The sequence below is a fragment of the Psammomys obesus genome, unplaced genomic scaffold (assembly GCF_907164565.1).
Source record: "Psammomys obesus unplaced genomic scaffold, mPsaObe1.curated_primary_1811, whole genome shotgun sequence".
NCBI lineage: Eukaryota > Metazoa > Chordata > Mammalia > Rodentia > Muridae > Psammomys > Psammomys obesus.
In genome coordinates, this window is record NW_026585504.1 from 6,433,599 (window position 1) to 6,504,550 (window position 70,952).

The window sequence follows — 70,952 nt, forward strand, 5'->3', positions numbered from 1 at the left end:
ATTTACCAAAACAATAGCAGTAGCTTCTTTACTAGGGCCAGTGACCTTCCCAACCATGATCAGACATGAATTTCTTCCATAGAATTGGTTTCAAATTCAATCCAAAGGTGGATGCTTACTTCTGTGGTCATATCTTGCTTTGGTAGTTAATTGTGTTACATGCACAATGAGGGCTAGCCAATGAGGAGGAAGCTTCCAGCCTAGTTTCAGCTTTATTCTCTATATTCTGTGACCAAGATGTGTGGTGTCTTCAGCAGTATGGTCTTATTATCAAGTTCTGGTAGGCAACCAGTAGCACCAACAGTTATCTTGAATTATTTTGGGGGGAGGGTCAGCAGCCTCCCTGACAAGCATATTGTAGGAGGTAGTTTGCTCCTGGCACTGCCTTAGTCCTCTTTGTGATTGAGTTGTCCATTTTGTTGTTGTTTTGTTTGCATGCTTACTCTGAATATTTGTGTGTGTGTGTGTGTGTGTGTGTGTGTGTGTGTGTGTGTGTGTGTGATGAATAGCTGGCAAAGATTTTTCTCCCATTCTCCAGGTTATCTTTTATGCGTGACTGATGGTTTCTTTTGATGTAAACAAGTGTTTTGATTTAATATTTTTTTTCAATTTAACCACTTTACAGCCTGATCCCAGCCCCCTCCCTCTTCTCCTCCCAGTTTCACTGTCAGGTCCCCCCACCCCCCATTCCTCCCTCTCCTTCTTCAGGAGTCAGGGAAGACAAATTAGTGTGTTCTGGACATGCCAGGACTCATGAACTCACAGCATCTGTGGCTGCCTCCGCGTGACCTGCACAAGATCAAGCCAGCCAGCATGCCAGCACACATGAGGGAGGGGCTCATTAGCCCATCCCTAGCTGAGGAGATACCGACAATATGCATCTGCGACGGGAGAGAAAGTCAGTTTTCTTTAAGGGTGTAGCCCTTGGTAGTTGGCAGTGTTTCAGTAGATGACTCCATTCCCAAGATCATACGGGCAGCCAAGCTCAGCAGGTTCTTAACATAAGAGATTAAATTGGTAGGGGGTTCATCCTGGAGAAGCTGCAGGTGGGAGAGAGGGAAGAATAAATACCATCAAAATGCATTCTATACATATGAAATTCCCCCAAAATAAAAATATTAGGTTAAATAAGACTCCTCAAGTGTACCAAGATAGCATAGACATAACATTTTTCATGGCTACACAATCACAACAGAGATGCCTTTAATACTTTGTTTCTCAGTGTCCCTCACAGCTGGTTCCCAGCACAATTCTGCTTCCTTGTCAATACTGGAAGATGCTCAAATAGTTCGGCAGAACCCCAAATTTTCTCAAAAGAACTTTGGAATCACCGAGGGCTGTCACACAAATAGCTGTCACCCAGATGGTTCAAAAGAACACTGGACTCAGAAAAGTCCCAAAAGACAAGGCTAGTCACACAAATGGCATTTGGCCAAATGGCCCAGTAGGATCCAAATAACTCAAAAGATACCAAAACTGCAGAAATAAAGAAAGAAAGAAAGAAAGAAAGAAAGGAAGGAAGGAAGGAAGGAAGGAAGGAAGGAAGGAAGGAAGGAAGGAAGGAAAGAAAAGGACAGACAATTCTGAGGTTCCCTGACTTACCAAGAGTCAAACTTCAGGGTCTATAGAGCTCAGGCACTAATTTTTCTGCACACTGAATAGAGAGAAAACAGCGAATATTGGTTGAAGTGGAGAGAAAAAGCTCCTGAGATTAAATTACTTTGGATGCTGTGTGGGTCAGTTCCATCTTCTCTCTCCATCTGGTCCATTCAGGACTGACTTGCTTGCAAGGAATTCAGAATGCAAATGCCTTTCTTCCTGGCTTGACAATCCAAAAGGTGTCCACGTGGTTAAGTGTGTGTGGTGTATAAACAAGCATGTGTGCCATGGATGGTGCCCTGTTCTCTCTTTCTACCTTATCCTTTTGAGACAGGTCTCATTGGACTAGGCTGGCAGCCACTAAGTGACCTACCTCTTTGCCTATGTTGTCATGTTTGACTTTTATGTGGATGTGGAGGATCTGAACTCAGGTCCTCTGCTCACTCAGCCAATGCTCTTATTTAGAAAGAAATCTCTCCAGGCCAACATTCCAAAAATATGGTTGTGAATTTTAGGGTCAAAGCTCAGGTTCTGTAGCCTGGGCAGTGCTGGAGAGCTCGCCCTGGTGGCATGGGTGCAGGAGAGCTGGCAGTCTGACCAACTCAGCCACCACCCAGGCCCAGATTCAGGGCTTTGAGTTGGTGTTCCCTAACATCTAGCCCATCTATGAACTGCTGGAGTGTATGAAGGGGCCAGTCCTACAGACCCAAAGCTTCAGGATCTCCATGACACAGGGCAACAACAGGATATCCGAGACAAGTCCATGAGGATCCAGTATTGGTAGAGTAGCAGAAGCCAGAGGCCTCAACCAGGCCATGCCTCATTGCGGTGAACATCTGCAAGTGAAGACACTTGGATAAAAGGGTGTATTGTGTGACACACTGCGGCACACTACAGCTTCTACAACAAGATTTTTTTTTTTTCCTTTTGGAATGGGGGTAGATTGTAAGGGCCGAGAGCAGGTACAAAGAGACAGGGAGATGACCGGGATTGGGGTGAACGATGTGAAATTCACAAAGAATCAGTAAAAAGTTTTGAAAAAAATAAAAGCTCAGACTCTGGAAGTCCCGATAAGCTGAGCATGGCTACTCATGCCCAATATACCAGTTAAAAAGATAAGTAATACTGACAGGCAGAGAAAGGTTTATTTGGTGTGGTCACACTGGGAAGAGGAAGAAAAAAGGTTATCTAGTGAACTCCCACGTCTATCTTGGGGGTACTAAAATGATGTTTAGGTGTAAATAGAGGGCCAGAGGTATGTCCTGCAAGGTGGTCCAAGCAGTGGCCAGAACTGTATGAATCTCTTGATGTGGAGGAGGTAAGATCCTCTTTTGGCTGGCCTGGAATTTCAGCTTGTCTCTACTTAAACTGTGAGACTCCCAGGGAAATTTTAATTCTCTGGAGTCCATTGTTTCAATAGTCTGATAATACAAATGTTTCCCTTTAAAATATATTTCTCTGGCCGGGATAGTCATATCTCATTAAGACTTGTCTTTCATTTTAGGTGATTTCAGCATGAATTAGTGTGAAATTTCACACATTTATAAGTCAGGAGAAAAATAATCTCACTTGAGAAGAGCAAACCAAAATTAACTACCAGAAAGACACACTCTTTGCCCTTTCAGAAAACTTGTCTTTTTCTTTCTTAACACAAAGCTTTAGCCAATTAATATTTGATTTACACTGATTGCAAATTTAACTTAATAGAAATAAACATTGCCTGGGTAAGTAATCAAACTAGAGGGCTGTCTCATGGAGTGTGCGGTCAGAACAGTGAACACCATTCCCGCTAAAACTAAGGATGATGAGCTCTATATTAATTTCCTTTCCTTGTGTGATCAGAGGAAGCCAAATGCACAAGGAAAGCGACCAGTGAAACGGTGCAACATCAACTGAATGTTTCAGGGTGTCACAGAAGCCTGTATCAGCTGAAGCTTCTTGCATTAACTTGTTAATTTATCTCTCCAATTAGAAGTGTATATATATAATTAGCTATGGGTGTCTGCTTACTAAACATCCAGGGCCACTCACAGAACCTTGTAAACCAGCACAGTGGAGGGGTCCAGTTGCAGGTAACACTTTCACTGGACAACACGATCTGGAGCTATCGATCGTAGGTTGTTTCTGCACCTGCCACAGCAGCGAGCTCATTACTAGCCATTTTGTGGTGCATCAGAGGAAGATGCCAGGGAAATCTGGATGAAAACAGAATGTTTTTCACGTATTTTGAGGTGTGAAGTACGAGCAGCTTCTGAGGCTTGTTGGAGCAGTGTTGGTCTCCTGGCCTTTCTTGGTTAGCTCTGAAGGTGGAACACAAGAATCCTGGTGGAGACTCCTGGGGTGGTCGCCGCCATTTCAAGGTTCTTAGAAAGTTAAACCCACACCCATAATTTGAATCTGGAAAGAGGCACATCTTACAAAACTCAGAATGAAACTCATGGCTAGCTGCCAACTATGGATGCCAACTGTTTGTGTGTTATTTTTACTTTTTGTGTATAGGTATTTGCTGGCATGTAAAGCTGTACACCATGTGTATGCGGTGTCTTTAGAGGCCAGAAGGTATCTGATGCTCTGGGACTAGAGTTACAGACAGTTGTTAGCTGCCATATGGGTGCTGGGAATTGAACCTGAGTCCTCTGGAAGAACAGCCAGTCCTTCAAACTACTGGGACATCTCTCCAGCCCCAGGTTCGTGCTTTTTTGATTTGGTTCCTTCTACCTTCACTATTCTAGGAGACAGGGAGAGAAAAGAGAGCCAAGATTAGTGGCTATGCTATTTCTGCCCACACAGGAGATAGAGACAGTTCATAACTGGAATTCCCTTAAGGCAAATATGTTCTGTAGTATTGTTCTCTATGGAGGGGTCGCCTGAATCACACAGGGGTCTTATTCTTATTAGTTTCTACCAGTAGTGGACCATACACAAGATAATGAAGCTTTTTCTGTGTCTTCTTCAGCTGTAGTATAGATATCAGTCTGTTATGACTTCTAGGGTCCTTCAGGGATTGAGATGCTGTGGCCATAACTGAGATGTCTCCATTATGGTTTTGTAGTGTCTGTCCCCAAAGGTTCCTGTGTTGGAAGTTTGGTCCCTGACATAACAGTCCTGTGAGATGGTGACGTGGCTAAGAGGTAGGCTTTATGGGAAGTTGTAAAGTCATGGGTTTGTCTGAAGGCATATCAGCTGGTATAGGTGGAGCAGGTTACAAAGTAAGAGGCCACATGTTTGACCTCTTCTCCATATGCTGCTTATCTGCATCTGATGTTATGTTACTATGCCCCAAACGTGGCTGCCCAAACTTGGACTTCAGTTCTTAAAATTGTTTACCAAAATCAAGTGCCTACCCAACATAAAATGTGCTAAGGAAATCCCAAATCTGAAGTTCGGGGCTAGATGCTGTCATGGTACTCCTGATCACTGTCACTTTGCTCACAGCTCCGGTTCCTGCAGTGCGTCTGGGTCCCAGGCAAACTTGTCCTGTTTCTCTTTATCCCATTTGGCTTTAGGAGAGGAATGGCTTCTATAATTTCATCCCACAGAGCATCACTAGGCCAAGCTGTTTGTATTGTCACCGATAACCAATATTTTGGAGATAACCTGGTACAGTTGTAGCAGAAACCATGGCAGAAGTCCCAGCCAGGGAGAATTAGACAGCTTTAAGAATCTTAGTCACTTCTGTCACAGGACAGATCCGCCGCTGAAGTGTCTTTGGCATTCTGAATTCTACTTACACTCTGTTCCTCTAGCTCTCTCTTCCTTGGCATGCTGGGGCGGCAGGGTATTCATGTACCTGGAGTGGGTAAAGGAAGTTGCCCTCCTTTCTGGGGAACAGGCCAGCTTCAAAAGGCAGATGTATCTGAATGAAAAGACATAGAGTAGGCCCCAATACAGACATAGAAACTGGGGTTCTATCTTGGGGCATGTGGAGACCTCTGTCCAGGAATAGTCTTAGAAGTCTCCTTGAAGAAATAGGTTGTATCGGGACATGTTGGAATTCTGGGGAGCAAGAGGAGAGAGCTTGTAAAATTATAGCACAGAATTTGGAAAAGAGAGTCTTGATTATTCACAAGGATCTGGAGATGTCCGTGGGTGGCTTCCACCTGCGATGAGTCACCACGAGAGGAGACAGAGATTCAAAAGGCTCACAGAAATAGGTGCTTTGTGCTGCTGGTCATTGGAGAGTCTTACCTCTGGACAATGAATCCATGGTGAAAGGCCTTGTATTGTTTCCTTCCTAGTGAGGAACCTCTCTGCACACTGAGAGATTAAGGATGAGAAGCTCTTTAACGGCATCTGTCTTGCTTGGGCTATAATGCTCAAAAAGGAGGCAGCCGTAAACAGGAGGTTTACTGACTTACACACACCTCAGGCTTGTGCACGCCACTTATGCTGTCATCTTTCACTCTCTTGTTGAGGAACAGGCCTAGGCTACACTTTGAACAGTTTAAACAGAGACAGGAGACTGCAAGTCTGACCGCTTGGGCAGATGGAGATTTAGACTCCACAGATGTTGCCAGCGTCATTTCTCAAGTAGACCAGGGTTGTTCTTTTCAGAGACTTGCTCCCGTGGTTATCCGTCTTGCCCATCTGGCTGGATTATAGTTTTCTCAAGAGAACTGGGGCCTTTACGGCCAGGACGTAATGCTAACTGTGACCCTGCAGTGCCCCCTTGAGCTTCCTGTTAGAAGAATGTTCTTGGGGAATGAACGTAATGGCTAGTGAATCCTAGTAAATTTCACTTATCTCTAACAGGCCTCTGACATACCTCTGGGCTGTTTTGTAGGCAGCTTCCTTAGTCAAATTCCACTTTTGTGACTTAATGTCTCCTAAGAAAATCTATTGACACGTTCTATAACATTAATTCTGTATCTGAGTTTCTTCTACATCAGTAACTTGACAGTAGTTGGAAACAAACTACAGGGATTAAACAATTCACCACACCAGCCCTACCATCTTGACAATCATCCCTCTGTACGCACGGCAAATAGCAATGTATATGTGTGTGCATGTGCATATGTATTATTTGCCTTGACAAAATAGTATTTTGTTACCTCATGCATTTTACATCAGGGAATGAGTCTGCGGTCACTGGAACTATCTCCAGTTCTTTTAAACGTTCACTTTATTTGGTGTGTATGGGTGTTCTGCCTGCATGTGTGTCTGTGCACCACATGTACATTTGGTGAAGGCCAGAAGACAGTGTCAGATCCCTTGGCATTAGAGCTCTCTTCTTCACTACGTGGGTTCTGGAGATGGGGATTTAACTTGGGCTTAAATGCTTAGCACAAGTGCCTTTCCCTACTGAACCATTTCACTGCTCCCACCAGAACTTCTTGCTCCCATCTAACAGGCCCCCTCCCCAGCCTTCTCTCCCAACATAAACTTTTAAAATTAATTTCTTTATAAAAGAGATGGTGAATGGCTGTTAGCAAGCTGAGAGTTCTCGTGCTTCTTCACTATGATTCATTAGTGAATGCTCTGCTGTCCTTTTATATGTCCTGCAGACATGAAGTATACAAGATATTAACTCCATAGTCTCATTTTGTATATAGACCTGTGTCTTGCTTGTGAATTTTAATACAGAAATTGGTAGATGAGCTAAACACAAATTGCTCTTTAAAGAGAAGTTCCAGCAGGTTGAAACATGAGATTCTAAAGTCCTTAACAAACAAACATCCAAATTTTTAGAGTGTCATTTGCTAGTATTCTTACACGGATAAAGCATCCTTTCTTTGGGGCACAGCTAAGTGTTGCAACGTGCTTAAACTCTATAGTCTCTCTGTTGAGACATACTTTAGTTCTTTCCATAACTGTGGCTCCTCTGCTGTAGCCTTTAGCATATCAGGAGCCATTTTGCCTCCAAGTCCCCATTTTGATAATAAGGTGAAATTAAGTTCAAGTTCTCAGGTTTAGGTTCCCAAGACCAGGATACAATTCAATAGTTCAATATTTGCTGCTTAGAATAAAACAATAGATGATAAATGCATGTTCTGCTTGAGTTAAGACTGAAACATCCTGCTATTTTCTTTACTCCCAGAAAGCTGGAAAATTCCCAAGAGTTCCCCTATCCTAAATCTCAGCCAATCAGCTTAAAGTGCTTTGTCTAGCTACTAAGATACAACACAAAATACACTTGGAACAAAATAGATTGTTTAGCTAGTCAAATGATGTAATGCTGCTCCCCTCTCACTTCCTGCACCTGGTTACCTGGTTACGGGTTCTGTTTGTTTGTTTGTTTGTATAAAAAAAAAAAAAAGCTGCCTTAGAAACAGACCAGGGTGATAGTCTGGCTCCTGAGTCTGGTCCTGACTGGTCAGTTTTTTTTTCAGCATTCAATAAATTTCCATCAATCTGAGTCTGTTGTGGCCAGTATGTGGCTATTCTTGAACACATAACACTAAGGACTGGCAAGGTCTACAAGCCTGGGCTATAACATAGGAAGGTTACACTCTAGTACATGGCTCATCCAGATCACACAGGTCAATTCCCGAGTCACCTGCTTCCTAGCTATAACAGGGTTGGCTCATCAGGATCCTCACTGCTAGGAGTCAGGGTTCTTATCTTTCCCTTACTTTTCACTTCTAGACAGCTTTGTTTTTGGCTGTGAGGAGAAAGCTTAGTTGTGTGAATTTTTCAAAAGATATTTTATTATTATTAGTAGTAGTACACAGGCTTTTTCTGTGTAGCCCTGGCTGTCCTGGCACTCACTCTGAAGAGCAGGCTGCCCTCAAACTCAAGAGATCTGCCCGACTTTGCTTCCCAAGTGCTAGGATTAAAGGCATGTGCTACCTACCACCACCTGACTTAGTTGTGTGAATTTTGATACTACTTAAAGGAGGGGTTTTTTTGTGGTTTTAATAGCCTAGGGTAAAAGGAGAAGGGCTGAACCTTCAGTTGGGTAAACTGCTACTAGCAGAGGCTTACTTGATTTCTGAGGTGTATGTGTGGTAACCTGTGAAAAATCTTAGGATAAAAACATTTTGCAGCCAGGCATGGTGGCACACATCCGTAATCCTAGCACTCAGGGAGGCAGAGGCAGGCAGATTGCTTTGTAGACCAGGCTAGCCTCAAACTACAAAGCGATTCCAGGACAGCCAAGACTATACAGAGAAGTCCTATCTAGAGAAAAAAAAAAGATTTTGCAACATTAGAGATGTGCTGGAATAAACTGGTAGGACTACGAAAACACTGAGATTGGGTTTTACTGGCAGAGAAATTAGAGAGAATAGAAAATGTGGAAAAGATGCTGCAGAGCACCAGAGAGGCACATTGCAAAGGAAAGGTGAGGTTTAGTGAGCTGCAGTGGACCAGGATGGGTTTGGGAAGTCAGAAGTATTGTGGCTGTCTGGCAAACTTTTACAGCACTACGGGTTATTTGTAGCTGTATGTAAGCACTGGCCTGAGGGCCTCTCCTTAATTACCCAGCCAAAGGTGTATGCCACCGTTCCTCATATCCTTAGCTGCTTTATTATGTTCCCATTGCTGTAACACTGCATTATGTACTTCTTCCTTTGGCTTATTTTCTCAGTAGAACACAGGCTTCTTGAGACGAGAAACTCTTTTTATCCCCGTAACAGTTCATGGTATTATTAGCTACTAAATAAATTTTTGTTTTGCTTTTTTTGAGTCAGGGTTTTGTGAAGCCCAGGCTGGTCCAGACTTTGCTAAGTAGCTGAAGCTGTCTTTGAACTCCTATGCCTCCTGTTTCCATCTCTCAAGTGTTGGGGAATATATGTGTATGCATGTATCACACGCCTGGCTCTAAATAAGTATTTTCAAATGCTTCAGTGAATTATGCATCTAGGGACTGGGTAAGCTGGGGACCAATAAGCAGCTGAGTCAGAAGCACCTATCTGTATTTTCATTCTGATTCTGCCACCTTGGGCCTGCTCATTTAGCCTGCTGTCTCTGTCTACAGGTTGATAGAAATGGGACAATGGATATATCTCGTAGAAATGGTGGTAAAGGGGCAGAGTTCTGAGGTGGTACCATGCCCTTGCTGGGTTTGAGAAACAACAAAGAGACCAGTGCAACTGGAGACTGACAATGAGCAGGATGCTAAAGGAGATGAGGTCGGGGACAGCTGCATTTTTCCCATGAGTCCTGGGCAAGTCGGTGGGAGGTAGAGAGCAGAGTATGCAGTCATCTGAGAGAATCCTAGTATACTTTAGAAGAATTCCCCTGGCTGCAGGGAAAGCAAGATTAAGGCAAAAAGATCAATTAAGAACCCATTTAATAATCCAAGCCAGAGACGCCGGTGGCTAGAACTAGCAGTGACAGCAGTGGAATGAATAACAATAGTCATATTCAAGATAATCTTAATGTGGGCCTGTACACTTTGCTGGCAGGTAGATTATGAGATAGAAGAAAGGAATGAACTATGCTTTATGTTCTCATTACTTTGTTCTGTTTTTCTTTTATTGTTGTTGTTTTGAGACAAGAGCCTGTGTAGCCCAGACTTGCTTTCCAACTCCTTGGCTACCCACCTAACTGCCTGACTGCCTGGATTATAGGCATAGGTTACTAAACCCAGTTTATGTGGTGCTGGGGATTGAACCTGGAGTTTAGTGTGTGTTACACAGGCACTCGGATGTGGCACAAATGTGCTCCATTCCTAGTTTTCTTAACAAAACTTCTGAAACAAGTAAGTGGCTTTGAGTAGTAAGGCCAAGAATTCAGTTTTCAACATGTTAAATTTAGTATATTTACTGGACAGCTATTATATAAAAGAGCTTTATATAAAAGAGCAGAAGCTAGCAAACAAAACCAAAAAACCAAGATTGGAGGAATAAATTAGAAAGTCCAGGGAATATAGGCAATAATTGAAAGTCATGGAGCTGAAGGAGACTAATTCATTAAACATTTATTGAGCCCTTAATGCTAAGCTGTGATCTAAGCAATAATCAGTATACAAAAAAAAAAAAAAAAAAAAAAAAAAAAAAAAAAAAAAAAAAAAAAAATCCATGCTCTAGTGAAGCTTACATTCTAATGGGGTAATAAAGTAACTTAAAATATGTACAGTATTCCCTTTTTCAGGCTTTAGTTACTTTTGGTCTATCAGTCTGAAAATACTGAATGAAAATCCTAAAAATAAGGACTTAATGTTCTAAGTTGTGCACCATTCTGAGTGGCATGAAGAAATACTGTGTCTTTGCTTTTGCCAGATCATCCGCATGATCTCCCGATGAGACAAAAAGAAACACAAAGGCGCAGAGGCAAGAGCGTGGCTTCCTGCAGTGAGTTCACAAGAGTGCTGGGTGAGAACTGGGGTTCCGGGGCAGCGGCGTGTAAGGAAGGTGTAAGTCCAATGGGGATCCAAGGCCTTCAAGGCCGTTCAGTTCGATATTTGCCACCAAGTATAATGGTGTACGCCAGCATCCGGCACTAAAGACGTCATGGGTAGGAGGGTCGAGAGCTCCAGACCAGCCTGGGCGACACAGTGAGACCCTGTCTAAAGCAAAACAAAACGCGGCGGGTAAGCCCAAAAAATCAAAAGGGAGAAGGGGGGAAAAAGCCAAAACGCCACCAAAGATCAAAACAAAACCATAACCCCAAACCAGCCGCTGACCCGTTCCGCGCCTAACCCGCTTCCAGAGACCGGAACTCCGGGGCCGAGGCCGGACCGGAAGTAGCTTCAGCGGCGGCGGCATTTTGCAGGCTGCATTTCCGTTGGCGGCGGCGGCGGCGGGAATCGAGCCGCTGGCTGGAGGCTAGGCCTCTGTGGAAGCGAATCCGGCGGGAATCTGAGCCATCGGAGCCGCCACCATGGTGAGAGGGCGCGGGCTGGCCGCAGGGCGCTCGGGGGTGCGGAGGGGGGCGATGGCCGACGGCTTCCGTGGCTTGCAGACGCCCGGGGCGGAGAAGGTCCGGCCGAAGCCGCTTAATCCGGGCTGCAGAGGCCTGGCTCTGCGGTGCGGCAGGGCCTGGGTGCAGGATGAAGGCCGACCGGGGTGCGGAGGCCGGCGAGCGTCCCCCGGAGCCACGGTGGTTAGGTTCCGCGGCCTCGGTAGCAGTAAGCTCGGGGTCAATGCGTGCTCGGGCTTCCGGAGCCGACGCGAGCGCCGGGCCGACTCGGGGGAGTAGCGGAGATCACGGCCGGGAACTCGAGTCCTGTGGCGAGGGGCGCGCTGGGGTGGAGGAGCGTGTTTACAAGCGGGGAGCCACCCTGTTACTCAGTTTTACATGTTGGGGTACGTCAGGCGCTGGGAATGCACCCAGAAATAAGTTCTGTCTTCACTTAGTTCAGTTTCTGGCCCAGGCAGTTCTACTCTAGCTCGCCGTGGTAGTCCAGCTTTAGGCAGAAGTAACGGGGGTGGGGGTCAGAAACGCTTACGCCACCGCAGACTCGGAGTGATTGTTTAGGAGTGCCGCCCCTCCCCCCATAGGAGAGCGGGTTGGCAATCCGGAGGACTGCAAGAGCAAAGAAGTAGACGGCAAGAAATTGTCAGGGACCTGGCTGCTAAAGTCTTAATCTTGCTGTATGCTATGGATAGTAAAATATCGCTGAAAGATTAATGAATTTAGGTTTACAAAGTTCAGCCAGGGAAAGTGGCCGTTGCTTGAAGTCTCAGTTTGTAATTTGTATTTCTGTATTTAGTAGGCAAGAGGATATTTTAAAAAAATGTATTTATTGTTTTATTAATTACAGTTTATTCACTTTGTATCTGAGCTGTAGCCCCCTCCCTAAACCCCTCCCAATCCTACCCTCCCTCCCTCATCTCCGATGCTCCTCCCCAAGTCCACTAGTAGGGGAGGTCCTCCTCCCCTTCAAGAGAATATTTTTGAGAGTTGACTGAGATTAAGTCCTTACTTAACCTTCAGCCTTGGGTAACCTGTTTTATAGTAAAAAGAAATGACAGTGGGTCCAACTTTGAGGATCAAATGAAATACACAATCCTTTTCAAGGGCCTGGATATAAAGGGTAGTACCAGCTGTTACCAGGTAAATGGATCAATGTGTACTGATCCCTGGGAACAGAGTTCTTTAAAATGATTGTTTAAGCAGAAAACACATAATCCTGGCTCTTCGGGTTAGGACTGAATAATGCTCACAGGGGTGAACAGCAGTTACAGTTCTTGTAGAGAGAAGGTACTTGGGTAGTTAAGAGGCGACATAATACCAGTTATGTCTCTAAGAGAGACGGGTACCTCTGTTCACCTAGGGATGTATATAGGCTCCCTCTTTATTTTTGCAAAGCTACATTGGGAACCAGGGCAGAAAATGTTGCCTTAATTAAAAATTAAGGATAACAAGTTATGTAAGTTAAGTTTCCAAACTAATTAGCACTCTAGCCCAGAAAAGTTAGCCTGCTACAAAAAGCCCTGGAGATGTAATAACCGATTCTTGATTTAAGGACTCCATTAACTTTCTGGTAATAAGCTTTTCCTTAAGTGGATTTTTAGTGCCAGTCAAATTCCAATTCTTAGTTGTTTAGACGGATTTAGATGTTTATAGCACTGAGTCTACACAGTGGCTTAATGTCTAGCATGGATGGATTTGATTAGTTTGTGGACACTTCAGCCTCCTGAGACAAACACAACGTAGACAAAAGTCAGTTACACTCTGAGGAAGATTGTAAAAATTATTTTAAGGGAAGGGAGAATAGGTTACAGGGCAAAAGTCAAGGCTGAAAGCTGGGTGGTGAAGATCCTCAGATAAAGGCATTGTGTGGAAGGTAGTGAAAATTGTTGAGAAGGTTAGATACACAAAATTAGTCTGGTGGAAGATTTGGGGGAGGGCCAGAAGTGCGTGAGCCGCAAAGATCTGAGCTCTGCTGTTCGCTGCTCCCTTCTTGCAGACTGTGGGCAAGAGCAGCAAGATGCTGCAGCACATTGACTACAGGATGAGATGCATCCTGCAAGATGGCCGCATCTTCATCGGGACCTTCAAAGCTTTTGACAAGCATATGAATTTGATCCTCTGTGACTGTGATGAATTCAGGAAGATCAAGTAAGGAGAAAGCTGTTGGGAGGGAGAAGGGACTGGGAGTGGAGTGGATGGTATGGGTGGGCCAAGTGTGGGGTGGTGATGCAGTTAGGTATTCTTGCTTGCTCGCCTGATTTTTGAAGGGAGTAACTTAAGGGAACATTGGCTGCTAAGACATCTTCCTTAGTCCAGCAAACCTTGCTCTCTAAGTCTAGCAGAGTGGAAGTTGGTGAGGAGGGCTGCGAGGCTTTGAATTTCTCTGAGTTTGCATGCCCCTGGGTACTGGGGTAAAGGGCTCTCATGTTCTCCCCACAGGTGTGTGAGGGGGGAGAGCTTGATTTTCTGGCCTCATTACCTATTTGTAAAGCTGTAGCCTAAAGGGCTCTCCTAATGCAGCCTGGTCTGAAACTGCTTTAAGAAGCCTCTGACCCTCTTCAGGGTAAGTGCTCTGCTCCCCATGTGGGCTTGGGGCCAGTCATTTTTGTTGGCATTTTCTAAAAATTTGGAGCTATTTTCTGGTCTGCTGCAGTTCTGTAAAGTTATTAGCTAACTTCTCTCAGGCTCATTAAACAATGGTCTATTTCAGTCCTGTTTTATATATTCAGGACATCTTGAGACTCAGCAAGATGGTGTGACTTTGTGGTCATATGCACACTCTTGCTGTATGCAGCATTCGCATTATGTACTGACGAAATTCCCTGAAATTCTTTTTTGAGGTTGTCTTCTTTTGTGGCCCAAAAGAAAGTATAGAATAAAAATGCAGAAATGCCTGACTGCCTGGTATATATTAGGGCCAGCAGATGTGTGTGGAACTTACATTCAAAAAATGGAACTGATTTTCTGATCCAAAAGTTGGAGAATTATTTTTTAAATAAAATTAATGAGAATAACAAATAACTATTTTTTTTCCATTATGAAAAACCAATACAGGCTTATATAACAAGTAAGACAGTATGAGCTAAAAAGGAAAAAAATCTAAGTTTTTGTTAAAAATCAGGATATTTTGTCTTTAGTTTAAGGACTAAACTAAAGTTTTTGGTTTTGGCTCCCTACTCCCCATCTTGCAGTTAGTTTTCCTAGTTTGCATTTTCATTTCATTCATCTTTTCTGCTTGGTGTTTGGGATGGGTTCTCCTTTGAAATTTCTTGTGACTCTTGTAAAAATTCAACTTCTGTGTACGTGAAATTCCTTTTACCTTTTCCTCTAGTTCTGTTTCTTATGTAAGGTGGAGGGCGGACTTGTAGGCCTTGAGGGTGAATGGTGCGCTGCATGGGTATGGAGTGGGCTGAGGGATTGTTCAGATGCTTCCTGTCTGTGAGAGCTTAAGCTGAAGCGGAGGAGCAAGGTAGTAGCTAAGAAAACTGGGAAACACATTTGCAGTTGGCTGTGGAGCATCTTTGCCAGGTCTGGGTGTTCTTGCTCCTTGTCCTATTTCCTAGTCTGTGTGTCTTGGTTTTGTAGAAAACAGCCAGCCACCTCCATGAGTCACTTAGCCTGAGATACTGTCCAGAGGACATATTTTAGAAAGTTTATAAACTATTTGTCAGGTGATTAACCAACATACAGCCAACCTTGGTGGTTCCTAGATAGGCAAATGGAAATGTTCCCTCCTTTCTAATAGTTTTTTTTTTTTTTTCTTGTTCTTCTAAAAATTCAATTTTAGGCCAAAGAACTCCAAACAAGCAGAAAGGGAAGAGAAGCGAGTTCTTGGTCTGGTGTTGCTTCGAGGGGAGAACCTGGTCTCCATGACAGTAGAAGGACCTCCTCCTAAAGATGTAAGTCCCTCCAGAATACCTGTAGAACGGAGACCCTCATGGGAGCCAGGCTCTGTTAGGTACTCTGGCTATACTCCCCTTTATAGATGATAAATGAAATTATAAAATAGCTGCCCTGTCAGTGAGTAGAGTGGAGAGAAAGCTAGAGTTTGTGACTCCAAGGAACCCTAATTAGCAGGGGAGCTGCCTGAGGCCGTTCAGCAATTCTATATATATGTAACAACAATGAAAATAGAGGGAGAAAAAGGGAAACTAAGAATCCCACAAAGAATAAGTTAAAATAACTAAAAGCTTCTCCTGGGTGTGATGGTACAAGCCTTTGCTCCCAGCAGAGGCAAGTGGATTCATGAGTTCAGGACTAGCCAGGGCTACATAGTAAGAGCCTGTCTCAAACAACAACAACCAAAAGTTCCACATAATAGAATTTATGGGACTTGATTGGTAGTTACAGAAGAATAATATTTATTACCTGTGCACCTGGGACATTGTTATAAGAGGTTTTTAGTTCGCTTTTGAGAATTTGCCCTCACCTTATGGATGAAATAAACTTGAGTTTAGTAGTATGTCTAAGATGTCACAGCTAAAGCCAGGCACAGTGGCGCATGCCTGTGATCCCAGCACCCTGGAGACAGAGGAGGCCTAGTCTATAAAGCAAAGTCCAGGACAGCCAGTTTTGAACCTGTTTTGAAAACCCAAACCAAGTAAAAAGAAAACAAAGTCACAGCTAGTAAATGGCAGACCTGACATTTGATCCCAGATGATCTTGGTTCTACAAACACCAACTGTGTTTATAAATAGAGCTGTCTAAAAAGAACCTAATCAGATTTTCTCTTTTATTTTAAGACATTGCTAACCAGGAGGCTATTCTTAGTCTGTATTTATTTGTGTATGTATCTGTTTTCATTTTGTAGTGTTTGGGTTGAACTCAGAGCATCTTGTATGCTGGGCAAGCACTCTACCACTCAGTTGACTCTTTAGTTCCCTTGTTTAATTTTACACATACTTCTTTGTATGTACCACATGAAAAAGTGTGTTCTGCTTCTCCGTCACCCTCTTGCTTTAAATCCTGTAATGGTGACAGCCTCTCAAATGAGTACAGGGTAGTTTATCTCATTCATGTTGTTATTTTTGAACTCATTACAGCCTTTCCCATTTGTAAATGTGTACAAGAGGTATTATTTGGCCATTGTCCCTTAGCAATAGAGAATCAATGGATCCTATGTGTCTGTTGCCAGGTCAAGTGCTCTGTCTACTAATCAATCCTAGCTGAATGAAGAGTCTTAGCTTTGACTCTGGGTTTTATTTTCGTAAGAAGGAATGTAGGTATTGCGTGATGTACTTCTCTAGACTTAGATTTAGTTTCTTTAAGGGGTGCTAGGTAGGTTCTTGGTCTTGCAAAGAGGAGGAATGGTGTTAGTATACAGAGTTAACGCTGTTTAAGTGCTTTAAAGGTATACTTAGAATTCTATAGGTCACTGAGCATTTCAGCATCTTTCTTTCTTTTTTTTTCCAGACTGGTATTGCCCGAGTGCCACTTGCTGGAGCTGCTGGGGGTCCAGGTATTGGCAGGGCTGCTGGCAGAGGAATCCCAGCTGGTGTTCCCATGCCCCAGGCTCCTGCAGGACTTGCTGGGCCAGTCCGAGGTGTTGGAGGACCATCCCAGCAGGTGAGGTATTGGAGGAGGGCTACCGGTTTCTGGTAGCCGAAAGGATAGGGGAGAATCACAGCTTGAGAAAGAGTCCAGAATGGTCAGTCTCATGATGAGTCATGATTGTCAGGCTATCAGTGTTTATGTGAATAGATGTACAAAAGGTACTCTAGTCAACTGAATTTAGCAAAATATTCCTGTGACAGTAAATGTACTTTCTCTTTTCTTGTCACCAGTTTTAATTGAAAGTGCAAGTGCTTTTCCTAAGTTGGATTGGGAACCCTTAATAATGTCAGGCCAAGAGACTGGAATCTGGCATTCAGGCTTCCTGATACTTGACTTTTATATGGAAAGTCTGCAGTATGAATTGTAGCTTTAGGAGACTTGATGCTCAGTGTAGTTGTGGAGAAGGGTAGGAAGATGTGCTGACCAGTGTTTTCATTCCTCCTCTTCGTTTTCTTAGGTGATGACCCCGCAAGGAAGAGGCACTGTTGCAGCTGCTGCAGCTGCAGCCACAGCCAGTATTGCAGGAGCTCCAACTCAGTACCCACCTGGCCGTGGGGGTCCTCCTCCTCCTATGGGCCGTGGGGCACCTCCTCCAGGTAAATACTCTCAAAGGACACCAGTGCTAATTCGTCACAAAATGCCATAGCTGGATTCATGATGAAATAGATCCTTGACTGAAACTGTGATGAGTTTGTGTAATTAAGCAGGATTACTCTGAGATCCAGCCTGGCTGACTGAACTGGGAACTAGCTGGACAAGAGCCAGTAGGAGCCCCATTCTTTGGCTCAAGGGTCACTTTGCTTGTAGAGGCTGAGAGGATGAACTAGGCCACCTGACTTGGTAGACATCTTTGTATGTTTCCTTATATCTTTTAAAAAGTTACTTGACTATATTTTTGGACTTTTCTCCTTCAGGAATGATGGGCCCACCTCCTGGCATGAGGCCTCCCATGGGTCCCCCAATGGGGATCCCTCCTGGCCGAGGAACTCCAATGGGCATGCCCCCTCCTGGGATGCGACCTCCTCCTCCAGGGATGCGAGGTAAGTGCCTACAATAGTGGCTTCGGCTTCCTTTCTGAGAGTTTATTGGAGTGGGAACTGGAGGTTGGCTTTAGACATCTGTTTTGCCCTCAAATTTGGGGAAGTGAGCTTTTGGAGAATAGCTGTGTCCAGAAAGTAGAGAGAAGGGAATAAGCATTTAACATTTAACAGGTTGGTCTTGCCTCCCTGGTGGGACAGTGTCCATCCCAGACACCCTGGATGTAAGCTGAGAGTCCCTGAGATCACAGTAGAGACTGCAGTGCCCTTGAGTAATTAAGAGGGCATGCCCTTTGCCTGGGCGTGGTGGCTCATGCCTTTAATTCCAGCACTCCACAGGCAGGTGGAGTTAGGATTTCGAGGCCAGCCTGGTCCACATAGAGAGTTCTAGGACAGCCACATCTACACAATCTGACTTAAAAAAAGGCCCAGAGAGCATCTTGATGACGTTCTGTGTTCTTTCCATGAAGTCATTATAGTAGGTCTTAAGATAAATAATGGTCAAATTTCATGACCATTTGATGTCTCTTTGATTTTTGCATGTGTGGTTTTTCCAGGCATAGCCCAGTCAACCCCAGGAATGTCTTGAGTTAGCATTGTATGTCCCTGGAGTCACTTGATAGCTACCTGCATTGTTACAAATCAGGTACTGACTGAACTTCTTTCTCTCGCTTCAGGTCTGCTTTGATCCTCGGACAGCATTATGTCAGTAGCTCCACAGAGGCGTTGGCCCTATTCCCCAGGGCCAAGTTACCACAGACCTGTTTGTTTGTTATGCTGTTGATGGAGTCTCACTGGATTGTCTGGTTTTCCTTTCAGGGCCCCCTTCCTGGGAAATGTGCCCTCTGAGGCCCTAGACTCATCTTGGTCCTCCTCAGCTCCTTGCCTGTTTCCCAAAAGGCTGTACATAGTACTTTTTTCCTGTGTCCTATGAAGCTGGTTTATAATAAACTTTAAAGAAACTGTTATACACACACTTGATACATCCATTTATTTGTCTTTAGAAACGCCTTGGATATGTTGGGTACCTATGTTAAGGGTAACCTTGAAGAAATTCACCCTACCCTTAGCTGCTTCCGACTAATATTTTACTGTTGTTTGGACTAAGAAAGTTGCAAAACTGAACTACAATGAGGCTTTTTGCCCATAAAATGTAAAGATCAGTTTGAGGAAAAAAATCTGTTCAGTGTTATGTCCCTTGAATAGGCAGATCTTTATGAAGCAAACACTAAAAGGAACCTTTTTGAGAGGGGCTGGGTGTGGCTACTGTGAGAACTTTGTCTCAGAGTCACACGCGCATGTACTGTAACCTGACTTGTAAATGGGATTGCCATGATTTCTGCCCAGTTGGCGTGGGTGATGAGATAGCACTGTAGTACAGCAAGATGAGTGGTGAACCATGAGTGCTGGCTTTCTTGGCATGCGGCAGTAGTTCCTTGAAGTCACATTAGCAGAGGTGAGGAGGCAGGGTTATCTCAGTAACAGAACACGATTAGTCCATTATTCCATGATCAAACTGGGAACAGAAGGAAATTCTAAACAGTCCCTCAGCTGGGCCTGGGGTGGTGTAGCTTAGTGATGGAATGTTTGCCCAGTATTTTCAAAGCTGGATTTGATTCCCAGCACTTAGGGTGAGGGGAATGGCTGCGTAGCCAACAACACAAAGCTGCCTTCGCTGTTAAGCCTTCCACCTGGGGCTGGAGTCTAGCTAGGGCAGCTGGGAAAAAATGTAGCTGGGAGGGTAAAGTAACTGCCAGTGACAGGCTTATGTGTCCAGGAAGTTATAAATCATGAGGCAGCCTGTGCGTGAATGGGTTCAGCAAAGTTGTAGGGTAGAAATTGATAGAACTGTACTGTGTCAGTCTGAAAAGGAAGTTAAGAATTTCACTTGGGACAATGTTAGAGTTCTCTAGAACAGAACTTATAAAATGAATATAGGGGATTTATTAGACTGGCTTACAGATTGCAGTCCAACTAGTCTAACAATGGCTGTCTCCCAGTGTAAAGTCCAAGAATCCAGTACTTAAGTCCATGAGGATGGATGTCTTGGTCTTCAGTATTGACCAGAATCCCAAAGAAGTGGCTCCAATGCCAGTGGAGGAATGGACTTGGCCAGTAGGAGCAAGAAGGCAAAGAGCAAGCTTCCATCTTCTATGTCGTTTATACAGGCTGCTAGGAGAAGCAAAGATCTCACCTCAAAAGGTCCAGAATGCAACGGGGGTCTTCCCACTTCAAATGATTATGAAAAAATAAATAAATAAATAAATAAAAAAAAAAAAAAAGGATTCTTCATAGGGGTACCCAGCTCTTGGGGGTTTTAAGATGTAGTCAAGTTGACAACTAAGAAAGGTCATCACAGATAGCAACCAGAGGAATAGGAGTCAATGAGTTCAGAGGTTTTACTCTGAAAATGAAAAATTGTGACAGGAAATGAGAAAGATTTTATGTTTATGGGTTTGGACATGATACTAAGCTAGTTATGCCACCCAAATGAATTCGGTACTCTGAAAGTCTAGTGGTACAGTTAGAGGAAACAAGATAATTTTGTGTGATGCAGGGAGCCTTGAATAGGCAAAAGCTTCAAAGTAATAAGCTTAAGGTCTAGGTTTTTGGTTTTTTTTTTTTTTTTTAAGATTTATCTATTATGTATACAATATTCTGTCTGCATGTACACCTGCACGCCAGAAGAGGGCACCAGATCTCATGGTTGTTAGCCACCATGTGGTTGCTGGGAATTGAACTCAGGATCTCTGGAAGAGCAGCCAGTGCTCTTAACCTTTAAGAGCCATCTCTCCAGCCTGTTCTAGGTTGCTTTTTATAAGCAAAACCCAAACATTTGATTTTATCAATAGGCTCAGGAGCCAGATGCTGAGGTGAAAACCTGCTAGCTCAGAGAGGCAGAGAAAGCACCTAGCTGACCTTCCTACTCAACTTACGTAAAGCCTTTTCTCCATGCTGTCTTAAAAACCCTTCAATTCCATGTCCCTCCTTCCTGCGTTTTCTTACGTCCACTTCCTGTCAACTGGTTGCTTGCTCTGCCTCTTGACCTACGGTTAGCTTTACTTAGCTCTTGCTTACAGAAAGCTTTTGGGTTAAAGGTGTGTTCTAGGGCTGAGCCACACCATAACAAAATGGGATCAAATTATCCTGCAACACTAGGTACCTGCCTGTCAAAGCTGTGCTAAGAATACAGTAATGGCATCTAGACAAGGACTGTGAGTAGAGGTGGGAATTGGAAGAGAAGCCCTTGATGAGTGAAGTAAAGTTGACAGTCATTAAAGAAAGCATCTAAAACAAGTATTGTTGAGACAAAAATGACCAAAAATCTACCTCACGCCATTATTCAGTCTAGAAAAGCTAAAACTAACTAGAAAGAAATATAAATTATTATTGTGCACTACATTATTTATGGTAGTGGGTTTTTTAGGTTTGACAATTGAGAACAAGCAACAAAATAGGTACCTAGGACTTCATCAGAATTATGAAGTTCAGTGCTCTGGAGCATGTTAGCAATGTGAAGCAGCTTAGAGGGGGAGAATATTTGCAGATAGAATGACTTGAAATAAAATGGAGTCTTAGTATTCAGTGCTTGTGTTTTGCCTGTGTGTTGGTTGTTTTTTTATCTTATTATATACTAAAATATAAGTTTTTAATATTAAAGATATATACTAAGTGTCTTGGCTGTATGTACCTAAGTTCATTCTGTGCACTGTCCCCAGAGGCCAGAAGAAGGTGCCAAATTGTAAAAGTAGGTCATAATTTGAGGGGGACCTTTTCTAATCACCCTTTCTAACTCCCAAATAAATCAGAGATCTTTTAGATTTATTAATAAGCTTTAGGATTTATAACTGGGCAGATAATGATCTATTCTAACCTGTCTAAGCTAGTCTTGCTGTTTCCCAGCCTTTTGCCCTGAATTAATTGACATATTAGTCCTGCCTGGTCTGGTTTTTCTCCATCAGGCCAGTTCTTACCACGTCCTTTCTCTACCTCTTTTTTTCTTCTCCCCCTTTTCTCCTCTACCACGTGGTCCCTACTTGAGACCCCTCTCGGCTGGGAATGAAAGTCCTGGCTCCTGTTGCCTCACCCAGATACAGGCTCTCAGCAACTTTATTTACCAATCAGAAATAATTGGGGATCAAAGCTTACACAACATTGATCAATGAACGTGGTAACACAGGTCTGGACTGCAACCAGATTTCAAGCTACAGAATTCAGCATCTGAACACACAGCACACCGGATCAACCCCAACCCCAAACCCCATGCACACCAGAGCAGGCCCCAACTCCAAATCCCCTTGTAAGTTACCACGTGCATGTTAGGAATTGAGCCCAAGTTCTCTGCAAGAGCAGCCAGTACTATTAACCACGGTGTCATCTCTTTAGTACACCCTATCCAGTTACTTAAATTTAGTGTGTATATGTGAAGGTGTGTGAACCATGGTGTGAATGTGGAGGTCAAAGGACGGCTGGTGAAGGTCATTTCACTCCTTGTTCCTTGTGGGTCCCAGAGATCAAAGAGCCATCAGTCAAGTGCTTTACTTGTTGAAGCGTCTGAACAGCCCATAAAGACTTTCTTTTCTGTGTTGTAGTCCTGGGGATTGAACCTAAGGACCTAGATCATGCTTGGCAATTGCTCTACTGCTGATGCCATTTCCACAGGCCCCTTTATTTTAAGAGAATGTCGAAGTTGCACACTTTGGCCTTGAACTTACTCAAATCCAGATAGGCCTTAAATTTAATTCCCCTTGCCACTTCCTGAGCCGCTGGGATTACAGGTTTGTGCTGTCAAAAACATCCTCAGATCTTCAGAAACATAAAGATGAGTGAACGTACCACTATTAGTCAGTTCTCTGTCATTGGACAGTTAACTTATTTTTCACTAACAATATGATGGCTGTATTTTGCATAAATATTGCTTTATATTTAGCTAATTAAATGGAATGTCTGAGTCAAATGATGTAAATGTTTTAATTATCAAGAAAGTTGACTAAAGTTAATTACCTTGAAAGTTTGAGTCTATTTGCCCTGTTACATATTAGACACAGATGACAGTTCACTAGATGCTCCTTAGAGTTAATACTTATCAAGAAAAAGGTGTGCTGTGACAGTTGAAAGATGGTATACCAATTATATATGTATTGTTCTTGCTTTTCAGTGTGGAATTAATTTCATCTATTATTGTGTGGAGGAAAGAGGATTTCAAAGACAATCACCGCGCTGACTTGGGTCTTCATAATGATCACCAATGGGTAGACTCATCTTGGTCTTTCCTCCCACTTTGGGAATTCACATCCCTGATTTTTCTTTTAAATGACCACAGATCAGACAGTAATCAATTAGATTGGTGTGGAAATACTTTTCTTTGGATTTACCTAAATTTTAGGAGCAATATTTATGACTTAAAGTCAAAAGTTAGAAAGATTCCTCCACCCCCACTCAGTGTTTGGCTGTGGGTCTCTGCATCAGCTTCCAACAGTTGCTGACTGAAGCTGCTCTGAAGACATTTATGCTAGACTTCTGTCTGCAAGTATGGCAGAATATCATCAATAGCTTTAGGGGTGGGCTCCCTCCCATGGCATGGGTCTCAAGCTGGGCAGTCATTGGTTGGCCCTTCTCTCAAATTTTGCTCCATCCCCTACCCCTTCACATCCTGTAGGTAGGACAAATTGTGGGTCTAAGGTTTTGTAGCTGGGTTGATGTCCCTCTATTGAAAGTCTGACTTGGTTACAGGAGATGGTTGGTTCAGGCTCCATATCCTCTGTTGTTAGAAGTCTTAGCTAGGGTCACCCCCATAGATCTCTGGGAGTTTCCATTGTCCTTGATTTCTAACTTCTTTCAGAGATGCTCCCCTCCCCAAATCTAGTTGTCTCTTCTAGTACTCTCTCCCTCTGTCCTTCCCCTTCCTCACCCACCCAGTCCCCTCCCTTTCATCCTCCACCCCCTGTAGCTAATCTATTTCCCTTTCTCAGTGAGATTCAAGCATGTGCCTTTGGGCCCTCCTTGTCACTTAGCTTAGGTCTGTGGATTGTAACGTGGTTATCCATGGCAAATATCCACTTATAAGTGAGGACATACCGTGTTTGTGTTTCTGGGTCACCTCACTCAGATGATCTTTTCTAGTTCCATCTACTTGCCTGCAGATTTATTGTTTTTAATGGCTGAGCAATACTCAGGTCTGTAAACGTACCACGTGTTCTATATCCATTCTTCGTTGAGGGTCATCCAGGTTGTTTCTAGTTGTTGGCTGTTATGAATAAAGCTGCTATGAACATAGTTGAGCAAGTGTTCTTGTGATATGGTGGAGCTGCTTTTGGGTATATGCCCAGAAGTGGTAGGTATATCTGGGTCTTGAGGTAGATCTAGTCCAAATTTTCTGAGGAACTGCCAAATTGATTTCCAAAGTGGTTGTACAAGTTTGCACTCCCACCAGCAATGGAGGAGGGTTTCCCCTTGCTCCATGTTCTCATCAGCATGTGCTGTCACTTGAGGTTTTGATCTTAATCATTCTGACAAGTGTAAGATGGAATCTCAGAGTCCCTTTTGATTTGCATTTCTCTGGCGACTAAGGACATTGAGAATTTCTTTCTTTACATGCTTCTCAGCCATTTGAGGTTCCTCTAGAGAATTCTCTATTTTGATCTATACTCCATTTTTAATTGGTTTATTTGATTTGTTGAAGTATAGTTTCTTGAGTTCTTTATGTATTTTGGATATTAGCCCTCTGTTGAGTGTGGGATTGTTGAAGATCTTTTCCCATTCTGTAGGCTACTATTTTGTCCTTTTGACAGTGTCCTTTGCCTTACAGAAGCTTTTCAGTTTAATGAGGTCCCATGTATTAATTGTTGGTCTTAGTGCCCTGAGCTGTTTGTGTTCTGTTCAGGAAGTTGCCTCCTCTGCCAATGAGTTCAAGGCTTTCCCCACTTTCTCTTCCACCAGATTTAGTGTGTCCAATTTTGTGTTGAGCTCTTTGATCCACTCGGACTTGAGTTTTGTGCAAGGTGATAAATATGGATCTACTTGCATTCTTCTACATGCCAACATCTAGTTAGACCAGAATCCTGTGGAAGAAGGGGAGGAAGGATTGAAGGTGTCTGAGGGGTCAAGGATTCCACAAGAAAACCTATGGAGTCAACTAACTTGGTTCTGTGGGGGCTCATGAAGACTGAATTGCCAACCAGAACATGAATAGGATGGAGCTAGGCCCTCAGGACACATGTAGCAGTTGTGCAGCTGGGTTTATATGTAGGCTCCTAAATTGGGAGGAGGGCTGTCTCTGACAGCATTGGCTGTCTTTGAATCCCTTTCTCCTAACTGGGCTGCCTTGTCTACCGTCAGTGGAAGAGGATGTGCCTAGTCTTCCTGCAGCTTGATATGTCAGGGCTGGTTAATGACCATGGGAGGCCTCCCCTGTTCTCCTTTTCTAGGGAGGAGAGGAAGGATGAATGTGGGGGGAGGGGAGAGGAAGGAATTGAGAGGCAAAGGGGGAGGGGAAGCTTCAACTAGGGTGTAAAGTGAATAAAAAACTTAGTCAATTAAAAAAAATAATAAAAAGGTGCACACCTGTAAACCCAGCACCCAGGGAGGTAGAGGCAGGCAGGTATCTGTGAGTTTGAGCCCAGCCTGGTCTACAAAGCTAGTCCAGGACAGCCAAGACTATACAGAGAAACCCTGTCTTAAAAAAAACAAAAACAAAAACAAAACCCCAAAAAAAACCCTCGAAAGAAGGAAGGAAGGAAACAAAGAAACAAAGAAAGAAACTACTGAATCCACAAACCAGTAAACTCTGCATGTAAGTAACTAGTTGCTTATGGGAAGAACCTGCTTAGAGAAGAATAAAAATGAAAGGAAAAATGTACACTGAGTATCATTTGGAGCCTTTTAAACATGTACATCACCTAGTTTGGAGAACCAGAGGTATTTAAAATGATGAACTCGGATAGATCCACCAGGGGGCAGCAGCGCTCTTCGAGAAGGACTTGAACAACCTGTGTGGGCTCTCAGCCCCAGGTGATAGGCCTGGAGTTTGTGTCTTCTCTGTCTCTATCCCTCTTTTGTTCCCTCTCTTTTTTTCCTAACAGCATGTCCCCCTTCTTTAGGAGTGAGATCTGTAGCTATGAACCTACCTACAGAGTTGGTTACTCTTGTGCTTATTGTGTATTTGCCTCTTTCTGTTTGGTAAACCAGGGTTCAGCTGGGTGTCAAGGGAAAAATCCATCCACTGCCAGAATTTCTTGTCAAGGGCTGTGAGCATTGCTGGTTGCTTCACTTAAGTTGGGTCAGAGTGCATTCAGGAACAGACTGAGAGGCAGCCTTAGGTGGGGGATCTTAGGAAAGTTGACCATAAACACAGCCTGTGATTTATCATTTCCACACTAAAACATCTCCCCAATAGAAGCGCTGACATTTTCACAGAAAGACATGTATAAGAATATGTTCAAGCTGGGCGCAGTGGCACACCCCTGTAATCCGAGCACTCGGGAGACAGAGGCAGATCTCTGTGAGTTCAAGGCCAGCCTGGTCTACAAAATGAGTCCAGGACAGCACAGCGCAGGCTACACAGAGAAACCCTGTCTTGAAAGAAAAAGAAAAGAATACACACACAAACTGGACAAGACCTAAATACACATCAAAATCATATTAGACAGCTTGTGTTTTTGTACAGTGGAGCATCCCACAGCAAAGGAGGCGCAGACTGGGTCTGCAGCAACACATGGCAATTTGAATCTTCTACACAAACCGTTAAGTAACAGACGTCAGAGTCCAAACTCAAAGCATGCAGACAATGTAATTCCACTCACAAAGTATAAGAACTAACTTCTGTAACTGAGGGGCCTTGACCCTGTAGCAGCACACAGTTAACGGCACACAGGGGGGCTGGTGGTGCTTCATTCTTGGGGTGAGTCCCGGTTCTTCTGGAAGTGGGTGAGTGTGGGACTACGTGTATGTATGTATGCTTTTGGTGTGTGTGTGTATGTGTTAGTATGTGATAGAATTCAGTGCAGCTGTTCCTGTTTCGGTTGGCTGGTTTGCCATGTAGCTCAGGCTGGCCTCAAACTCTTTATCTTCCTGTTTCATCCTACTGAGCAGTGCACATTTTTGAAGTGAATAAATTTCTATGTGTACATAAGCCCTAAATGGATTGAAGAGCAAAACAGTTCAGAGCTCTTGGGGACAATCTAAGGAGGAGTGCCACCACATGAAGAAGGTCTCTGACAGATGACACTGGTTTTTGTCCTCTCTTGCTATATGCTCCTAATATAAAAAAAAAATACATTTATCCATACATACTTATTGAGCACCTACTGTGTGTGCTAGACACCATTCTTTTCTAGTCAGTTCTGCTTGGTGTATAAGAGTGAACAATAGACTCCTCTGTACCTAAAGAGTTTGCATTTAGAAGGGGAAAGTGGACAATGAATGATGCTGAGTCCTGATGATTACTGTGGAGGAGATGGACTGTGTGTCAGTATGGTTCTGTTTCATTAGAGTGATTGGAAAGGGCCCTCTTCATGAGGAACAAGTTGAAGAGGAGCCCATACAAAGCAAGGGAACAGGCCATCCTGATATGAAGGGAACCAAAAGAGCTTTCCACAAAGTTAGTTCAGAGAAGCTGCTCTTGCTGTGTGAGCATTATGTGGTTTTCCAGGAAACCAAGGAATGTTTCTCCTGTCAGCTTCAAATTTACTCACTTTTGTTTGTACTTTTTTTTTTTTTTTTTTTTTTTTTTTGCAGGGCAGGTGTTCAGGTTTGTCACTAGCAGGTGCTGGAGAGACATTGTCAGGGCATTCTCTTTTGTAGCCTGGGTGATTTCTCTGGCACCAAGCTTCAGCAGGAAAATGGTTTTTGTAACATACGGTGAGCACTGGCACTGGGCAGCTTCCTCTGGCATACTTGGGTGGTGGTGTCACAGGGCCTGTGCGCAGATCCACAGTAATGCTTTTCCCTGGCACATTGACAGCATGTTCTGATAAGGAGATGCCACAGCAGCTTCTCCATTGAGCCACAGCCTCCTATCCAGCAAGGTAATGACATGGGTCATGTTGGGGTTGGTGATGATGGGGAGCATATTCTGGGTATCATTTACAGCTGGATTTAGTGAAGTGAAGAAGGAAAATAGGGACAGGTAGAAACTCAAAGTTTTTTACCTTAGCAGCTGAAAGAATGGAGTTTCCATTTGTATTCAAATGGGACAGTAATCCAAGATTGAGCTTTGGATATATGTGTACACACACACACACACGTCTACATCTTAAAATGGGTTGATCTAGAAGTTTTGGATTTTTACTATCGTATAAAAGCCATGCATTCCATATGGACGATGCTTCAAATATAGACTGTTCCCAGTCCGGTGGTGAGCTGTGTGACCCGGCTGCAGTGTGGACAGTAGCTGTGAGCTGCAGCCTCCATCCGCTGCGTGATTACTAGGCAAACGACCAGACATGGCAGAGCCTGGGATGTATGCCTGTGTCTTGTAGGTTAAGGTATCAAATATACTTTTAACTTCTGAGAAGAACTGAAGCAGAGATGGAGTTTACTAATGAATAGTTCTAACAGACTTAAAAATGAGTGTGTACAGGTAGAGACCATCACCCAGTGATGAGTTTCTTGGGTTGTAACTGCAGTGTACGTCAGAGAGTATTAGCTGACACTCAATACTAGCTGAGCAGCATTCACTTAAGAAGGCCCATTTGACTCTGGGAAGAACAATAAAGATTCAGGGTGGTTTAGCCTAGAGCTGCATCGCCTGTGCAGTTGGAGCATGGGCTGTGAGGAGAGCAGGGTACAGCCCACTGCCTGTTGAGAGCTGTTAGGACACAACTAGAGAAGCCAGCATCTGGGCTAGCTGGGACAACCAGATAGACCAGTCAGTAATCTCAAAGAGCTGGAGGAAGAAAGCTAAAAAATCAAAACAAAACAAAAAAAAGCTTGTTTACTCTGGGCTGAATGGGCCTCACCCAGCTCTACCACTGGGATGCATTCTTAGCCCAGAGGTCTTGGTAAGGTCAGAGACTATGAGCAACCTTGAGTGGCCTGGAAGACCAGCTGGCTATTCCTTCTTCCCTAATATGAGGTCTTGAAAGCATGAAGGAAAGATGATGTCTGCTTGGGAACAGCCTGAACTTTCAACGTGTTCTTGAAACTTAGCAAAGGATGGAAGATTTACCGTCTCTGTTCAGTTACACGCTTGCCTACATATGTTACTATCTCAGGCATTTTTGTCAAAGCAACAGAAAGCTGATCGGCAGCCATCAATACACAAAACTTTTAGTGGTCCAAGCTTTCAGATTTAGCGGACAAAGACTTCAGTTATGAATGTGTTGACCTGTCACAACTATAGTACCCCAAAACAGCAATACACACATTCTCCTAAAGCACACACGTGGCATTATTGAGGCTAGATCATGCTAGGCAGTGAAATAAATTCCTATAACCTTTTAAAATTAAGCCTGTTGCTTTGAAATGACTATATATCCACATGCACCTGGAAAAACAAAACAAAACAAAACAAAACAAAAAAAAGCTCAGAGAGATCCCCTGTATCCTTCACGCACCTTGGCTGAGTGGTTACGTCTTGAAAAGCTGTTATTACAGCTAAGATGTTATTCTTGACGTGGTCATGGCTGAACAGGCTGTCCCAGGAACCTCCTTGCGTTGTGCATTCCTTTATAGCCATCCTCCCACTCCTCCCACCGTGTCCTAGACCCTGGGCAACAGGGCATCTGTTGTCCATTCCTGTCATTTTCTCATTTTAAGACTGTTCTAAGTGGAATCATGAAGGATGTGACCTCTTAGATTTTCTTAGGCGGGATCTCAAGCACCCCAGGTGGCCTTGAGCTTGCTAGGCAGCCAAGCGTGATCTTGCAGTTCTCGTTTTCCAAATAGGATTCCAAACATGTCTCGCCACACCCAGAGTACGCAGGACCAGAGAATAAACCCAGGGACCTGCGCATCCCAGGTAAGTACTCTACCAACCGAGCGACACCCCAGCTCCAAGACTTGTAAAACAAAAACTGACAATTCTATGACACTCTTCCAGGTGTTATTGATGTCCACAGTTCCTTCCTTTTCAAGGCTGAGTAGTATTCTACATCATGGGTTCACTAGGAGATGTTTAAGTACTTAGCAAGTACTTAAACGCTTGAAGGACAGACATGCAGATTGCTGTTTCAGTTTGGGGTTCTCACGAACAAAGCTGCAGCAAGCACCCACGCTCAGGCTTTTGTGTGAATACCATTTCTCATTAATAAACAGAATTACAATAGATGGGCTGTATGTGTGAAGTTGGCTTTTTTTTTTTTTTTTTTTTTTTTTGAGACAGGGTTCTCTGTGTAACCCTGGCTGTCCTGGACTCGCTTTGTAGACCAGGCTGGCCTCGAACTCACAGAGATCTGTCTGCCTCTGCCTCCCAGAGTGCTGGGGTTACAGGTGTGTGCAGGACTTTTTCTGGAGTCCTGGCTGAGCCTAAGAATTAACTCCCCCTCCCGAGACTCAGCATTACAAGAGCGCTCACAAGGAAACAAAGACCCAGAGAATCTGGTTCTTTCTTCTGCAGCTCAGATCTACCGATGAACACCTGAAGCAAACTTTTCATTATGTTTAATATGTTTCAACTGCAGAATTTCGGTTTAATTCTTATATAGAATGTCTATTCCTTAGTGGGAGTTTTTAATCTTAAGACATTGTTTTCATCATCTTCTAGCTCTTTATACATTTATACATTTTTCTCTGTGTGTATGGTGTGTGTGTGTGTGTGTGTGTGTGTGTATAAGGAAGCCGAAGGTTGACTTGGGTGTCATCCTCAATCATTCTCCACCGTCTCTTTGAGACAGGGTCTCTTCCTGAACCCGGGGTTCACTGGTTTGTCTAGACTAGCTGTAAGCCCCACCGCGCGCTGTGAGCTGCACTGGAACTCGCATTATAGACTCGGGCTTCTTGGTCCTCAGGCTTGCACAAGTGCTCTACTGACTGAGCTATTCCCTTTTGCCGTCTTTCAGTTTATGAACATACTCAAGACAGTGGGTTTTGTGTGGCCTTGATGTCTGGGCTTCCTCAGGGACAGTTTGCTTCTGAGGTTTTTGTTACTTCTTGTGCATCAGCCCCTCGCCCCTGGCCCAGACTGTTAGCTAATAGATCATGGTGATCCCGGAAGCAAGTACCCTATCTCCTCAGTGGATGCTGCTGTGCTTTGTTTTGTTTTGTTTTTCATTGTTCGTTGGTGACCTTCTTGACCTCCTTCTGTAGAGCCTGTGTGCAGATACTGGAACCTTGCGGTATTAGCCTTGACTGGGAAACTCCCAGGCTTTCCTGCCGTTCTTTGTGTGCTTAGGCACACCTTCATTCTTTGGCAGCAAGTTTGCTACTCTTCATTATCTTTTACTTCCTGCTTGTGCACACCTGCAAGGTCAGCTGGAGGTGGGATGATTGCTTAGGACTTCCTAGTCTTTCCCGGGTAGTGCCCAGTCGTGGGCTTGTGTGCAGTGCTGGGCAGGCTCCCCAGATCCCTGAGCACTTCAGTGTCCCCTACAGACAGCTAGTTTCCATCTTTTCTCTTTTAAGGTTTTTGGTCCGATTTTTGTCAACTCCAGCTTTGGGTAGCTGTTGTGCTTTCTTGTTTTACTGTGCGGAGGAGAGGGCTCCAGCACAAAGCAGAGGAGCAGTGATAATAATGCACAGCTTTCTCTTGCTTTTGGCCATCCTGTGCATGAATGTAAGCAGAAATGTATCACCATGCCACTGTTGACAGACAAGCTCAGGCCTGTGGCCATGGGAAGACTTCCAATAAACAAAAAAGGTCCCAAGTATAACATCTCTCAGCTCACATAGCTCACAGGCTGAGCCATTTCTTCATGCTCCTGGCCTGACAACTTTCTGAGGGAGGAGAGAATGAAGAAGGGGGCATTGCAGACTGGCCTGTATCCCATGACCTTGTCCTACTAGAGCCTGAGTTTGGAACCTAGCCTCATCCAGAAGCGGCTTAAAGGTGGAGGGATTCTTGAGGCTCCATTGCTGATAACTTTAAATTTGAGAACCGCTCCACTAACCTAAATTAAACACTTCCACCTGCATGTTTCCCAAAAATGTGACTGCTGCAGGCAGAAGGGGAAAAAAAGCCACAGCCAGGGCAGTCTGCAAGGGTCACAGGTTGCTGTGAGATCAGCAACCTCCCCAACACATGTGCCCTTGACTGGCATGCCTATCCAGGCTCGGTGGCCAGGAGAGCTTACTCCACAGGCACCCACGAAGGGATAAAGATGTCCACCCTTCGGTAACGTGCCTGGGTTCTGGGCCTAGGTGGCCTGGATTCACTGGCTGCTCCTCCAGTGGGAACTTGTTATGCCGTGGGAATCTGTCTAACCCAGCAGCTGCACGATGTGGAAAGCAGACACAGGGGCACGGCCTGTGTCCTTGTCACGTGGGAAGCAGTGCTGCTGTTGCACTGTTGAATGTCTAGCCTCCCATGCCTCTGCCGGTACAAACCAGCTTTCCAAAGCCTAAGACTGTGTCTAACTACCACTGCTTCCACAGATCCAGGTTCATGCAGCAGCCAGCCAGCTGCAGTGTTGTGGTGCTTCAGGGTCAACTTGACTGGGTCTTGGAGTGCTTAGAAATTAGGCCTAACATTCCGGATGCTTGTGGGCAAGATTTGAGTCCTTAGGCGAAGTAAAATAGATAGCCCTCCTCAATGGGGATGGGCTTTATCCCCACTGAAGGCAAGTAGGATAAAAGTGCTGACTGAGTAAGAGGGCACCCTCTTGAAAGAGTGCCGCTGCGCAACCAGCTGCCACATGGTGAGGAAAGCCAGGATGTGTGCAGGGATTGTGGGTGTGTGTTCAGCTCGTCGTGAGGGCAGTGTGTGTGTGTGTGTGTGTGTGTGTGTATGTGTTCTTGTTGCTGTTGAGCCAGTTAAGCAGAGAGCAGCTCTCCTATCCAAACTCCATCAAGATTGCAGGTGCACTTTGTCATTATTCTAAACCTTAAATTATGGGTTGCTTTGTTTTGCAGTAGTTGGTACCTGAACACAGCAAATGTGTCTCTCTAAGGACAAAGTTCTAGCACGTGGCTATCTGGGTCAGGACACTCAGCCTAGCCTGTGCTGCAGCACACCATAGAAGGCTTAGTGTTTCTCAGCCTGGGGAAGTGAGAGGGGCTTTTGAGATGGGAGCCATGAGTCAGTCACTTTGGAGAAAATGTCCCTGCTATCTGGAGAGCCTTGCTATGCTTTTGATAGGTGTTCCACAGGCCTGTGTGGTCCCTGCCATGGAACCATTAGGGAGCACTGGAGCTTTTAAGGGATGATATTTTGCTGGAAATCTGAAGTGGGTAAGACCCTGGTCTCTCTTCTTGTCCCTTTTTACATCCTGGTCACCACTGATAAGGAATTTTGTTTCACCATGGCCTTCCTCCCATGATGGGAGGCCCATGCATGGGCCCAAGAACAAGACAGATGATCATGAAGTGAAATTTCTAAAACCATGAGCCAAGATGAGCATCTCCTTTTATTAAATTTTTATTTTGTTTTGTGTATGGATGTTTTGACTGCATATATGCCTGTGTACCATGTGCATGCCTAGTCCCTGTGGAGGCTGGAAGAGGGCACTGATCCTCTGGAACTGGCGTTATAGATGTTTGTAAACCAGTGTGTGGATGCTGGGAATCAGACCTATATCCTCTAGGAGAGCAGCCTGTGGTTAATCACCAAACTATCTGTTCAACTTCCAAACATCTTCATATATGTATGTTGAGAGAATATTTTGTGTATTGTTTGAATGCAACACCTGTCCATAAAAAGCTAATGGTCTATAACTGAGGCAGGAAATAGAAGGTAGGATATCTGGCCGGAGAAAGGACACTGAGATAAAGCCAAGTGGGAGATTCACCAAGCAAGATGTGAGGAGGACAGATACCTGGTACCTGAGCACAGGTACCAGCCACATGGCAGAATGTAGATTAGAGTAAAATGGGTTATTAGTTATGAGCTTGTCAGAGAAGAGCCTAGCTATATGGCCTAGGTACTTGTAAATAATATTTTGAATCTCATGAACTGTTATTCAGAGAGATAGGGGTCGGAAAGAAAGAAAAATGCCCCTGATCACAACATATGAATGATTAGCTCAGGTATTTCATTATAGTAACAGAAAGCTAAGGTAAACACTAAACCCTCTGCCTGGAACAGATTTTCTAGATCTTTGTACAGCTGGCTCTTCACATGAAGCAAACTTCTGATACCACAGACTTCCACTTAGATGTGTTATGGATCTGCTCAGAGATTCACCAGTCTGGAAATTAATAAATTTTTAACAAATTTTAAAAAAGGGTTTCTTAACTATGACCAGGACCATGGATCCTGGCCAGCCTCATACCTGAAATACATACTCAGAGTATGATGTTGAATTACATTAGCCAGGGACTTATAAAGGTAAAACTCATTAGGCTTCATACTTCCTGCCTTTTGTCCTGCAATCAGAGACAAGCACACATCCTGACATATTTCCTGCTTACATATGATCAAGCACACAACCTGTGCTTTTTGGTCAACCAAGCTTGTTTACATGGCTTGTTATCTTACATGAACAACAGCCCCCAGCATCCCAGGAAGTTAGGGTTTACAGGTTAGAGGCATTTTTGTTTTCTAGATCTCTTAAACACAGTAATTTAAAGTTAAAACATAACATTAGCTACCATGGGTGCTGTGTGGTTATGTGCAAGTGACTTAACCTTTTCGTACTCTGCTTTTTTTCTTCTTCTCATTTTCAAGGAGGGGTGAACAACAGAACCTTCTTTATAGAGTTGCTATGAAGGAAAGATGGGCATTTGTAAGGATCCCGAAGTAGCTCCCAGCATGCATACTAGTTCAGTCACTATTTTTATTGTACTTGAAACCCCAGCCTTCTCAGAGAGTTTTCTACTGGCTCATCTCTCTAAAAAAATAGGACTTAGGGAGGGGGCTGTCACTTTTTTTTTTGGCATTCAACACTAAATTAAATTAGTAGATTTATTTAGATGTTTACTTTTATTTCCCACTTTGTGTCATACTGTAAAAAAAAATGTCCCGATTGATCTATTGATCTATCCTGTCTTCACTGGCTAGAGAGTGAGTGAGAGACCTATGGCCCTGCTTTGTCCTTAGGCATGCATAGCGTGTGGTGTAGAAAGCAGTGCTGGTAAGTGCTGTTTTCTATTTAGGGACATCCCAGTTGTAGAGCCCTCTCCTGTTCAGCATCGTGTCCCTAGACATATCAGTGATGGCTTATATCAGAGAAACTTAGCCCTGCCAGACAACCTGGTCACTCTGACAGGCCATTCCAGCTCTGGAGCTCCCTGAGGTGAGGTGAGGGGGATACACTGCTCAGGGCTGTCACAGGGCTTCCATCGTGGCTCAAATCCTCCCTTGGCTCACTCCAGCTCTTCTGTCCCTGCCCATGGGTGTTGGGCCCCAGGTTACTCGTTAGTCAATATCTCGTATCCTAAATTCCACCTTTGAGTGGCTTTCTGGAAGCTCAACCCACAGCAGCTGAACTCAGGGATGGCTTGTTAGAGGATCCAGGAGACTCCTCCCACTGTTGTGCAATGATTCTTGTTGCGGGGAGTATCTTTTTTGCTAGGAGTAGCAGGTGACCTTCTGTCCAGGGCTGGTACTTTCACCGTTTCTCTCTCTTTGGAGACAGGCCTGGTCAGATGTTCTGTGTGTTGGTTGGGTTTTGCCAACTTGATATAAACCTAGTCATACATGGTAGGAGAGAATCTTGAGGGGTTGCCTCGATCAGATTGTTCTGTGAGCAGTCTAGGTAGCATCTTCTTGGTTAGTGATTGATGTGGAAGGACCCAGCTCACTGTGGATAGTGCCACCCCTGTGACAGTGGCCCTGGGTAAGTAAGCCGTGGAGAGCAAGTATGCAGCACTCCTCCGTGCTCTCTGCTTTATCTCCTACCTCTTGGTTCTTGTTCTCTTTCAGTTTTAGCCTCGACTTCCCTTACTAATGTCCTGTAGTGTGGAACCGGAGGCTGAAATAAGCCTTTTTGTCTCCATATTGCTTTGGTCATGGTGTCTATCATAGCAAAACTAAGACACTCTATGAGAACTACATTGACAACATGGCGTCTCACCGTGAGAGAGATGGGGTAGGTAGGATGGAGACAGCATGTTTCAGCACTATGTCTGCCCCATACCCTTGAAGAGAAAGAAAAGTCAGACAGTCATTTTACCCCAGTGACTGAGACAGTGGGTGTGAGTCCCATTTTAGAAGCACAGATTTGAAGAGAACAGCTAAATCCAAGGCCTAGAACCAGATGTAACTGAGCCTAGGGCTCAGTCTTCTTGGATCAGAATTTAATCAAGAGGTTAGACTCAGGTCCTCGTGTTGGGTAGAATAGTCTGGTCTCAGAGTAGTAGAGAGTTAGTTTAGGGGCAGTGTTACTATGGATTCAGTCTGGAACCAGCCAGGATTTGGTTTGAGGACAAGCGTTCAAATTTGGTTTAATATCAGGGTTATGATCCAGCCCAGGTTTGAGTCATGACTCAATCTAAAATCACTGTACCATGAGAGGAGTTTATTCTAGTTTCACTCTGGGACTCCTTAAAGCTTGCCTTAGCCCTGGTATGAGCTGGATCCTAGCATTTGAATTAATTTGCTGGTGCACAGTGGATGGATTGGCCAGCTCTGGTCTTGGGTAGACTTGGCCTGCAGCCTGTTTTAAATAATGTGCATCAAGACACGTGTTTGTGCGGCATCTATGTTAACTTCAATGCTGTAGAGTCAAAGTTGAACAGCTACCACAGGGGTCTCCTGCTTTGCAAAGCCTACAAATCTTATACTGGGCCTTGGCATTGGCTTTCAAACGCTTGCACTAAAGGCTTGGGAAGGACAAAGGAAGAGACTTTGTTGTGTAGAAGATGAGATTCCTCACCTATCTTACTGTTCAGAGCCTTCATGAAATCAGATGGTCTTTAGGGGATGAAGTGACTTAAAGGAAGTAGAAAGCCTGAGTCTTATGTAAAGCCTTAGCACTGTCAGTCAGGGCTAGAACATTTCATGAAGCCAGTTTGGTCCCATTAAAGTTCTATCTTAAGTCAGCTGGGAAGCAACAAGGGAAAAGGAGTTGTATGGGAAACAGCTAGCTGGCAGGTGGTCCTTGTCCCCTTCGGAACACACACACCGTTCCACTGAGTTTAGTTACAGGGCTGTGCATGGCTCCACCCGCTGGATGTCACAGGGCCTTCCACCGGGCTAGGCAGTTCTCTCTGTTTACTCCTGATCCCTTGACCTTCATCAGTGTTGAGCCCAGGTTACTCATCAGTCAACATACTATGGCTCAGGTTGGCCTGGAACTCACTCAAGCCCAGGTTGTCCTTGAACTCCTGGTAAAGCTTATGTCTTATGTAAAGTCTTAGTGCTGTCTGCTTTCTATTTCCCGTGGATGTGTCTCTTGACACATCCACTCATCTGGCCTCCACATCTTGTAGAATTGTCACGGATGTACCTGTATGGAGATGCTACAAGTATCGCGTAGAAAATATTATAGATTTGCTTGACTCTCAACAAAAATAATTCTCATCTGTATTAAAAAAGGATTTATTTTATTTTAACCGTGTTTGGGAGGAGGGTATATGTATGTGTAAGTTCAGGTGCCCACAGAGACCAGAAATGTCGGATCCCTGGAGCTAGAGTCACAGGAGGTTGTGCGCTGTCTGACATGGGTGCTGGGAACCAAATTCAGGCCCTCCAGGAGAAGAGCAGAAAGTGCTCTTAACTGCTGAGCCATCTCCCCAGTTCCCTTCTCTTCATTTGTATCCAAGAAGAACTGCATTGCAGAGGTACCTGGTGTGTTGTTCTTAAACTCTAGCCTAATTTTCATTTCTTTGACTGTCCAGAAAATTACAGTGCCAAGTTTCATATCCAGTGTTGTATTCTTCATGGTCTGGTGGTGTCTATTCTGCTCCTTATCCCAGGCTTTTGTGTCCTGCTTAAACTCCAAGTGTAAGATCTGTACACTGCAAGCCATCCTGTTCCAAGAAAGAGTGCTGAGCAATCTGGGGGTGGTCCTCTGAACTTCAGGATGGCCTGAGCCAGAGCATATCCATGCTGCCGAGCTTAGGGGAGAACTACTTTGTCTTCTTCAGCTTCTTGCAGGCAGCTTTAGTCCCCAAATCCAGAGTCAGTGTCCCCACTGAGGAAAAACTCTCCTGTTGCTTGGAATCCATTTTGTTTTTAACAATATGAATTTGGGGGATAACACTTGGGTGAACAGCATGGTTCTCAACCCAACTTTGCGTTTAGTTTCAGGAACGCTTTTCTGCAATGGGAGTGCTTTGTCCTAGAGAATTCTTGAGCCTAAATGTGGCCAGGGCACTTGAAGAAATGGGAGAGAAGCAAGGAGCTGTGAGTTGCCTGGGCTGAGATGGCATTGTTAACTAAGCCAGGGCTCTCAGAAAGCTGGGACATGCCATTCTCCCAGCAGAAAGGTGAAGAATCCCTTTGCTTTTACGTCAGCCACTTGTCCTGAAGGCAAAGGATTACTGAGTCCAGCACCTCAATGCACTGGGAAGGACCTTGCCTAAGCTCTTGAAGGAGAGCAAAGACAGAAGCAGGACTAACCCAGGACTGCTGACTCTTATATGGGAGAAATAAGCAGATGGGCAGAATCCTCCCCCAAGTCACCTGTGGCCTGTCACTTGGCTGTAGCCACATGGATGATCACAAAGCCCTTGACGTCTGGGAACTGTGAGCTGACAAGGTCTACCTGCAGCTGCCTTGGGCCGCTCTTGCAGGGGGTAATGTTGAATTGGATCAAGGCCTTCTCCCGTGGCTCCAAGCTGGGCACCCTTGAAACAAGAGCAGGGGAAAAGGCAGACAGTCAGTCCTCTCTCCTTGAGCCTAGCTTGCCAGGCTGTGAGCCCCAGATCCTGAGGATCGACACATTCCCTGCTTTACCCCTCCTCTAACACTCACATTCCTCCCTTCTAGCCATGTCAGTGCCCCCCTCACTGGCCCTGAGTGTACCTCATACTTCTCTCCTTGGCTTCTGGCTCCTTCTACCTTGCTGCCCTTTTCTTTCCCGATACACCATGGGCTCAGAACCAGAATTCTCTTCTTAAGGAGGCCTCCCTTGCATCAGAGATCTCTGCCTGGGAGCCCTACATTCCTTCTCAAAGCCAGAAAAGCTCCTCACATTATTATTTAGGGATCAACCCAAATGTCAATGGGACCAGAACTCCACCCCAATCTTCACTCAAGGGCTGTCCCTGGTCCCCTAGACCATGGAAGTTCATCTTCTCATGGGAACAGCCATTTAAAAGATCGTAACAAATTCCATGTTGCTCAGAGCACAGATCAGTATGACCCAGGAGTTGTGTGAGTAGAGTAAGTGAATGCATAAATGAATGAGTAGGTAAATGAGAGAGCAAATTAAGCAATGGATGGCTAGATGAATGAACCAGTCAAGACAGGATCTGAGTGAATGAATAACTGATGAGTGAGAATGTGAATAGAAGAGTGGGTAATGAATGAATGAAAGACAGCAAGTGAGGCTGGAGAGTCGGGTCAGAGGTCACGAGCACTGGCTGCCTTCTAGAGAACGTGGGCCTGATTCCTGGCACACACATGGCGGCCCACAAACAGATGTAACTCAGATCCGTGGGATCCTGATGCCTTCTTCTGGACATTTCTGGTGCACAGGCATGCATGCAGGCAGAACACCCTTAGATAGAAGTTTAAAAGAATTAAACAAAGACATCAAGTGAACATTAAGCAAGTGGGTAAATGGACGAAAACATTAGTAGTACCTGTGGATGACAGATCCGCTAAGCAAGGGGAATAATGGTTAAATGGACAAAGACTGATGTTGTGATCAGTCAGTGTGTTCCCGAAGCCTGGAGTCTCTCCTTCTACCTTTTCAGTGGTGTTTGTTTGTTTTGTTTGTTTTTGGCCTGGCTCTGTCCTGTCAACCAACACCCCATCACTTACTCAACACTGAGCTGTCCTTGGAGAAGACCACTGCCCTCCACCATCAGCACACAGTCCTTTACGCTCTCCGAGAGGGGGTTGATCACCAAGACTTCCACAGCGACCGCCACTCCTACTACCGCTGGGCCCAGCACCTGGAGAGGCAGCACTCATGAATCGCCCAGCATTCTCCTCATCCCGCTTCCCTGGAGCCTGTGGTTCTGGCCGGGCCTTTCGTCGTATCTACCTCTGCCCCCACCTACCCTGCTAGAATGTCGCTATCTTCCCCACCCTTGAGAGATGAAGCTGCTGCCCAAGGCCCGGATGCCCTCCACCAGCTCTGCCAGGAACGGGGTTGTAGACGTGAGCAGGAGTCACCTTGATGGTGATGAAGTCCTCCAGAGTAATGTCTTTCTCCACCAGCAGCTTCTCTCCCTTGCTGACAAGGCACATGGCAGCCAGCAGGATCTTCTTGTCCTCTGTCAGGTCTTCTTTGTACTGAGAGTAAGATATTGTGACTGGGATCTTCTTCTCTGAAAGGTAGAACAGACGAGGTGCTAAACCCAAGTCTCAGAGAGCCTATATTTCTCACCCAAAGGCACATAGCAATTACACCACGTACAACTGGATTCAAATCCAGGCCAGTGAGTACCATAAGTACCAGTCTGTGTCTCCAAGAGTGCCTAGATATCTGCACAAGCTCTTCATAATTATTCAAGATGGAAATGTTGGGTACTCCATTTGTCCATCCCACTTGGAATTTATTCCCTGTTTATTGAATGCTTTTTATGTATCAGGTCCAGAGAAAAGAGAGATCAAACAATGGTCTTCAACTTCCAAGCTTATGGGGGCAACTTGCTTGAAATGTCTCCAAATGTTTCTTGACCATGAGTGGTTGGCTTTAGTCAGCTCCACCAGCTGTGGGTAGGTGTCACTGATATTCCTTGTCAGCACTCTCATGTTTGAATTTCCGTTGTGTTGTCATAGGCTGTGACTCCCTAAGAGTGACCCTGGGACCAGCATTATCAGAATCAACTGGAAACGTGTTGGAATGCAAATTCCTGAGCTCCATCTTAGAGAACAGACACATGCCACCAATGGTAGGCTTGGGCTGACTATTGGCACCAGTCCAGACCCCTGAGAAAGGTGGCCTCTCACAATGTGCAGACACTCCAGTCATGAACTCCATTCACAGCTGAGACAGGCTGAGACTGTTTTCCCAAACAGCCATTCTCCACAGCCCCTCAGTCAGCTGGAAGTCTCAGACAACCATTGGATAGTCATCCAACACAGCAGATACTCTTTCTCCTCAAGCTCATATGGAACATTTACCAAGACAGATTATATTCTATGCCATGAATACCATATTAATAACTGTAAGGATAGAAATAGTGCAGTGTGTGCCCTCAGACCATGGGCAATTTAACAGAGGACAATAACAACGAGAACTGGAAAATCCCAAATGCTAGGAAATTAAAGAATATATTACTTTAAATAAAAAAAAGTTAAGTCTTGTTACTTAACTCATGCTTTTCCTGCTTAAGCTTCCTGAGCATTAGAATTGTATGTTTGTTCCATTGTGCCTTGCTCAATACATTTCTAAAAGAATATTGGTTAAAGCAGAAATATCAAGATATATTTTTAAATATTTTGAAGAAAATGAAAATGAAAATACTTTGTGAGAAATGTCAAAAGTAGTGCTTGGAAGGAAATTTTAATTATTCAGTATATGTAGTGAAGAGGGGGCAGATTTAAAATCATTAATCTAAGTGTTCATAGAAAACTAGAAAAATTAAAGCCAATGTATACCAGAAGAAAAGGAATAGAAAAAGCTGGGCTTTGGGGGCATGTGTCTCTAACCTTAGCTGCTTGGGGGGCTGAAGTCGGAGGACCACCAGTTCAACAACCTGCTGGGTCTACGGATCACTCAAGGCTAGCCCAGGCAAACCAGTGAAACCCTGTCTCAAATAAAATGAAAAGTAAAAGGGGCAGGGATGGAGCTCAGTGGGCAGCTCCTGCAAAGCATAGAGCCCTGCATTCAGTTTACAGTATTACAACAACCAACCAACAATACAAAAAAAAAAAAATCACTCAAAAAGAGAACAATACAAAAGAAAGATAAAGAGGATAATACTAATTAGATAGAAATCAGTGAACACGAAAGCAAAAAAAAAAAAAAAAAAAGATATTAGTATTGAAAAATCAACCAAATCAAGCTGGTTCTTTGGGGAAAAAAAATAGGAAAAAAACCCAAAACCCAAACCCCAAAAAAGCACCTTGAATTTACCTAAAAATTTAAAGCAAGTAAAATGAGTCCTATGAAGATATTATAAAATGAGCTATAATATAATATCAAGAGCACACAGCATGGCAATATTTAATTAGAACTACGCTTTTCAAAAGGCAAACAAGCAGTGCACACTTAAAAGAAAAATCTGTCAACAGTCCGTAGGTAGGTGGTGAGATAAGAGGTGATTTTCCTCGTTTGCTTTTTAGTTCTCTAATGAATATGTACTATTTTGAACATGAAAAAAAATGCTAAAAGCTAGGAGATGTTAATTTATTCTATTATGAAGTGTTATTTGGCGATTAAGATTTTGTGACAAGAAATGACAAAAAGAGCTAAAAAATGTGTTGCACCTCCTTCCCGGGTTCTTATGCCTGTCTACACCCACAAGGTGCATTTTCCAGAAACTGGTCCAGAGGGGTGATACAGTTAAATTTTGTTTAGCTGTGTTCTTAGAATTGAGATGGCGTGTGAAGAAGTGGTGGGGACAGACACATGATTCTCACAGACATACAGAGCGCACACATATATTTAGAGGGTTAGGAAAGATGTGTAGAGACAGAGACAGAAACGGGAAACACATACAGTGACGGAGACCGTGACATGTAGCAGGGTGACAGAAAGGGACCATACGTGGGAGGAGTGAGGCAGAGACAGATAAAAAGGAGGGAGACAAATTAGGAAAAGGAAGGAAGAGGAAACAAATGGTTTCACCTGAGAAATCAAACATGGAGTGTGATGTGTTCAAGGATCATGAGAAACATCCCTGACTGATTAAAAGACAAGCAACGAGGCCAGTTAAAATTATTCAAAAATTATCAAAAGGCCTGGGCCCATGCCATTTTGCAATGAAATGCCAAGTATGGATTTTAGGCAAATGCGAAGTCAAGCAAGCGAGCATCATTGGCATGGGATGAGCCTGTGGGCCAGCTTATGGACAAGTGACTGAGCGCCAAAGTGCTGGGCACCTGGCAGTGTCCTGGGTGTGGAAGCCTAGCCCCTCTCCTCTGGGTCAGGAGTTCCTTTAAGCCAGGCTGCCTGAGTTTGGGTCCCGCCACCATAGGTACCAGGTATGAATTTGAACTCTGGGTATGGGTTTGCTTCTCTGAAGGACAAAGCCATTCTTAGGATCTAGGGTGTCCGTGGACTTTAGAAAAGTGACAAAGAGTATGTCCTGTGCATAGTGACATGCTCCCAGCAAGTGCTTATTTGGTCTGTAAATAATCACATTGGTTGTGATGACTTCACCCTCAAGGCCAGTGTGCCACCTGTGGCTTCATAGTAACACTGCCATCATAATACAGTAAGCCACACGATCATGATTCCCTCCTCCTCTGACCCTCAATTTTCTTATCTGTAAAGTGGGGACAAGAGGCAGGCACTGACATCGAAGCTTAGGGCTATCCTTCCTGGGGACACACATAAATCTGGGACTCCCTCTCGCTGCCGCTCATCCCCCAGCTAATCTGGAAAAGAAGCTGTATCGGCCAGATCCCATTGGCTCACCCTGATCTTACCTTCTAGTGGCCCGAGCTTCACCATGTGGGATTCACGCAGGATCTCTGCCACTGGCTTCCGAGTATAGAGGATGGTGGCACCACTCACATTGACTTGGACCCGCTGGGCCCTGGAGGTGAGGTTGGTCAAGCACAGGGCCAGCTTCAGGTCCTGGCCGAGCACCGGTGGCTCCAGTACTTTGAACTTGCCAGTGATGCTGGGTTGGGTGGCAGGTTCCAGGAGGTCATCGCGCCAGGCTCCGCGCACTCCAGCCCTGCGGACCCGCCTCTTCCTCCCCGAGGCTTCCACGCTGAGCAGTCTCTTCACTGCTTTGCTGTACACCTGCCTCTCCTTCCGTGACCCTGCAGGGTACTCTCCTATTAGGGATAGGCAGCACCCTCTTCCCCCAACCCGGGTCCAGACTCTCTTGCTCTGGGAAAACCCGCCACTTATCGCCACCTTAAATTCCCCCGGCTCTCAGAGGGCTCAAACTGGGAGCCCTTTGCCAAATGCCCATGTTCGAGTCTCTATTTAAATCTACTCTACAACAGTTGCTAACACATCAGATCAGGATATTTCACATAAAAATGCAGATTTTCAGCATCTCTGACAACTGGGAGAAAAGAAACTCATTATTGCCATCATGTAATGGGATGTTGATTTCTTTTCAGGCCAAGGCCAACTCAGGACAAAAAAAAAAAAAAAAAAAAAAAAAAAAAAAAAAAAAAAATCCCAGGGCTCCACATTTTGAATTCCAGAAAGTGTTTGCAGATGGCAGACCAGCTCCCTCGCCTGCCAGTCAACTCTGATCCCACAAAAAAGAGGATGAAAAAGTGGTGGTGCCTAGCGGAGATGGGAACCAGGGCGACGCTGGCGTCTGGGGGGTTAGGAGGCCTGAGAGAACTGGGGCAGAGTTTGGGGTGTTCTAACAGCGGAGAGGCTGTAAGCGTCAGCACCCTGCCCCAAGAGGGAGGTGGCCCCATGGCAGTCTCAGTAGCCTCAGATTATCAGGGGCAAAGCCTGAAGGACGTGCTATGGTGCCCGTCCTGGCAGAGACACCGGGAACAAACTCCTCCTCCTTCCTGTAACCTGCTAGTGTCGCTGCTCTGGTTTGTGCTCAGGGATCAGCAGGGGCAAACTGATCCCAGTTTGAAGCAGCTCTTAATCACTTAGTAGCATGTCTTAACGTGCAGAGATGGCTGGACATACGGCTCACATCAGCGCCCTGTCCAGGGACCTGCTTCCCTGTGGGAAAAGGAGACCTTCGGAGAACAGCGTTGGAGGCGGCAATGAGAAAAACACGCGGCTGTCCTGTTTCTGTACCCCAACAAACGAAGGTCCTTCCATAAACCAGGGGCTAAGGCTGTGGCAGAGGCCTGGGAGGTGACAGACTCCAGAGGCTGCTACTATTGTTTTGTATTTTGCCTAGGCCATGTTTCCCACTGTGGCCATCAGTACTACCTGCCACTGTCCCCATGGTCACTCACTGTACAATTGTTACCCCATGTGGATACCCATACAGACCTAGGCATAGGGCAAACGCTTGGGGAAACAACACTAGTACTATTGAATACGGGAAAGCAACGCAGAAGAGAGGCCCAGCAAGCAGAGAAGGCAGATGCCGGCAGCTCAGTCAATGCTGAGCTGCAGCTACTGTCGCCATTTGGAGAAGATCTGGTCCCGGGTTCTACGTGGGCCGTCTGCAGCCCACAGACCATCGTGTGTGTGTGTGTGGGGGGCGGCTGATAAAGGCCCTCACCTTCTGGATACTTGTAGAGGCCTGTGATGTCCACCCGGGAGTCGCTGCCTACGGCCTTGGTACTGATGCACCTGCCAATCTTCTTGGTGTCCGAGTACACACGCTCCCGCCTCTGGTCCTCATGCCATAGCCAGGTGATGTAGTCAGCGTTGACCTCAGCAAAGACGAAGGGGCCATCGTGGGCCAGATGCACGTCACCCTCACGGATGGCGGTGACTGAGGCCGGGCCACACTGGAACATGCCTGGGCAGGAGGGGTAGCGTAAGCAGTGTGCTGCCAAAGGGGGCTGGGGCCACCCAACGATCCCTACCTTCACTCTCCTCTTGGGGCGTGGCATCCAGAACCTGCCAGCCATCATAGGATGGGCCCAGGTCCTGTCGTGCAAACCAGCTCTCATTCCAGACGTGGAAATTCCTGCCAGAGACACATGAACAAGCAGCTGTGTACATACAGAGGCCCAGGGAAGGGAAGTCCCTAGCGCAGACAAGCCAGTGCTGGGTCTGAACCTTGTGAACGCTTCTTCACCTGGTCCGATGGACACACTCACATCTGTGTTTATGAATGTACGTACACATACCAACAATCTGCTCTCACAATACCAGAAACATAGCTGCAGGTAAGGTCAAAGGTCTTGCTTTCACGCCACTTACGCTCTGGCTAATGTAGACCAGGCTTGTCTGTAATTCCTTACGTAGGCCCCGCTGATCTCCCATCTTTCTTTCTGAGCCCCGTGAGTGTTAGAATGACAAGAATGTGCTGCCATGCCAGGCAAAAAGTCAGGCCATCATAGTAGCAATTGTTATGTGTCTTTATGTCTGTATAATTGAGTGTGTTTATCTGTACATGTGTGTAGTATATGTGTATATGCGTAGGTATATGTGCATATGCATGCTTGCTTATTTGCGTTTGTGCTGTTGTATGAATGAGTGCTTTTATGCTTATGTGTGCTTGTATGTTTGTGTGTCTTCATACCTGCATGTTCATGGGTATTTATGCCCTTGTATGTATGAGTGCTTAGATGTTGGCGTATGTTTGTTTGTTTGCATGTTTGTGTGTTTTCTGTTTATGTATCTCCCTGCTTGTATGTTGGTATATGTTTTGTTTTTGTGTGCTTACATGTATGTATGTATATATGTATGTCTGTGTGTAAATATATGTATAAGTGTGTGTATATCCTTGTGTATATATGTGTGTTTTTATTTTACTGAAGGGAACAGATAGGAAGTCAGGGAACCTCAAACAATATAATAAATGTCGTGTAGAAAATGAGGGGCTTGTACCAGAGAAGCTGGTGGAAACCTACTGTAGGTGAACGACGTCTAAGATGAGGCCTATATTCAAATGAATTGACCAGAGAAAGACCGAAGTTAAAAACACAATGATAAACATCTGGTGGCTAAAGGAAGGTGTTGGGTCCTTAGGCCTGGGCTGGGCAGCTCCTGACCCCGACTCTCAGTGGCCCGGGACTTACCACATGCTGTCTTCTGTCAGGTCCTCCAGGGTCCGGCCAAAAGAGTCCACATACTTGTCCACACTCAGATTGCCATCAGTGTCATGGGCTGAGTTGAAGTTGGACACCACCCTGGTCGCGATGCCCAGGCACCTGAGGACTGTGGAGCGGAGAGCCTACTGTGGCTGCTCAGCCTCTCTAGACTCAGCCCCCAGTGCCTCTACCGTGGCACTCTCCGTCAGAACCAAGTCCTCTGCATTCTCTCAGCGGGCTTCTGGGGACGTCACCCTCATGTGGGTAGACAGTCTACACTGCAATGCCATCCATGCACCCTTCTGAGGGGATCTGAGGGCCACAGGGCTGACCCATGACACCCAACGAGGGAGGATGGATGCCAAATAAAAGATCAAAATGTCAGATAAATGGACTGTTTGATTTCTCTCTTCTTTAACCGGATTTCTATTTCCCCTTCATTAATGAAAACTGATTGCAATGAATGCAAATCTATATGAACACGTGCACACTTAAGGGCTGTGTGTACTGATGAGAAGCCTCTCTTCCCTTACCTGTGCACATGACTCCTGCGAAGACCCAGCACTGGCCATATTTGACCGGCTTGTACCTGCCCTGAAACCACTTCTTCAGGATGGCCACGCTGCCACGCCAGGTCAGTGGACTGGTGCCACCGCCATATTTGCCCTGCCACTGGCCTTGTACCACACCCCGGTCATTGTTGCTGTTCACCTGAGCAGAGAGGCAAGGGGTCAGTCACCGGGCAGGCACCCCCACTTTGTCCATCTCCCCGCTTTGGAATCCCAAGTCAGGGGGGTCACTTTTTGCCTTTAAATTACCTGAAATTTAGGGCACTCTGCTTTCTAAAAATACCACTACGTGTGTGTGTGTGTGTGTGTGTGTGTGTGTGTCTGTCTGTCTGTCTGTCTAGAATGTAGATCACATGATTAGAATGCAAAGAGGCCTGGGATTTGATCTTAAACACCTCTCCAAACACAAAACTCAAAAAAAGCCTGCTTTTTACACTATTAATAAGTTTCAATTATCTTCGATTTGAAAAGTCTGTTTTCAAAAGTCATCTGTGATTTGGGGCATTTTCTGCTTTAAGTATCTGTATGTAAGTTCAGTTTGGGGCTGTTAGCAATGCTGTCTGTAATCATAGCTGCATCTGGGTGCCTGTTGAACGCCCTGAGCGTGAGGCACTGCTCCAAGGATTTTATGTCTGGGGGGTTAACTTGTTTTATGTTTACCATGTTAAGTCTTTTATCCTCCTATAGTGCTCCCCCCCCCACCCCAGAGGAGAAAAGTGAAATTCAGAGGGGTTAGGGGACTTGCCCAAACTAGCAAAGGGGTGATACGAGAGCCCAGAACTGTCACTGCAGGTCTAGGATCCTTCCTGGTGTTGTCTCTCTGACTTCCGTCATTGTTCTCAACTTGGAGAACTGAGGACATCTAAGAAATACGGCTTTACTTTCAGAATCCCAAATCCCCAACCAGGACCTCAACACCTGCACGGTAGTAGGCTCTCTCAGAGAGGACCAGGAAATCTGTTATGAGACTGTATTTTCTAGGAATAACAGGGAAGCTTCAAACATGAAACCACCACAGTATGGCTGCCCAAACAGGACCTGACCTAGTACAACAGCCACAGTCATGCTAATGTGGAAGGGAGAAATCTCACAGGGTCCAGAGGACCTGTGGACAGAGAACTACAGACGGCTAAGGAGTGATGGGAATTGGAGAAACTGTCTTTCCTGGGGATGAGTTCCCGAATTTGTTATCCAGTACTAAGTGGTCATCCCCGAAATCATATACACGAGTAACACTAAACAGACTAAGCATGTTGTTTTTATATATTTAAATATTATGAAGCATCACACACACACCCTCACACACACCAATAACTACGAAGAAAAAAAAAAAGGCCATGATTTCAGAGAGAGAGAGAAAGGGGAGTGTTACATTGAGGGCCTGGAGGGGAGAGAGGGAAAGGGTATAAACAATGTAATTGTATTTCAATTAAAAAATGAGAGCCAATACAAATGACAGGCTCTTTTCCTGCCTTTTACAGTGTATGTCCTCTAGCTTGTGATTGGTTAAAGTAGGCGCTTCTTCCCTGGGGAAGTGGGGTCTGGGCCCATACCCTTGTACCTGAAATGTCCTGGGACTGCTTTGAACACACAAGTGAGATCACTGGCCAGTCCCAGTTTTTAGTCCCCCTCCAGCCTGGAGGTCTGAGTGAGAGTTGGGAAGTCCAGTAGGCACGACATGAACAGGAAACAGGGTGCTACCAACTACCTGCGCCAAAGGCTTGAGATATACGGTTCTACCTAACCACCTTGGACACCTGTAGCCATTCAGGAGCCCCCCGCAGAAGCCATTCTCAGGATGTCCTGCCAAATTCTTGGCCTACAGAATTGAATGTAACACAGGGAGTGTGATAGCATAGAGTCTGCGTGTGGTTGGTTATGCAGCAATGCAGAAAGCAAGCGATGAGTTAGTGAGATTCTTAGGGTACGGTGCTGGTTTGGGGTATCCTTGCAGGAAGGCTCGGTAAGGATGGTAGTGGCGGGCTCACCATGGCACTGATGATCCTGGTGACGTAGACAGGGTCATGGCGGCGGGACACATCCGTGGCTGGGTCATCCTGGTGCCTAGGACTTCGGTCCAGGATGGAGAGGCAGATGTTCAGGATGTCCTCTTCAAACTGCTCCCAGAGAAGCTGTGCTCAGAGGCCAGAGTCTCTGAGCAAATTCTAGTCCCTCCCGCAACCCCGCCTGATCTGTCGCTTGTGTCTGTACTAGTTTGTACCAGCTCTCCCTGGAGACATTAAAAAAATCCTTCTTCAAAGGGTCACTTTGGGAGCAGAAGTTCAACCTTCCGTGCCCTTCCCATGATTCCCCGTGATGGTCCTTGAGCCATATCTTACTGACACCCTCCTCTGCTCTTTGTGATTCGTGTACATTTGGATCAGCTGATGGCACTTAAGTAGGATTTTCCATTCAAACTTCCTCTGCGCATCTGGAAGGTTTAACAGCCGTGGGCTCCCGTGGTGGGAAGAGGCTGTAGCTAAGGATGGACCTAAACTTCCAGTGTAACATTGCTGTCTAGTTCCCGAGCCCTTAATGCTTTTGAGCTCCAGTCTGCCCTGAGATGGGCAATCGAGCCCCAGGGGCCACCTGCAGCTGAGGCAGGCAGAGCCCTTCAGTAGACTCTACACTCCCTTGATTTCCACTCCCAGTAGCCTGGGCTACTCCCCCTCCCCTATCTAGGTCTTGCCCAACTCTGCGCACCTGAAGCTACCATCTATCATCTCAGAGGTAGTTCCTTTTGCCTTCTCCTGAGCTGCCTTTGCTCCGTTCCATACACCCCCATTCTCCTTCACCCATTGAGAGTGGTGTTGTGGCTATAGTCAGCCCCGTAAGTGTATGTTCTGTGTCCTTGTGTCTGAATTGAATATGTGTATGTTCCCCTCCTCTCCCACCCATCACTGGACACTGCAGCGTAACTGTTCAGCCTTTCCACTGCTTTAGGGGTTAGGAGTGACTCAGAGAGACCTGGACACACACAAGTACTCAGGCCCTACACAAATCTTTATTCCTTAGAGAAGAGACTTGAGCATCCGTGGGCTCTGGTGCCTGCTGTGGGTACGGAACCAGCTCCCTGCAGATATGGAGGGGCTCTCAAAGCAAGGTCTCAGGCTGGCAGTGTCAGCACTGTCAGGAACTTGCTCAGAATGCAGATTTCTAAGCCAGCCCCAGACCTGCTTAAGCTGGTCTCTCTGAGGGTGGAACCTGCCTCCTGTGATTTCAGGAGCCCTCCAGCGATTCTGGTGCACGCTCTTGCCTGGGAACCACTGATTGAAGCTACTTGTATTTCCACACAGAATTGACTTCTACTTCCAAACTGTATCCAATGTAAGCTCCCCCTTCGCAAGGGTCCAAGACAGGCCTTACTTAGCACAGAGGATGGTAGTTGAATGAATGAATGAGTGAATGAATGAATTTGCCTGTTTTAAAAATCTGCCCAGCTTGCCGCTCCTAGGAAGAGGAGGGTAGATAGAAGCCTCTTGAGGCTGCCTTTACCACACCCCGGCCCAGTCCACCCCCTCTGGTTGTGCCCCTGAAGACCTGCCCGTAGTTCCAGCCCTGGGCTCGGATGTGCTTCTCCACGCCTCGGAAGATGATGCCACTGTCGTTAAGCACGTACTCTTGCCTCTCCTCTTCCGAGTCCAGAAACACATCGTCCTCTGAAAAGCAGTCAGCAGGACCCGTGTGGGCCGAGGCTTTGTCCCCACCTGCCTGGGAAGGGCTTAGGAATAGGACAGAGCCTGGAGGCTGATGGGTCTGGACCGGGCAAGGTGCTTACCGGCTCCGTGCTCCTCTCTGCTAAGACTCACCTTTTCTGAGCCGTTCCCCCCCCCCCCTAAGAAGGGCCTATATGTCTGAATTTCCACTTTGATGCCAGCAGCAGCTTTATATTTTGTAAACATTAATAAAGTCCCTTGCTGAGGTCTCGTGATGCGGCTTGTATGTTCCAGCACCAGTCAAAAGAATTCCCATCACATCCACAAGAGTTAGGTCCTGTTATTACTCCCACCTCTCAGGGGCGGAGCCGGCCTCCCAGAGGAGTGAGTGCAGCTTAGTCAAACCTACCCCCACTCCACCCTGCCGCTGCTCTTGAGCCTCTCCTACTTTTCTCAAGTCCCATTTGACCGAATGGCTTCTTAATCAGAAGCCTCTAGCTTCCTGCCTCTCTAACCCAGACTCTATTGTCATGCCTGATAATGGGGATCTCTCCCTGGTCCTGGCTTTTGGTTTTTGTATTCCTATCCCTTGACTTGCCTTCAAGGCCCCCCTCCCCCACTGCTCCGGAGGTCTGCCTCTGAGGATGGCTTCCAGGAGACCCTGGGTCTCAGACGGGGCAGTTCCTACCTGGGCACCAGGGATTGAACAGGAGAATAAACTGGCCCAGCTTTCGGTCACTGTGTTTCCGGCGGGAAGAGGCCCTGGCACTCAGCAGGTACCTGCCAATGACGGCATTGGAAGGGCTCCCGAGGCTGATGGTGATCGTATTCTCTGTCTGTTCCCCCTTTGCCGCTGTCCAGGTGTCACTTATTTCTAGCTCTGCTGTCTGGAATACAGCTTTGGTGTGGAGAGCCTCAGACGCATGGGGCCCTGGCAAGGAGGAGAAAGCCTCCTTTAGAGAAGAGGAAAAGCTATAGGCCTAGAAGCCAGACTTTTTCCCCTCAAGCTGGAAAGCTGGAAAGGGAGGGACTGGGCACGCTCAGGGAGCCCAGAGGTGGAATGGGCACCTCTCAGCTGCCCTGGCTCCCAAACTATCCCTCAGGCAAAGGAGAAAGTGGCAGCTGGCCTTTTATCTGGCTGGAAGAAGGAAGAAGAATTTGGGTTCCCAAAGTGCCTGGCCATTATGTCCATTGAGAGCCCTGGATTCCTTCCTATATACAGGGCTTCAGAGAGGTCACCTCACCCAGCAGGCTGCTGTGGGCAGGTGGCATGTTCCACCTTTCCCATGGAAGCTGTTATCAGAGGTTCCCAGGATTCAGCTGACTTCCCAGAGCCTCGCTTCCTCCTAGAGACTACTGACTGTAGAAGCTCAAGTTGCCTTGAGCTTAAAGTCAGAAGTCTGCCAATCAACAGAACTTCCTGCAAGGCCTGTTACCTGTCTCCGTGGTGAAGATGAGGGCCTCTTCGCTGTCCAGGACTCCACTCAGCTCCAGGGTAAGAGTGAATAACTGGCCCCTCCGAACCACCAGCTCAGAGCTAGGGAACTCTTGAGTGTGGTGGGCAGTACCATTTTCTGAATGCTGCCAGTCCACCTTGGTGATTCTGACCCCTGGGCAGGGAGAAGAGAGAAGTCAGGCTGAGCTTTTGAGGCAGCTTCATCTCTACCCGACTCTGCCTTCTACCTGCTTTATCCTGTCACGGCACCAATGTTATGATTTAAAAGTGATGCCATGCATACACAGATCTGCTATGAAAGAGATTTATTTGGGGGAAGGGAAGCAAAAGAGAGTTAGGGCCTGAGTGAGCCATGAGGGCAGAGAGACAGAGAGAGACAGAGGGACAGAGATGGGGGTGTGTGCTCTGACAGAGAAACAAAAGCAAAGAGAGCAAGAGAGGAGAGAGAGACAGAGATAGATAGATAGATAGATAGATAGATAGATAGATAGATAGATAGATAGATATTAGGCAGCGGTCCTTTTATCCCAGGCCCCTGGTGCTGGGGACCAATGATGACATCACAGGTGCCTAAGCAACCTGGGAGTAGGCTAGGGCATCAAGATTTGTGAACTAACGGCTGGTCCATCTATTTATGACATACCATCAGTTCTTGTTCTCAACACTAATTAAATTTTATAAAGTTCTTGTGGTAGTAGAACTTTAATCCCAGCAGAGGCAGGTAGATCTCTGAGTTTGAGCCAGCCTGGTCTACATAGTGTGTTCCACTGTGTTGCCTGTGCTACATAGTGAGACCCTGTCTCAAACAAAACAAAATAAAACCCAAAACACCAAATCCCAAAACACACTAGCAAAACAAGCAAAAACTTCACATAAACAAAATGCAAAAATATTAGAGTTGGAACTAGAATGCAGTTTCTTGTTCAAATTCACTCGAGAACATAGATGCACTACTCAACTTTTCTTTTTGCTAATTGTCTGGATGTCTGTGAATAGCTAAGAAAGTGCCAAGAAAATTGATTTTGGAGTTAAAAATAAATTTCAGCAAGTAGGCTAATTCGTATCTGTAGAATAGGCCAGTGTGGAGGATAGGCAACGTATTCTTTGCATCAGTCTGGTGTCTGGGTACAAAGATAGACTGACGAACAAGAGAGACATGCTGTGGCCCTCAGTGAAGGCCCTCAGTGAAGGCATGGTGAAGCTCAGTGCCTATTGGTCAGGCCTCCGAGTCAAATACAATGACCAGAGCTCAACTTGACTCTCTACGTTGGATGAACTACTTTCTGCTTGAACTCTCCATATCTTAGTTTTCTTCTCTGCAGAAAGGAAATAATGACAGCACTGGAGTGGTTGTGAGGACAACTTCTTGCCATTTAGAGCACTTGAAAGGTGAGAAAGAAGTAATCATTTGTCATTATGTTCCAAGTGGGCAGGGGCATCACCTGAGTAGTTGAACCCACACTTGGCTGATTACTGTTTAGATACATGCTGTCAGGAGCACAAAAGCTGAAAGGACAATGACAGAGGGGCCTGCCATAGTCTAAAGAGTGACAAGGCTTCCTTGGGAAGGTGGCATTGGGGCTTAGTCTTCAATTGGAGGGCCCAATCTAGGGGAGAGAAGAACCATGAATCTGACCTTAATCCCAGAGTCCTCATCCTTTATCTATTGGATTCATTTGTTTAGGCGTTGACTGTCATACTGAGCAACTTCTTACATCTGAGGACAGCTGGGAGGGTAGAGCCATCTAAACCCTTTGATAATAGACGTGGAACTACAGGACTTGATGTTTTCCTGGCTGGATTCTGGTCTTGCTTTCTTTGGTCCAGTATTTCTTTCTGTGTCTCCATTCTTCCCTACTGGAATGGTAATGTATATTCTATGTTATTATATGTTGGAAGTATGTAATTTGCTTTTTTTTTTTATTTTACAGGGGATTACAATTAAAAGATTGCTTTGAGTCTCCCAAGAGACATTGGACCTTTAAACAGCGTTGAGATTATGAAAGACTATTGGGACTTTTACAGTTAGATCAAACACATTTTTCATTATGGTATGGTCACAAGCCTGGGGGTCAAGACGGGGAATATGGTAGCTTGAATGACAAATGTTCCCCATAGACACAGGCATTTCAATACTTGGTTTCTAGTTGGTAGCATTGCTGAATAAGGTTTGGAGGTGTGGCCTTGTTTGCAGAATTATGTCACTGGGGGCGGGGGGGGTAGGCTTTAGTTAAGAGCCTTCTGGTTTTCTCTTTCTTCTTTGTCCTTTGTTTGAGGATCTGAGCTTCCTTGGCTTCCTACTCTGTCTGCCATGCCTGCTCCTGGCTCCTTCTTCATTATGATGGGCAGCTATTCCTCTTCCTTGTATAAATTGCTTAGGTCATGGTATTTTATGACAGCAGCAGAGATATAACCAATACAATAGGTTAAATGCCAACTTTTAAAGAATGTTAGTATCTTTGTATAATCTTTAATTTTATTTTCTTAGCTCATTGAACATTTTATTAGAATTTAAAAGAAAAACAACAGGGCAGGCAGGATGTATATCTCAGCAATGCTAGGAGGATAGAGATGTAGAAAGGGAAGGGGAAAGCCACACCTCCTCCATTAGGGTCCTAATGGAGAAAGCAGGCACATTCAGCAACAGACATTGAAAGCCACTGCAGAAAGGGGCCTGGTTCTTCAGAGAAACAGTGAAAAGGCACAGGGAGCTGGAGAAAAGCAGGTTTAGGCTTTTGGTCACTGTCCAAAAACAGAAGGAAAAGTTACATTCTTAGCGTTAGAGCTGGAAAGATGGAAGGATAAGCATGTTGCTAGGAGAATGTTAGGACATTCCAATTTCCTAATTCTCCAAAGCAGTCCAAATATCCAGAAACAGTTCAACCTGGACTCTAAGAGGATTTCTGGCTATTAGATAAAAGTTGTCATTTTTCAGAAACTTCTGAAGCTGGTTCTCCTCTGTCAAAAGGGGCTGGAGATATGGCTCAGTGGTTAAGAGCACTGGCTGCTCTTCCAAAGGTCTTGAGTTCAATTCCCAGCGTCCACATGGTGGCTCACAACCATCTATATGAGATCTGGTGCCCTCTTCTGGCAACAGGCATACATGCAGGCCATAATCAGTAAATAAGCCATTTTTTTTTTTAAAGGAGTCATTTCCTTTATCACTGGCGGAAGAGACAAATGGCTACCTGTGGTGCCTATCAGCATCCCAAAGCCCACGCCAGCCTCCAGACTTTTTCAGTCTCTCAAGTACCTCTTACACATTTCAGAGTCCATCCTAGCCCTTCTCACCTCTCCTCTACCCTAAACTCCCTCCAGCTCATGGACTTCCCTCCCCATCTACTAATTTTCTTTATAACCCTGTTATTTCTCAATATTTAGCCACATCCTCCTCTTTCTTGGTCCTTCCCCCTTATCTCTCTCCTCCTAACCTTTTCTGCCTATCTGTGAGAAGGCCATAGATGTCTCAGAAGATGATCTATAGCTTATGGTTTGATCTGCATGAAATACTTACTGTCTGAGAGAAGGGGAGAAAAGGGAGGGAGAAATAGGAAATCAACACAGATTCCCATGACCCAAGACCTATGCACCCTCATCAAATCCTACCCCCTTTATATCCACCCTGAGGCATGACAGGACTGAGATAATTACATCCCAATGACCATATCTCCTGCTCCTGTGGGATGAATCAGTACCAGCATTATCATTAACCCTGAATCTCAGAGACCATCTCTCTCATAGCTTCCCAGACCAGGGTCAAATTTCCTCAGCTGACCTTCCTTCCTTCCTTCCTTCCTTCCTTCCTTCCTTCCTTCCTTCCTTCCTTCCTTCCTTCCTTCCTCTCTGTCTCTGTCTGTCTCTCTCCCTCCCTTCCTTTCCTTCTCTCTGACAGTATTTCATGCAGTCCAGGATTCCTTCAAACTCATTATGTAGCCAGGGATAACCTTGAATTCCTTTTTTTATTATAATTTTTTCATTTTTAATATTATAGTTACGTAATTTCCCCCAATTTTCTCCTGCCAAGTCTTCCCCATGGCCTCTTTTCCTTTAACTATTACTTTCTCTCACTCTCTCTCCTAAGTACATAAAAACAACCTGCCAGTCTGCCTAACTTTTTATCCTTGCTTCTACATCCTATGTGTCAGCAAAGGCACCTTGCTCCCTCGGCTGAATTCATTTAGTATATATTATTATGAGGTGTGTGTGTGTTGTGTGCATATTCAAAGTATTTGTGGGCATACATGTGCATACATACGGTGGGGGGCCTGGGTACAGAGGAGACATGTGGAGCTCAGAGAACAACTTTATGGAGTTGGTTCTCTCCTTACATCTTTGTATGGGTTCTGGGGGTTGCGCTTAGGTTTCCTGGCTTGCATAGTAAGCACCTTTACTGTGTACACTCACTGAGCCATCTCGCTCGTCTTCCACTGAATCGTTGCAGCCCTTGAAGAGGCAGCTTACCCACCTTGACATGTCAGAAAGCCCTTCCTCTCACTAAGCCAGTGTCTTTATTCTTTCAGCTTCTCTCATTCCCTCTTCAATACTGCTCTTCCTTTTATGCCTTCGTGGTTATGCAGAGATAGTAACCAAGAAATCGTGAGCTGCCATCTCATGGCAACTTTATACATCTTCACAGTTCAGGAGGTCACTGTCCCTGTATCTGTATGATACAGCCTGGAGATGCTCCTGAGGTGACCCAAGTCTTCTAGACCCATCATACCCTCCTGGCTTGCTCCATCGGAGTGAGATAGTGGTCAGGATTTAGTGAGCAGGGAGGCAGGGGGAAAAGCCAACATTCTGGTGGTTACATCCAATCCTACCCTAACTGGGGTGTCCCCTAGTTAAGGGAACAGTGAGACGGAGAGCGTGGAGGAAGAGATCTGACAGACAGAGCAACATAAAGGAGCAATATACAGAGCAATATACAGGTTAGAGTTGTCAACACAACTTGACTAGCTCGCCCTTCATCTCAGCTCGGACAGTGCTGTCTGAGACCAAAGCTTCTCTCCGTGCTCAAGAGTGCTTTACACCTGTTTGCTTATATGTTTTCCTTCTCTCTGCTAAGAACTCCATGAAGCTCAGCACTGGCTCCCAGCCTCCCTGGGCCTTGAGTTAGGTCTTGGGACTTAACAGATGCTCCGTGAATAGGAGATAAGTAGATGAATAACTCTCTCTCTGTCCCTTGGATGGGACATGACAAGAAATCTAATGCTTACCAGCAATCAGGCTCACCCTTGGAGGACCAGAACCCCTGCCCCCTTTCAGCTGCCCACACAGTACCATGCTCACCCCATACTCCCCCACTCAAGTGGGCCTAGGCTAAGCTGTCTTTTTGCAAAGTCATGGGACAAGCAGTAGGCTATCTGTGTGGCCTCTGGTAAGGGTGGCAGAACTGCTGCTAAGTCCTGGTGGGAACTGGCAGTGCTTCCTCTCTTCTGGGCCTCGGTGGTTCTATCTGTGAAATGACCCAGAAGAACCTTACAGTTCAGGGAATCTGTGGCTAGCTTCTGAAACAAGTACTTCCGGTCCCCAAGTGCTCCTCTTGATCTTCTAATCAGGGCGCAGATGTGAGGACTGCTACACAGCTCCTGCCAGGTGCCAGGGAGGGGCTGGGACAGGCAATACCTGATATGGAACTTCTCTGGTTGACAGATCCTAAGGCCTGAGGACAATGTGGAGAGCATATTACCAGTCCCTAGGCTTTCTCCCTCAGGAATATGCAGGGCAGGCATCCAATACCAGGCCCATAGCCTAGGTCAGAGGCCATACCCCTCAGGCAGAGAGAAAGAAGGGCATAGCATGAGCACTGCAAGCCATAGACACCCCTCTTCCCTACGGCTTTTCTGTCTCCTTCTGTTTTCATTCCTACTGCCTCCTCTTGGCTTTTCTCTGCATTTTGGTCAGGTACTAAGAGGTACACAGTTGAGTTCCAATATAGGTTTTATTCCTTGTGGGCTGTGCAAGCGAGTGGACCTTTCTGAAACTCAGGCTCCAGGTGGAAGCAGTTTGTTGATAATTCCTGTCACCAAGTCTTAGAGGATTAGATGAAATAATCCACAGTATCCAGATTATCACCTGACACATACCAGGAACTCAGCAGATACGTTGTCAATTGTGTTATTAGCCTCAGTAGTTAGGCAATACCTCCTGGCTGCCACTCCGGTGTTGGGCCAGTTAGAGCTGTTCTGACTCATACACTTGCTGCCCATGTGGCCCTGTGGAAACTGTTGGGCCTCTCTGAGGTTCAGATTTCCTCCCCTGGGAAGCGGTGGCTACAACACCCTCCTGTGGTTTGAGAAGCACAGAGTAAGGTAGGCAATGACCAACTGTACCAGTTAAACAAGGAGATTTTGAGAGGGGAAGGAGAAGCCTTGAACAAACACCGTAGAACAACAGGTTCCAACCAGAGGAGATGTTGTCTCTGTGAATGAGACACTTTGCACAGGTCCGGACCCACAGCTATGAGCTTTGTGTGTGGAGGTTTTAAAATTGTCACCTCCTTTCCAAAAATACTCCACCTCTCCCTGCCTTCTCATCCACTGGCTTTCTTTTCATTCTTTTATTCAGCCCTGGCTGAAGTTACTGTCCTGCCAGTCTTGGAAAGATTTTTTAGCTCATCCTATTCAATCCATTCTGTTGCTATGGAGACACTGAGCCTCAAAGTGGTCAAGGGATCTCTTCTATTATATGAATGTCGACATGTCATTTCTTCAGCCCCAGGGACAAGAGTTCTAGAAACAGTCCACTGCACTTCAGGTTACTCTCAGTTTGGCCCTGGCTCCCAGTCCTGTCCCCGCCATTCCCTCCTCTTCTAGCTTGTGTATTTACCAGCTGCCCTCAAGGGTAAGCAAAACAAGGTCTCTGTACAGAAAGCTGTATCTCAATCCCTCGCTCTCTGCCACCATCTCCACACCTCCCCAGTTTCCACACTTTTCTTCTTCCACACCACAATGACACCACAGAGCTAAGTGACAATTCTCTGTTCCAGCCTGGCATGGCACCTAGTAAGACTGAGCCCAGAAACCCTGCTGAAGCCGGTGACATCTTCCAGAGTTGGGCTGCAGTATAATTGTTTTTTAATGGGCCCCATTATGACTCTGCCCTTAGTATACATCATGAGCACCTGAGCTCCATAGCTAAATGATTAATTGGGGAGTTGCCTCAGGCCTTCCTGGGGCTACAGCTTAATCTCCCTTTTCTTCCTGGTTCTGTTGGAAGCCAGAAAGTAAATAGTGGCCAACTTTAACCAGTGGCTGGTTACTAAGAGCCGGTCCCACATGAAGTTTTTCACTAGCTCTTAGAATTTCTGATCTGAAAGTTTATTGTAATTCATTGATGGCTAAAGGGTCTCGTTGCATTTGCTAATACAGATCAACTGGTAGTTGATCAGTAATCCTCAACAAATACTGAAGACCCATGCTGAAGAGAATTCTGGAACCATATCCAGGCTGTGTATGAAAGCGCGCAACTAATGATATCTGCCTTCATAGGACAGAAGAGAGATAATGGAGATATTTGCTATCAGGCTCTGGTATCTTATTTATTTGTGCTCTGAAGAGGGAGCACTCCAAAGAAGGCAGGAGGACCCAGACAGCCTGGGGAATTAAATTCAATAAAAGATTCAAGTTATATGCTGGGCCCGTTAGCTCTGACTCCAACATTTCATTTTATTTTCGTGCATCTGTGTGCATGTATGTTTGCATTTGTGTGAGTGAATTAGGCACACGTGTTGGAGGTAAAAGGACATCCTCAGATGTCAGTCCTCACCTTCAGCATTGTTGGGGACAGGGTGTCTGTTGTCTGCCGCTGTGCTCGCCAAGCTGGCCAACTTGTGAGGTTCTGAGGACTCTCCTGTTCTCACCTTTCTCTCCTTATAAAATGCTGGGGTTGCCAACGTGTGCCACTGAGCCTGGCTTCACATGCCTTCTGGGGATTTGAACTCAGGATCTGATGCTTGCACAGCAAGCCTTTACTCACTGGGGCATCTCCCTAGCCCCTGACCCCCATATTTGACAAATATGGTGACAAATATTTACCCATCAAAAGAGTTGACTTTGTCCATTCTCAGCAATAAAGTTTGGCCTTGCTAAATCAATGTTTAGGGGAGGAGTATGCAGGTCACACACACACACACACACACACACACACACAAAAACTAACCCAGAGGAAAACAAAGCCAGAGCCAATGGAGAAACAACCTCAGTTCGAAAGTGAAAAACTAAAGTAGAGTTGATTCATGCATTTTCCCACTGATGTTGAGCAGTGGAAAATAGAAGGTGTAAAACTGGGACCATCCCTTTGCGAACTCTGGCTGTGGGTTCCTGGTTCTGCTGGGTTCCTCACTGGGCCCCAGCATCCAACTGGGTTTGCTGTTCCTATTTCCCCTGTGAGAGCTGTGCTGCGGAGTTACATTTCCTGAGTCTACTCTTCTTTTAGGCCAGCAGGAGCTATTTACTATGTGGCAGAGTGCACTACCCTAGGTCCCCTGCCAGCAGGCTGTGAAGTCGTTTGTGTTATAGCTCCCTCGGTTCAGAGGAGGCACCACTAAGGGTCATCTGACTCTTTTCACCTCAGGGAGAATTGCTCTTGCCCTCAAGCGCATGGGTTCAAATTAGGAGAGGGCATGGCTCAGGACTTGTTGAGACCTCTTTTTATGTCTCATCTGACCCATGGTCCACAGCTATGTCCAGGAATGTATCTGAATCTGACGTGTGTGTGTGTGTGTGTGTGTGTGTGTGTGTGTGTGTATGTGAGTCCTTCCATCTCATTTCAGTTCCCACCTCCTTCAGTTCATCTGACCCTAGCTGAGCCTTGGCCATGATTCACAGGGTGTTTGGAGACCAGCTTTTCCATTCTTAGTGACCATGAAAGAGTAGCTTGTGGACCAACCAAGTCTAAAATCCTAACAAGCAATGATCAAACTTTCATTCCAACAGCACCCCTCCCATCCCGCATGCCTCTCAGGGACACCCATTGCCTGAGGTCCCCAGCCACTGCCCACTCACCTGCCATGCAACAGCCAGATGGACACCCTGTCCCTGTGGAGCGGTGTGTAGACTGTCAGGATTGTGTGTCAGAATCTCCAGTCAGATCCACATTAATGAAGAGCATCACAGGGCACTCCTAGGCAGCGAGGTCGGAGCTTAGAAGAAGAGGCGTGGCCTCCTCACGCCAGCAATGACATCCATGAGACACATAATCACCCAGTAATTGCTTTGGTTTGCACCTAGAAGGTGTTCAGCGTGGGAGTGGCTCCAGCCAAGATGCCTTTGAAACATGGAGTCGAGGGCTGCACTACAGGAGGAACAGGCCCAGGAAGGTCACAGACTAATGAGAAGCGGACCACAAGGATGGGGGGGGGGGAGCTAATGGTTACTATGGCCAGCCATTCTTATCGCTCAGCCCTCAGAAGTACCTGGGAGCTCAGGGACACTGGAAGGCACATGATAGTAAAGTTGCAGTGTCCAGACCAGAGTCCAGAAGTCATGCCGCCCAGTTCAGGTTGTCTCTTCTCTAGGCAAGATGAGAAGGGTCCCGGGATCACAGCTGCCCTCTGGGTCCACAGGCACTGGTCTGTGACCTGACAGGGATGCACCAACACTCCACACCCTCAGAAACACCTGCACACACCCAGCCCGGACCTCTCTTCTGCTGAGGAGCCCTGAGCTCTAGAGGGGCAGCTTTGAACACACATAGCGTGGTCTAAAGCTCAGCTCCTCTCCACCGTTGAGGCTTAGCAAAGAGTAAATACACTTAGAGAGTGTAAATATACTCTTTCTTTATTACTAGAGCTCCTACAGGGGTTATTAAGATAACCAATGGACAGAGGTAGAGGTTTTCAGGCGGGACTCAACTGTTCCTCCCAGAGCGGATACCGTGCTCTCTCACCACTGGGAATCCGGGAGTTGGGGCATTCCTATATATAATGTGTTTATTTCCTGCCTATATGGGAAATCTGAGCTTTGAGGGGAGAAGACAAGTGTTATGAACATCTGGTCTACCTACCTGGGAAGAGTCTTATTTGGTTTTGGGCGTCTTGCAAGGTTTCCCTAACACAGCTCACCTGATGGGAGGAGGGGAAAGTGACCTGGATTTTTGGGAGCATGTAAATAAGGGAAAAGCTTATTCTTTGATTGAAAGCCAAGGCTGATCTGCTATTTCTCTGAACCTGCTCCGGAATTGCCTGTCTGCAGCTTTGGGGAAGCTCCTTCCCCTCTCAGAGCCCTAGGGGATCATTAGCTAAAAGCCAAATGCATAGTGTTAGTTTTTAGGGCCATTCTAGCTCAACGACTTGAGCCCCCCGAACTCTGCCATACTAGCCCTCTAGAATTTTATGTGCAATTAAATAAAGGAATCTTAGTTTTATAGAAGCTGGTTGGGAAGTTTCTCTTCGTAGGGGCAGTGCTTTGATGGATGACTTGATTCAGAGTTCTGGCGTGGGCTGAGCCAAGTCGGGGGGGGGTATCTGTGAGAGATGCTCAAGGAGGGTAAGGTCTGCCAGGATCACCCAAACATTCAGGAAAGCGTATAAAATGCCAAAAGCGGTTGACTATTATTTACTTATTTATTTTTCTAGAAAGTGGCAAAGAGGTTGGGTTCTGCCTGATGCAATGCAAACACATGTAATGGGCCATTTTCAGGCTCACATTGCCTTATAATTAACCTGGCAGTAGCCCGGGAAACCGCTCTGCTAATGCCCTGCAGCCTGCTTCCGATGCAGAGTAGGAGCTCTAATGAAGCTGCTTTTCAGCCTGGCAGGGTCAGGCTCCTCCCCACTAATGACAGTCTTACTCGGGGCCCTTTTATGTTTTATTCCAGGTCTGCCTGGACAAGGTCTCCCAGGAGACCAGGCATTTAAGATGACTAACTTGCTGCATTCAGATTTAGGGAAACAGTTCGGTTATTTTGGGGGATAAATGGCTGTGCAATCTTCAGTAAATTGCTTACCTTTTCTGGATCTTGGTACTCTCACCTGTGGAATAACTGTCCAAGATATGCTTTGTAGTCCCGACCTTTTCTGATTCCAAACAGTCGGGCAAAAGCTTAGGATTGGCTCATGCAAACACCCAGTGCAAACGGCACACAGCAGGGACGTGCCCCAGCCAAACCTGTGCTGTGGAGCAATCAGGTATTTTTAAAGCAGTTTGATTGTTCTTGTTACTATGAAGAAACACTCGTATAGAAACCTCAAGCAATATGGAGACAGGAGAAGCATACGTACGTGTCACCACAAACATATAAATGAATTTATAGAAACCTAATTGCACAGAGAAGCTATTTGTAAGACGGCTTTTTTAGTTAATCACATACTGAGCTCTTCATTGTGAAAGCACGGACTGGAGGCAAGCATCTTCAATGTCGGCACCCAACCGGGAGTATTTACGTGATTTAGCCAGCCCCTCCCCAATTATGGGAATTTAGGTTGTTTTCAGTTTTCTGTCATTTTGAAGACATGCACTGTTTTTCCATGTGTTTTTGTGTATTTTTAAGACCAGGATCTCTCTCTCTTTCTCACTCTCTGTGTATGTGTGTGTGTGTTTGTGTGTCCGTCCCTTTTGTATCCCATCAGATGTATTCATGCAAGAAAGCACAATGCAGCCATTCAATAAAGGGAGGCTGGTGGATAAATGCTGATATGAAATAGTGTCCTAGATACATTGTGAAATTAAAAATGGAAAATAAGGTGCTAAGTAAAGGAGGAAAATGAAGGCCAGGAGTGTGCAGAAGCCATTTTGGAACTCTCTTGAAATATTTCACTGTGTGTGTATGTGCTGTCTTTTCAAAGATTATTTAAAGAATAACAGCATCTCTGTGTGCTTGGCGTTCTTTCCCTTTCTTTGTACACTTGCTTGCGAAGCACCATTTCTTGTTTGGCACTCCTGTGCTGGATGCTCCGTGGCACGCCATCGCCTACAGAGTCCACTGCAAACCCTTGACCTTGGCCTCCGGTATCTTCTACAATGCAGTTCTAATGTTTGCTAAGTCTTTTCATTTCTCTCTGTGACTAGTCTGCCTCCCACAGGGCCAGCAGCACCTGCCACATCATCCCCAACAGCACTGTGGCAGGAAGATTCGGAACGAGCTATTTCCAAAAGTAATATTTAATCTTATGTGCCGTGGCAGAGCCAGACTTGGTGACTTAGGTCTGTAATCTCAGAACACATGAGGAAACAAGAGGATTTCTGGGTTCAAAGCCAGCCTGGGGGCCACAGTGTGAGACAAAAATCTTTAAAAAGAAAAAGGAAAAAAAATAAGAATAAAACACTGTATACTGGCAGTTGAGTCTGAGGCAGTGGTAGGGATCAGAGTTTAGCTAGTACCTGGCAGAGAATAGGAACAGATCACATGTTCAGATACTTGTGTCTTGTATCTGAACACGTGATCTGTTCCTTTGAAGGGGCAAATGTTCAGGATTTTTTTTCCCCCCTCTGGAGTTGGACTACCAGACTCAAATTTCAGCTCCACCATCCTGCTGGTAAATAACCTCTCAGTGCCTCAGTTTCCTTATGTGAAAGATGGAGGATAAAAACACCCATCACACAGGGTCGTCCTGAGAATTACATTTCTGTAATGTCAAACATTTAGAGGGGTCCCTGGTGTAGAAACAACAGCTGCAGGTGTCATTTCTGGGCTGTTTGGTTTTGGGTTTTGCAGTGCTGGGGACTGAGGCCAGGTACCCAGCCTGGTGCCACACCTCAGAGCCCCAGGGAGCCTCAGCCCTGCTGTCCTTACTTTCTTCTCCTCAATTCCTGCGGTGGCTCTTCTACGTGAATTTCTTCTATCTTTAAAGTCAGAAGAAGAGAAACCAGCAAAGAAACTTTTTGCATATTTGTTCTGTTCTCTTATCAGGGGGTCTCAGGCTGGTCCTTCTACCCCATGTTTGTCCTTGTTTTTGTGCAAAAACTCTAGTATCACTGAGCCTCCCTCTTGGAAGCCTGTGCTGGCCACAGGAACATCCAGGGCTCTCCGCTGTTTGAAGCTCCCCTCACCTGTCTGTCTATCCATGCATCTCATATTTCAATGGGTTGTTTCACTTGAATCCATTCACAGAGGCTGGTGTGAGAACTTTGTATTCTGTAATCTTCCTGTTTGCTCTCGACACTGAACTCTGCATTCCACAGACAGCAGATCACATGAAAATTCTTCGTCTTGTTGGAGAAACAAGGACTTCTTAATGGACAATGGGAGATGAAAGATGAACTTCTCCGGGAAGCCTGTGTCCCCTTGGATCAGTGATGATCTCTTCAGATGCTTGACCAAAGCACCCACCTTAGAGAAACCAATAACTTTCTTGAGTTTCTTCTAAGTTACTGTTGTTTTGATTATCACGGACTGGGCCCTATAGTATTTCCAGGGTCCATGATATCTCTCCAGCCTTGTGTCAGGGTGAGAGGCGGAAACTCAATTAGTGTGTGGTCCTTGAGCCAGCAGTCTTTGTATCTCTAGGCAGCTGAGTAGAAATGTAGGCCATGTCTTAGACCCCTTGCTGTAGCTTGGATCTTGCCCTGGAAAAAGGCTTAGTATCCAGCTCTTCCTATCTCTTGGGAAGTGGTGGGGAGGAGGGGTCCAATGGATGGCCTTCAGATCACTATGCTCCTTGAAGAGGGTAGTGGGACCCAGCCCCTCCTCTTTCCTTTCCTTTTCCTTGCCAGTCTTAGTCACGAAGTGAGTGGTCTTTAGCCATGAGCTTCTGCCATGTTGTGATGTCTTGTAGCACGCCCATAGCAATGGACGAAATTGATCATAGACTGAAACATGTTGGTTATTTTTTAAACTCTCTTGTTTGGGCTTCTTATGCCTCTTCCTCCCTTCTCCACCCAATTCCTTCCAACACCCCCACACCAGGTAGGAAAGAAAGAAGGTTATGGGAAAGAAGGGGCAGAGTTCTCTTTAGCTACCTCCTGCTGGCTAGGGTCATCGGGTTCCTTGGGGCAAGTCCAATCTTCATTTCAGGATATCTCCAACTTCTCGTCAAACTGCATCAGCAGCAACCAGTAGCAGCATGGGGGAGCACCAGCAGCCTTCTTTCTCAGAGTCCCTCCCCCAACACTCTCTGGCATTTATTTCCTCTCCAGAGCCCTCAGAATTAAAGTATCTGCAGCTAGCGAAGAGCCCCTCTCAGAGTCCACACGAGGCAAATAGTTTGCTGCTGTGGACAACCTGAGTCAGCAACATATCCCACATCTGGGATTAAAAGAAAAACATGTTTACATAACATAACTGAGTCTTTAAATACACCAAACTTTCCACTACAAAAGCAGCCTAAAATATGAGCCAAAACTATTTTTTTAAAGAGTCGAATATCTTATGTATTTGTTATAGTACAGAAAGCTGCCCAAGCCAAAATCTTCATTTGAGCAATTCATAGGGTGATTAATATGCATATTACATTTTAAAAAGCTGTAGTCTGTAGAGGGATTTTAATTCAGAACATGGCTGCTCTGGAAAGAGGTCACATCCAAAGACCTTCTAGGCCTGTGTGATTTGGCTGGAACATGAACACACCTTTAATTCAGGAGACAGAGGCAAGCAGATCTAAGTTCAAGGCCAGCCTGGTATAGAGCAAGTTTCAGGTAAAGAAAAGCTTAGGTCCAGGTGTGGTGGTACACACCTATAATCCCAAACAATGAAGGAAAAGTTAGTTTGTAGAAGGAAGCACCCATGTTTGAAAGTGATGTCTAATTGAGTGGCAGAAAAGGTGATGAATCAGAAAAAAACTTGACAGAATAGGATATACCTTGACAGAATAGGATATTCCCTTTTCTCATGAGGCAAGAAAAGAGAAGCTACTTAAAGGGCAACACAAAGAGGAGAGGAGAGGAGGCAGTTTTACTGAGACAGTAATAGAGAGACAGGTTGCAGAGAGAGAGAACTCAGGTAAAGACCGAAAGAGCCAGAGAATGAGAAGGAGCCAGACGATTAGAAAAGATTGTTGGGGTTAGTTTGAGCCCAAGTAGAGCAATTCCAGGGCTGAAAGCCAGATTGAATAAACCAGATGGGAAAGGAGTTTGAGTCAGAACAGCTGAGTTGAACCAGTCAGCCCAGAGTTCAGTAAGAAAAGAAAGTGTGAGCTTATTCAGCAGTAAGTCTCAAGAGGCTGAAGACATTCTAGGGCTAGGTTAGATTGTATGGAGGCTGGAAGCTTCCAGAACTAAGTCTAGGTTAGCTGATGTAGGCAGTAAGCTTCTGAGACAACAACTAAACAGGTGAATAAAAGTTCCTTTTACAGTAGTCCTCAGAGAAAGATCCAAGTTCTCAAGACTGTTTATGCAATTCTGTAATGAGTAAAGTGTTTGGCTTTTTGCCTTTAAAAAGTTCTCCCATGAGCAAGGTTTTCTTGTTGCTACATGTTATGCAGTGTTACAAAAAAAAAAAAAAAAAAAAAAAAAAAAAAAACTGAATGGAGACTTCTTTTATGGGAAACTAGCCTTCCATTTAAAGAGATGCGTTTAAAAAAAAAAAAAAGCCAAACTCCCTCCCTAATACAATAAAAAAAAAAAAAAAAAAAAAAAACAAAGCAAAGAAACTGCTGAGCCAGCTCTCTAGCCTCTTAATACGTTTTCAGAGCTGCTAGCAAGAACCTGGTTTCCTTGTGGGACTCCAGTCACACTGACCCAAATCACAAGGGATGAGGAGCTGAGGCTAAAAGTGAGGCCAGAAGAATCCATGGCATTATGTCCTGAAGGAGCACCCCAGACTCTCATGGTGCTGGGCTCCCCATTTCCAGCTCTGAGGCTCTAGCAGCCATAGGCCTTTCGCTGCATAAGCAGACAACAAAGTCTGAGCAGCCAGCTGCTGTGTACTCCAGCCAGGAGTCACCTAGTTCATCTTGGGGACTCATCCTCACAAGACCATGAGTCAGGCACATCTGAACTGGTCTGGTAGCCTGCCATCCTTCTCTAGATCTTTGCTAATCCATCTGTAAAATGAAGATGATACTGCTCATCTACAGCTCTAGATGACATAATTGGAAAACTAATAAAAGACCACGAAGCCTTAACTCATTTCTTCATTGCCTTGTCTTGAGAGCGATGACCCTGTTGGGTGAATGAGACAGCCAGAGTTCATTCAGACCCTGAAGAGGGAAATGATCATCCACCAGGAAGCCAAAGCCCCCTTGCAGCCTCCTCAGCAGACCTGTGTGAAGGCTGGTAGTTATGAAGAAGTTAAGAGTAGAGAGATGGCTTTGCTCCATTCCATGCTGAGTGCCCATCTTTCCACCTATCAAACATCATTGTGAACCTCAAGTTTCTGTAGTAGCTACCCCCCCCCCCCAAGTTTTTGCTTTGGATGCTTAGGAGACTCTTTATGATCTTTCATCATTCATCCACTTTTCATTTATTCCACTTTTCCAGTTATTCATTCTTCCCCATATCCATTGAACAAAGACTTTCTTATGCCCCCAAAAAGGGTCAATTGTTGGAATGTACAATGCCTGTGTTGTCTTTTCTATTAGTGTTTAGAGGCCATGTGATTCCAAATCTTTTCCTTAGTTTATCTTGATTCATGCATTCTACAATGGAAACTGTTTTTGAAGTAGTTTTAACTGAATCTCCTATTAACAAGGTTATCCATGGCAGTAACTCAGAGATAGGGAAGAGAAGACCAATTATAATGGACTGTTACCCAGAATGGACTGTTTGGTTAGGTGTTTTGGTTTCATGTTTTTTGTTTGATGTAGTCTTTCCTAAGCTAATGTTGTCTTTAAAAGTAGGCTCTGCCAAGAGAAGAGCTAGTAAACTCTAAACTTTCATCAACAACCAAAAGTATGCCTAGTAGACTTGACAATGAATGTAACTATAAGCTACAGCCAGAGGTCTTTGGACACACCACTTAATGAATGCTCTTTCTACCATCTCTAAATGAGAAGCCCATCTCTGATTATGGTAGAAAGGGAAAAGGAGGCCAAGAGCAGAAACAGCTAAGTTCTTTGCCTGATTTCACTCCTCTGAGCCAAATTCCCAAAGGTGGGAAAAACAGCAGTAGCTGCATAGTTTCAGCAAAAAGCCAAAACTAAGAGGGCTTTTGGTTGAGTGGGAAAATGAGTGGTGAGTGCCTTCCTTGGGGATGGTGTGGGGATAGAGGTTGTTGGGGAAAATGCTGAAATAATTTAGTTAGCAAATATACACTCAGGAGTTGTAGAGTTGGGGGTGACAGATGGCTCAGCAGGTAAAGGTGCAGGCAGCTGAGCCTGACCGGGGATCAAAATCAAGGGGGAAAGAGAGGACCAGCTCGTGCAAACTGTCCTCCGATCGCCACACAGGCACGATGATGGGCCTGTACACCCCGCTCTCCGCATACGCAAATGCGTAAGTGTAAAAAGACTGCGTATTTCATTTAACGCGAGCTTAACAGCCTAGAGGAATGTCTGCATGTAATCTTGAAGTGCAAAAAAATTAAGGTGGTTGGATAGCTGGATGGGCAGATGATGAAACAAGTACAGGAAGATGTTAATGGGACCCTAGGTGGTAGGCATATGATATTCACTATTAAGTTCTTCTATCGGTGCTTTTTGAAATGTTTTGTAATAAAACGAAAGACTCCATGAAGTGGCATGTTGTTGAGCTGCTTAGTGTTTTTGTAAAAAAATTGTGTGTGTGTGTGTGTGTGTGTGTGTGTATGTGTGTGTGTAGTAAGTGCATGTGGTATGTGTATGCATGCATACATCTGTGCCCATCATGCACTTGTGTCTACTGAGGCCAGATGATGGCATTCTGTATCCTGAGCAATCACTTTTTGTCTTATTGCCTTAAGATGGGATCTTCCTCACTGAACTTGATGCTCACCATTTAGGCGAGGCTAGTTGGCCAGCAAGCTCCCAGAGTTTGATTTGCCTGGCTCTGCTCCTTCCCATGCTGGGGTTACAGCCTCCATGGCCAGCCATGTCCTTCTGTTTTTACGTGATGGTTGGAGATTCACACTCAGGTCCTCACACTCAAAGAACAAGCACTTTTACATCAAGTACTCTTACACAACGAGCCATCTTTCCAGCCTCGGCACTGCTCGTTTGTAATGGTCTTACTGGATGTTATGAATTTCTAGTTTCAGACTCACTATCCAGTGTTAGAGCACAGAAGCTCAGGTCCCAGCTTCTCTTGCGTGTAGAACCACTGGGATTGGACTTGTGCTTGTCAAATCAGGCCCAGGCAGGCAGGATTCCATGCCGAAGCCTGCAATTAGAATATATTGTCACCGGTATTGCTGGCACAGATGGAGCAGGGGCAGGAAGGATAGTAGCACCACTAGTTTTTTTCTCTTTTTCATGCCAGTTCTGGGGTTCTTAACAGGCCATGAGCTGTTGCCGATTCTATA

At 45.4% G+C, this 70,952-nt stretch overlaps 2 protein-coding genes across 2 annotated transcripts; one reads left to right on the forward strand and one right to left on the reverse strand.

The window, feature by feature from the left end:
• Positions 1-11,238: 11,238 nt before the first annotated feature.
• Positions 11,239-18,966, forward strand: Snrpb (small nuclear ribonucleoprotein polypeptides B and B1). The gene is made up of 7 exons (XM_055613391.1): positions 11,239-11,367; positions 13,397-13,548; positions 15,188-15,299; positions 16,813-16,965; positions 17,411-17,549; positions 17,868-17,993; positions 18,668-18,966. Exons 1-7 carry the CDS (start codon positions 11,365-11,367, stop codon positions 18,676-18,678), a joined length of 696 nt encoding a protein of 231 aa, XP_055469366.1. The 5' UTR covers positions 11,239-11,364; the 3' UTR covers positions 18,679-18,966.
• Positions 18,967-38,659: 19,693 nt separating this feature from the next.
• Tgm6 (transglutaminase 6) lies at positions 38,660-57,923 on the reverse strand. Its single transcript, XM_055605177.1, has 13 exons — positions 57,857-57,923; positions 52,621-52,794; positions 51,873-52,115; positions 51,069-51,187; positions 49,517-49,645; positions 47,493-47,670; positions 46,948-47,086; positions 45,787-45,890; positions 45,477-45,719; positions 43,738-44,079; positions 40,312-40,466; positions 39,955-40,088; positions 38,660-38,813 (listed from the first exon to the last, which is right to left on the reverse strand). The coding sequence occupies exons 1-13, from the start codon at positions 57,921-57,923 to the stop codon at positions 38,660-38,662; spliced, it is 2,181 nt and encodes a 726-aa protein (XP_055461152.1).
• Positions 57,924-70,952: the final 13,029 nt, after the last annotated feature.

Coding starts and splice junctions, on each gene's coding strand:
- Snrpb (XM_055613391.1), top strand. Junction 13,549..15,187: donor GATGAATTCAGGAAGATCAA/GTAAGGAGAAAG, acceptor ATTCAATTTTAG/GCCAAAGAACTCCAAACAAG. Junction 15,300..16,812: donor AAGGACCTCCTCCTAAAGAT/GTAAGTCCCTCC, acceptor TTTTTTTTCCAG/ACTGGTATTGCCCGAGTGCC.
- Tgm6 (XM_055605177.1), bottom strand. CDS start 57,923: ATGGTACTGTGTGGGCAGCTGAAAGGGGGCAGGGGTTCTGGTCCTCCA. Junction 47,087..47,492: donor CGCAGGAGTCATGTGCACAG/GTAAGGGAAGAG, acceptor TCCGCTCCACAG/TCCTCAGGTGCCTGGGCATC. Junction 40,467..43,737: donor GAAGCTCGGGCCACTAGAAG/GTAAGATCAGGG, acceptor TCTACCTTTCAG/AGAAGAAGATCCCAGTCACA.